This window comes from Chrysoperla carnea, chromosome 3 (assembly GCF_905475395.1).
Source record: "Chrysoperla carnea chromosome 3, inChrCarn1.1, whole genome shotgun sequence".
Classification (NCBI taxonomy): Eukaryota; Metazoa; Arthropoda; class Insecta; order Neuroptera; family Chrysopidae; genus Chrysoperla; species Chrysoperla carnea.
The window spans coordinates 1,366,724-1,438,812 of NC_058339.1; the positions used below are offsets into that span (position 1 = coordinate 1,366,724).

At 32.1% G+C, this 72,089-nt stretch overlaps 3 long non-coding RNA genes across 4 annotated transcripts in view; 1 reads left to right on the top strand and 2 right to left on the bottom strand.

Annotated features, from left to right (window-relative positions):
* Window positions 1–35,662: 35,662 nt before the first annotated feature.
* Window positions 35,663–39,511, bottom strand: LOC123294944. 2 transcript variants are annotated; one of them, XR_006535128.1, is made up of 4 exons: window positions 39,078–39,511; window positions 38,639–38,728; window positions 38,399–38,550; window positions 35,663–35,815 (listed from the first exon to the last, which is right to left on the bottom strand). It is a non-coding gene; the product is annotated as an uncharacterized LOC123294944 (long non-coding RNA). The 2 variants fall into 2 exon arrangements; XR_006535127.1 differs by lacking the exon at window positions 35,663–35,815 and adding an exon at window positions 36,989–37,312.
* On the top strand, window positions 35,928–37,568 carry LOC123294943. The gene is made up of 2 exons (XR_006535126.1): window positions 35,928–36,110; window positions 36,906–37,568. It is a non-coding gene; the product is annotated as an uncharacterized LOC123294943 (long non-coding RNA).
* A 32,011-nt stretch (window positions 39,512–71,522) lies between the features above and the next one.
* Window positions 71,523–72,089, bottom strand: part of LOC123294948 — an 811-nt gene continuing 244 nt past the window's right edge. The window contains exons 2-5 of the long non-coding RNA XR_006535133.1: window positions 71,998–72,089; window positions 71,828–71,933; window positions 71,626–71,745; window positions 71,523–71,551 (exon numbers count right to left, since the gene is read on the bottom strand). The exon at window positions 71,998–72,089 is cut by the window's right edge and continues 61 nt beyond it. This is a non-coding gene — a long non-coding RNA (uncharacterized LOC123294948). The remainder of the gene's footprint in view (window positions 71,552–71,625; window positions 71,746–71,827; window positions 71,934–71,997) is intronic.

A 72,089-nucleotide genomic window follows, 5' to 3' on the forward strand; every position in this document is an offset into this window, starting at 1 on the left:
TAAAAAGTTAACAACTTTTGTTGAAATACTTTTTTTTCTGTAAATTTCACTGTTTGCTCGTAAAGGCGCAAATTTGAGTAGAAACATTACATAGTATGTATTCAGGTATTGTATTTATTTTAAATTTATTTCTTACATATATTATGTATCTGTTCGTTTGTTTCTGGCATATAGTATATCCACTGAGGAAGTGAGAGGGGAGCATACCTTTATTACTTTGTGTATAAAGAGTGGTTATCTTTCTTTACTTACATGACGTAAGAAAATCGATTGCGTAATTAACACTGCCTGTACCATGGTATTTCAACAAATAAGTCAGTCAATTGTATGTTTTCACTTGTTTTGTTTATTTTATTTATTGTTCTGTCAATTTGCTGATTAAATTTGTCTAATTTTGATATTTTTTTCCAGTGAACCAATTTACTTTATTTTTGTTGTATTTCGAAGAACTCGAGGTTAAAAAATTTTTCGAGCCCATAACTAATGGAATGCTATACCCTCATTAAAGGAAAGCCTCTATAAGAAGGAATTTTTAAGAGTTTTAACAAGATTTCGGTTGTTTTTAAAACGTCAGATTGGAAATTTTTTGCCCTCTTTACAGACATATTGCTGTGCACTCACTTAGGATCCAATTGGATTGTACAATCGGGACCCCACATTAGGATGTAACACGGATCCGTATTTGGCACCCAAATGAGCAAGCTCTGTAAGTTCTCGAGAGGCATATCCCAATCAGCGCCCAACAAGAACGGATAAGATATATTTTGTATTTATATCCCACTACACTGTTTCTCTTTCACTGATACTGATAATTTTTTAATTGACATATAAATTTTGTTTAATAATGTATAAATATCATATATGTATGCAGTTTAACATATAAAATTTTATGGGTGCAGATTAGCTAGTATGACAATTATTTATGTTCTTTATGTGTTTACTATTTAATGCTTATTTTGAGAAAAACATTTAATTCTACTTATTATAATACTTAAATATTTTGGTTGGACAATTCAAATGGGTTCCAAAGTAGGTTCCCCACCTGGAGCCGTGGAGCGGGAAGGGATGAAATCGTCAAAAGTGGTCAAAGTAACTTTTGTAACTTGTTAATCTCTGCTTTACCTCACCCTTACCAAACTACATCCTTCTAAATATTATATTAAATAAAATAAATACCTACCTAAGCCTGTTCCTCATTGGCAAATTAGTGAAGTTAAGAAACCGAAGCTTTTCCTTGTTTTTAAATAATTCTTACAATTGGCTGCTTTCAATAAAAATATTACAAGAATAGTATATCAATTTCATAATACAATAAAGTCTTGTCCGATGTTTCGGACCGTTGTGTTCTGCAGGAATAAATTTATTAAAAAAAAAAAAAAAAAAAAAAAAAAACACAATTATTCGAAATAAACAGCTTAAAAACAATAACGTTATGTTTTTTTGAGATTTTAATTTCAATCTCTCAATGCAGTTAATGGACGTGGAAATTTCTAAATCTTCTAAGCAGAAAAAGAAAATGCGGTACTCAAATGTGTAATTAATATTTGATGGCCTAAGATAAAATTTCGAAATTTTTGATCGTTAAAGACGTCACTGGAGTATTACTTGATTACCAAAACAGAAAATGAAATTATTTTGTGGTAATTCCAAAGCGATACGATTAAAGTTACAGTGTGATCTAGTCAAATTTTTCGAGATTTTATTACGTTATATATCCATACTCGAAGTTCGTATATTATATAGGCAATAGGCCCATAATGTATTAAATCTTATTTTTATGCGAATTACTATTGTAATGGGCGCAAGCCAATTTCTAGGGTTGCTTAATAGATGGAAAAAATTACAGTTTTTATGAAAATCTAAATTAATTTAATTACAAATTATACAGAATGGATCTAAATATCTCGCCAGAGGGGCCACCTATTAAAAAATGACCTCATCAAAAATTCTAGAGTTTGATGGGGGGTATATCATGATATCATGTTATTCCATTTCTTTCAATTTAAATCCTAAACGGGAATAGATTAAAATGATAGAATAAAATGATTGACTTGACTTAATTCCTTTAGTCCCTAAGTGGATACAGGGCCGCAACAAAGAATCTCCAGCAAAGGCCATTGCTTTCCAGTTCTGCCCCTTTTTTAGAATAAAATAAATACTTTAAATTAAAATAAAGTCTTTAAATTAGAAATTTAATAGTAAAAAGTGAGTTAAAGTTCATAAATGAGCAACATAGGTCAGTTGGGTCTTAGATGCGTAGGACCCATCTTGGAAACAATTAGAGATAAAACAAAAGTTTAAAGGCAAAAAGTATTCCTTATAAAAAAATAAACAATTTTTGTTCCACCCGTGAGGGTGGAAATTACATTAGAAACATTAAAAAAAAGAAAAGCTCAACCTTGGCCAATTTGTCATTCTAAAATGTAAAATGTGAAAATTTTTACATTTAAAAATTTTTTTACAATGCCTAACATCTTGGAAGATGCATTTTACAAAATTTTCGAAGATTTACATTTTTTAATTTCCGTGATTTTAAATAATCAGTTTCATCTTCGTTCAAATTGTACATTTAAAAATTTTTATTTCGACGTTCAGAGCCATGTAGTCGGGCCTTGTAACGTATACGGTTTGGAAGAACAATATCTTACTGTCCCATATCGGTTATGTATAATATGTTATCAAATATTTTTAATATGAAAATATAGATTACAATTTATATTGAAATTAACGCAAAACAAAGCCCAAACATATTATACCAAGATCCCGGTGCCCCCAGACGTTACTTATTTTCTCATAAGAAATATAAATGGGATAAAGTAGTGTTAGTACGAACTTTGAGTGTGTGCATACCTGCTACCTTGGGTCGACGGCCAATTCATAGGTACCAGGTGCTAAAGGTAGATAAATACAGTACTGACTTTTCTCAAATTCTCAGTGCTGATTTTTACATATGTTTTAGATATTTTTGTTAATAATCAATAATCATTATTGCCAGACACGTTCCATCGGCGCTTACCCTTACCAGACGCTTTAAAGCTTCAAAAAAAAAAAACATATTCTTACTTATTATCTCACTCTTGATTTTTATATATGATACTAAGGGAACTATTTGAACATCCCTGGTCAGCAGCCAGACCAATTGGAGGGGTCAAACATCCCCCCAGACACACATAAAGTGTCGCTAAAATTCTGCTCTGTTCGATATAATCAAGAGAGATTAAAGATTCGTTACATGCAAAATGGAATCGAACCTGAAGATTACAAGGTATTTTAAAGTGATCTGGGTTGAGAAAATTTTATGAATAATAAATATAAGTTTCTTTGTTTTACATCTTATCATCGAGTAAAATTGAATACTACTATTTAAAAAATTCATGTTTATTAAATCTTAAAATTATACAAAGCTATACATGTCATTTTACAATTCAGCGTGATCTTTACTGTCATCATCGTCTAAGTTTGATAAGTCATCATCAACCCAATGTTGGCATTGACTATCTTCATTATCATCCTTATTACTTTCATTTTCTGTAACAAAAATAACATAATTAAGAATCAAAGACTTACACGGTTATATCAATTATTCAAAGTTAAAGTATAATACCTGATTCTTCTTGAAGCGATTCACTGACAAAGCTCGGCAATTGGTCCCCATCAAACCAGTTAAAATGATATTTATTATCTTCCAACGTCCACCCATTATTGTCAGGACTAAAAATACTAATTTTCTTCATATGAGCATTCTTCCAGAGACTAGTGATATAATTAGCTCGTCGAAACTGCTGTAAAAGCTCACTTTTGGATGGTGGTAAGTTACTAGCATCAAAGTTTTTCACATTTTTGCGATTGAACTCTTCATTTACGTCACAAACCATATAAGTGTTGATGAAGAGTTGGAGTCGGGCAGCATCTACGTCAATTATTCCGGCCACGTTGTACAGTTCACAAATAAATTTTTGTATAGTGTTAAACACATTTTGCTCCAGTTCTAAGTCACTGAATAAGTCTACATCGCCGAGTTTCATAAATGCTATCTGGTACTCTGCTTTTTTTTTCAATACATTAAATGGCCTTCGCTTGCCTTTTCTAAAAAAAGCTGGATTGTAATCGCAACCAGTTATTGCGTGAAATCCTGGCAAGCAACGGCTTAATGTAGGTCCTAAATGTTTATAAATCTCAGTGATATCAATGTATCTAACTTTATTTCCAGTGCCAGTCAACATCCACACATGGGAGTCATAATTTTTTAAATGATGCATATTGCCCAGCATAATTACTGCAATATCGGTGTCAGAACACTGAATAACAAAATTAGCTTGATCATCAAAATTGCAGATATGGTGGATAATCTTAGTGTCAGCTTCCTCATGTTCAGGGCAACTTAAATTTTCATCAATAGAAGATACTACTGCATTATTTATGACGGAAAAAGAGTGACAATTCTAGAAATTAACAACAATTTTTTTGTTGCCAATAAACGGTACTATCTCGTCTGTAGACCAGTGGCGTATAAAGAAGTCAATGAGAGCCTCTTTGAAGCGGATATTTTTCAATTCTTTCGCGAAATCAGACGGTCGAATTTGATCAGGTCCACTGATGCTAAACTCAAGTTGTGTCGATTCATTTCGAAGTGATCTTTCGTAATCTTTTATAGAAGGCGAAAAATACTGATCGAAAATGACATCGAATCTTGACGCTGGTAATTGTGTGACCATTTGTAACATTTTTTTGGAGATACTCCCAAATGTTTTAGGGACATTTTTCATACAATGAAGTAAGTAAAATCCATCAATTAGTATAATATCTATGTGAGATGGTGGATCATGTTCAACACCATTTTCTAAACATTTCATTAAAATTGATTTTTGAGTCTTACAAATGCCACCATCAAGATGGCACATTGACAATGGAACTGGAGTTATGGGATACGAAAATATTTTGGCTATATCGACTTGGTGATCAATCGATATACCGATTATACGCCCAAATACATCCCTCTGAATTCGTAATTCCTGCAATTTTTCACTGGCTTTCGTTACTTTTTTTTTCTCATAATCTACAGAAAAGTTGTTCATCGTTGTTTTTTTAATGCTTCTCTCAAACCTACTACCATCTTGCTCACATTCTGCGATAAATTTTTTACGTTCAATCTCACCATTTCTTTCAATGTTAAGTAGGAATTGTTCAACAGGTTCTGAGGCTGCTTTACCAGATGAAATATTTATTAACAGATTTTGAGGTACTTTAGCGTCAAATGGATTGATAAATTGAGCAAAGGTATCAATGAATGTTTGCAATCGCTTGCTATTATTTTTAATATTGTGATTAGTTAATTCAGCTGTTACATCTTGTTCGGTTTGCATATCCAACTCTTTATACATATGACTGATAATTGTTGATCTTATATCATGGCTGACAGCCCATCGTTGACGTGCTGAGATAGAATTGGTGAATTGAATTATACCTGTCAGTCTCCTGGCTGCATCTGCGTTGATCGTTTGTTCGAGAACTAAGTCAATTGGTTGTTTTGAAAAGAGTTTATTAGTTCTTTGAATGCTAAAAAATCCTTTTTGAAATTGTTCAAACAAATCAGGGTGAGTTTCGGAAACTTTAATCAAATTATCATAATATTTAGATGTCCAGCGAGCATAATTTTGCTGATTACATATAAAAAATAGATTAGTAATTTTGGGTAGTATAAATTTAAACAGTTCAAAATCCCCTGCACGAATACTTCTTGATAAAGTTAGATAATAGTTGATGAGATTAATATAGATTAAATAAAACTGCGGTGTTTTACCGAACTTGCCGTTGAGAGTTTGCTGCTTGTAAATGTCATAGTTATTCATTAACTCATTAAGTTCTTCATTTCGTATTTTAAAAGAAGATAATGATGAAGTTCTCAGTCGTGCAATTTCTTCAGCCATTTCATCTGTAATTACTTTATTGTTCATTTCTAAAAATGAGTTGAAATGTAAAATTTGTAATCCCACAGCCATCAAAGGATGAAGCCTCTTACACCTGTTAAAGTGTTTCCCTTCAAGAAATCCGCTTACGGAGCCTGACGCTAACAAATTGCTTTGTACCATAATATTAGTCAGACCACAATCAATGATTACTTTGCCTACTGCTTTAAAATAAGCCATCATAATGTGGAACGGTCCCAAATGTATAAACAAATTATCAAAGCTTGGCTTATTGGTAACTTGAAGTTGCAAAGCAACTTTTGCTATTGCTAGATCGTATGTAACTTGAATTGATGACTGCTTTACTTCTTCACAAATTTTCTGGCTTTGTCTCATAGTTTCCAAAACTACTGATTTGTTAGTAGGCGATTCATTAATGGGAGTTAGATAAGAAAGTCTTTGTTGTAGGTTATCGTTATCACTTAATAGTGAAGAATTAAAACCAACCCACATGGGAACATCTGGTAACTGTAGAGCATGACAAATCATCCAAGTTGTATCTATAATTTTGTATAGTTGAAAATTTCCAGGTAGCAAATATTCACTTTCATGAGCCGACAAATTCATATCAATTTTTTTTCTTTTAGAAACTGGTTCTTCTTGAACATCCATAATTACTGCTTCAAAAATTCTTCGTCTCCTCGTCTTCGAATTTAAAGGTGTCTCATTGTTAACAGCGGGTAAACTTATCAATTGGGATTCATCTGGATTATCTAAATCAATATTTTGATAGATGATCCCGACAGTATCGTGCAATGTATCTTTGCCACTGTTAGTTTCCACAAACCTATCAAAATTATCAAAAGCAACCCCAGTACAGAGATGTGGTGATTTTACAATTGCTTCAGGACATATACTTGAATGCTGTATTGAAGTATATGTTGCTTCGGTTTCCAGCTCTTCTACAGCTGGATAACTAATGCAATGACCGTACCTATGAATTACATCAATAATTTTGCGACTACTTGTTAAACTTTTCAAGGACATTCCGAGCACAATATGTTTCGACGTTTTGACTTGTCCGTTATAAACACCATACACGACATCTTCACAGTAAGATTTAACTTGACGAATACATTTTGGATTATTTTTGCGCTTTCGATTGCTACCGGCTATCAGAGTGTAATAAAAGTCTAATAAATCTTGTGGTATCGATATTTCACCTTCTTTAAGGTTTTGTGCGGTTATAAGTTGTGGCAATTTTTTTTTTTCAGTTTGCAAAATAGATTTTCGCAATAATAAAGCAGCTTTGTGTAAAATATCTTCATCCTTCAAATACTCAAATGATTGGTCATCAATAGAAATTAAATTTTTCGGAGCTACTAATTTTTTATTCTGAATGATAAAAAATTTAATTTGCTTATCAAATGCTTTTATTATCTTGATTTCTAAATTGTGTGGAGTGAAACTTTCTTTAATTTTTGTAGAATTCCCTTCTTCACTTTCATTTAATATTTCCATGTAATATCTATGAAGATAAGTCAAAAAATAGCATCGTCCTTTTTTTATTATATTTTCATTAATTAAAGCAGATATTTCCTCAAAAGCAGTTTGATGATGCTGACGAAGATCATGCCAATCACTTTTGGGTGTTTCTTTTTTTACTGATGTTTTATAAAAAAACTCTAATTTGCAAGGTTGATGATAATAAATTTTTGAAAGCGAATAATTTTCAAATTTATTAATGAACTCCTTATGCTTTTCATTTTCTTCATCTAGTTTAGAAAGGAAATCTTTTTTATCACACGAATGTAGAGGTAATCTTTTCGAGCGGTGCTTTTTAGTCTTCTGGTCACAAAACATACAGATAATATTGCTTTGACCAATACCTACGTAACTTTCAATTGATGTATTAGTTTCACAAGATGGATCAATATTTTCTAGCTGTAAATTATTTTCAGGTAAATTGGATGGAACTGGTTCGACTAACTCAGGTATAGTAGCTGGCTCAGGTATTATAATAGTGTCACGTTCAGAAGAAGTTGATAGACTTGAAATTTGTGGAATAGATGATTGTACCTCAATACATTGTGTATCTAATTCAGATGTCGATGAACATGCTGCTGATGAATTTTCTGCAATATTTATTGATTTTTCTTTTGGAGTAGATTTTTTTTTGGAGTAGATTTTTCTTTTGGAGTAGATTTTTCTGTACTTGTAGCATTTGAAGAATAATATTTTTTCATCAAACCTGTGAACGATTTATAACATTGTCTATGATAACCACTTTCATATAAATCAGCAGGCAAAACAATATTTTTGAATTTTAGGTTATGTTCCTTTCTATGTTTTAATATTGTTTGACACTTTTTCAACGTTTCTGCCGTAAATAATATTAAATTCACATCGGAATTCTCACAAAACACACACTTTAATAATTCTGCCATTATATTTTTTAGAATACTATAAATATTTTTTCTTTTATTTCAACACGTTGTAAATATAATCACAGATGCACTAGTATCACGGAATAGAGTAGCCTAGAGACGACAATAACTATAAGAAAGATATCCATAAATAGATATCTCTCTCACACTCAAGCGTACAAATAATGCCCTCACTTTATGCGACACTTTATGTGTGTCTGGGGGGATGTTTGACCCCCCCCCCCCAATTGGTCTGGCTGCTGACCAGGGGTGTTTAAATAGTTCCCTTAGTATCATATATAAAAATCAAGAGTGAGATTATAAGTAAGAATATGTTTTTTTTTTGAAGCTTTAAAGCGTCTGGTAAGGGTAAGCGCCGATGGAACGTGTCTGGCAATAATGATTATTGATTATTAACAAAAATATCTAAAACATATGTAAAAATCAGCACTGAGAATTTGAGAAAAGTCAGTACTGTATTTATCTACCTTTAGCACCTGGTACCTATGAATTGGCCGTCGACCCAAGGTAGCAGGTATGCACACACTCAAAGTACGTACTAACACTACTTTATCCCATTTATATTTCTTATGAGAAAATAAGTAACGTCTGGGGGCACCGGGATCTTACTCTATATTATAGATCATACAAAATATACATGTAAAGTATAAATTTAAAATATATCAAATACAATTCAAATAATGTTTAATGTTTCTAATGTAATTTTCACCCTTCCGGATAAACAGTGATGTTTACGAAAAAATGTTTCAAACAAAAGTTTTTTTTTTTTTTGCATAAGGAATACTTGTTACATTTAAACTTTTCTAAAGTGGGTCCTACGCATTCAAGACCCAATTGACCTATGTTGCTCATTTACGAGCTTTAACTCACTTTTTACGTCCTGAGCACAATTTTAGTTTGATATCTCTTTTCGTTTTGGAGTAATCGTGTTTACAGACGAAAAATAGCTTTTTCGGTTTTTCAAGATTTTAATCGGTTGAATGAAAAGTAAACCATACACATAGACCTACCATTTTAAAATAGACATTTCAATGACTTAAATAAGCCCAAGCAGAATGTGAAAATCGAAAACAAATGACCAATTTTAATGGAAAATTTGAAAAATCTCAAAGAAAAAATTGTTTTTCGATTTCATAAAAATTTTTGAATTTTCTGTCGTAAAAAAGAAACACATTCACCAAGATTCATGAAAATTAAATTTGTTTTGCCCGAGAAAAAAATAAATACGAAAAAAACAGTTTTTTGAGATTTTCTCATGTAATTTGAGGTTATGTTGAAAAAAGTTTCTTACAAAAGTTTTACAATTAATTATTACCAAGAACTTTCCTGTTGATCATTTTCCGCTACGAGGTCATTATTTGCCCTAAATCGCAAAAAATCTTTTTCAACCCCTCAAATGAACCCCCATTTCGTAATTTCCAAAGGTCTCGTGTTTAATTGTTGTTTACTATGTTACTTAAACCCCAAACTCACATTTCCACCTAATCGCTACCTGTTAAAAATTTATTGCTCTCATAACCTTATTAGATTAGGCTATAAAGCAACCCGAGGAACTTATCCCATCTTATGTCAGAACATGATATCCCCCATCAAACTGTACAATTTTTGTTGAGGTCATTTTTTAATAGGTGGTGCTTCGAGAGAGATATTAAGTTGCATAGATGAAATGTCCCACCCTGTATTTTGTAGTTTTTACAGTTTATTATTGCCAAAGCCGCTTTAAATCCAGATCCATTTGTGGATCTTATATTTAATTATACCGAATCAAAACTCTTCACCGCCATCTCAAATTCAACACTCTATGGACCAGTGACTGTTTCGAAAATTTCTTAGATGTACGCTTTACCTTTCCCTTTTGTGTGATTCCTTTTTATGTGACTAAATCTTTGTACAAAACGATGGTCTTAGGATTTTGGATCAAGTTGATATGCATGAAGCAATTATCGCTATTCAGGTCGTTGACAGAATGACAATATAATCAGAAATTTCAAAAAAAGGTTCCTCAGTGTTTTGACAATGAGGGAAGGAGACGGTTATGTCATTTTCAAGCTTAAAATTAGATGTTAAATTTGTCTACATTCAATGTTGTTGAGATTTCGGTTGGGCAACCGGCATATTCGGATTCAGCAGGGTCGAAATAAGAGGACGAGACCTTTTGCCCAAAAGTAATATGATTTGCTTCTAAAAGTTATATTTTCAGAAATTCTTTCTAGTCTATTTTGAAAAAGAATAATAAATTTATATTATATATTTATTTTATTTAATATGGTTTAATAAATTTAGTATGAAGTTGCTAACGCTACGATGTATTGATGATACGAACAAAATATTAGTACAAGTGTTAATAAAACTCTTCAATAGAACGCTTTTCCAGTAGTAGAACACAAACAGTTGGTTTAAAAACGTGCCAGCTCGCTATCTAAAATTCGATGTGGTTATTATTTTAGGGCGCACAAAGCCAGCGATTTAAAAGACCACGATACACACTATCTTAGACACGTATGTGAGCATTATCCGTTAAAACGCGAGGTGTTACTGAAAAGCAGGGCGTTATTTGCCAACTGTAGGACACATATAGCATATCGCGAAGTGGTATTAAAAACGTAAACGTAAGGCTTTATTTACACGCGCGATTATTTTATGGCTTACAAGTGCGTTATTAAGTATAATAGGTTGTAAGCAGGCTTTATGTATTAAAACTAATTATAATGGAATGGAACTTGCAATGCTTAATCAAATGAACTATGTATCTTAGATATATTGGGCGTTTGAACGTTTACCGTAACAGCCATTCAAAATACTCACGTCATTTATGAACTTTGGTGATCAACAGTGGGTAGATTACCGTTCAAGTTAACCTTTTAGTCACTAGATCTATTTATAGTTCTTTTAAGAACTGATAATAGAAAATAGGAATTATAAACAAAAAAAAACTTTATGAACTACCACTGGTCTTTTATATACTCCATTCTTGGTTTTGACTGTGGCGACGCGAATAATGTTATCATTTCCCGGAAATACCTCTTGTATTACACCGGTAAGCCATTGAAGTGGCGGTAAATTATCGTTTTTAATTAAAACTAAAGTACCCGGAGTTACAGGACAGGTTGGAGTATTCCATTTTTGTCGCGTTTGTAACTCGCCTAAATATTCTTGGTGCCATCGTTTCCAATACGATTGGACCAAACTATCAAGCAATTCCTTTCTTTGTAACTTATTTAGTGGCTTATCAAGTACATTATATGCGGGTAAACTTTGTAAAGGGGTTAACGTTAAAAAATGAGCCGGGGTTAACGGCAAACCCTCGGCCGCATCTGAAGATTGCCGGACTAATGGGCGTGAATTTAACAAGGCTTCAATTTGTATAAGCACGGTTGAAAATTCCTCATATGATAAAATTTGCTCCCCAATAACTCTAGTTAAGTGAGTCTTAACTGATTTTATCATACTCTCCCAAGCTCCTCCGAAATGGCTCCCAGTGGGTGGATTCAATCGCCAAATAATACGTCGACAAGACAACTCTGAATTTATAGCTGATTGGTAGAGATTAGATTGAACAAATTCATACAACTCATTTAAATATCGTTTAGCACCAATAAAATTTGTACCTGAGTCAGAATAAATTGTAGAACACGGCCCACGTCTAGATAGAAAACGCTTGAACGCAGCTAAAAAAACATCCGTACTTAAATCTGATGCCAATTCTAAATGAACCGCTCGGGTTGTCAAACATGTAAAAAGACAGATGTAAGCCTTTTGGGATCGTACTCCACGATGCCTACTTAACGTTATATAGAATGGACCACCATAATCGACACCGGTATAAGTAAATGCCTTAGCTTGAGATACTCTGACACTGGGTAAATCAGCCATAATTGGTGCGTGTGAACGCGGTTTAGTTTTAAAACAAGTATTACACTTTTGTACACGAAAACGGACCGTTCCTCTCGCGGCTAAAATCCATTATTTTTGACGCAATACGGACAATAATAAATGAGGTCCGGCATTAAATTGAATCGATGATTATAATCGATTAATAAATCAACAAAATGATCTCTTTTGGGGAGTAGCATGGGATGTTGTTGGTCGTAAGCAATCGCCGCATTGACTAAACGACCTCCTACCCGAATAATGTTATCCTGTATGAAAGGATTCAGAAAGCGTATTTTCGGAGAACACAGTTTGTCATTCTTCAATAAACGAAACTCTTCTCGAAAATGAACACGTTGAACACTAGAAATTAAGTAATTCTCGGCTTTGGTTAAATCTGTAGCTATAATATTTTCCCGTTTTGGCAATATTCTAGCGAATCGCAACACAAATACGGTTGATCGTATTAATTTTAACCAAGAACCGCAACGATTAATTAATGAATAAAGAGGATGCTCTTCCTCTTCGAAAACGGGTAACGAAATTGTCTTAGCCTCACAGACAACTTCTTGCTCAATATTTTTTGTAAAGGGTTTTAGAGGCCACTCTGACCTATCACGCGAACACCATGATGGTCCACTCAACCAAAACGGATGTTCAAGAAATTCTTTCGGTGATAATCCTCGAGACGCACAATCCGCTGGATTATCGCTACTAGAAATATGATACCACGACGACACATCAATTAACGATTGAATTTTTGATACACGGTTAGCTACAAAAGTCTACCACTTATGGGGGGAACCATTGATCCAATTAAGCACTACCATTGAATCGGAAAACGCAAACACATTAGTAATATTCACTCGATTCGAATATTGGGCAATAACACACCTCAAAAGTTTTGCTAATAATAATGTCGCACATAACTCTAAACGAGGGATAGTTAAAATTGTTTTAACTGGAGCCACTTTGGATTTAGCACATAATATATGAAGTTGTATGTGACGGTCCGGATCTATAATCCTGGAATATATAACTGCGGCATATGCTTTGGACGATGCATCGCAAAATGCCAACAATTCTAGCGAACAACCCGTTTTAAATCCAATATGACGTGGAATTTTTATTTGACTTAAGTCGTTTAACTCATTTTGAAAGACTTTCCAAATATTTTGTAAATAATTTGGAATAGGTTCATCCCACTCAAGTTTGAGTAGCCACAATTCTTGAATTAGTAATTTCATATGTAAAGATACCGGAACAAGCAAACCTAAAGGGTCCCAGATACGCATTACAGTTTTCAAAATATTTCTCTTTTTGTACATTCTAAATTTTCAACACTAATAGAAAAGCTTAGAACGTCGCTATTTGCTTGCCACTGAGAGCCAAGCACCTTCAAAAACTCCGTAGGGAATTCCAAAATTTGATTTGAACGAGCATGATCAGGAATTTCATCAGATAACTCACGTAAATTAGTCGCCCATTTTACTAGTTCCATGCCTCCTGCTCGGAATAAACCGACTAATTCACGATAAATGTTATGCGCGATCGACTTTTCGGCCACAGAACAAATTATGTCATCGATGTAGATATCACGTAATATTATCTCGGACGCTAAAGGAAATTTTTTCGCTTCATCGACAGCTAATTGGCGTAAAGTGCGTAAAGCTAAGTAGGGAGAACTCTTAACCCCAAAGGCAACCGTGGTTAATTGGCAAATTTGAATAGGTTCTTCAGCAGAAAACCTCCACAAAATACATTGATATTTTTGATGAGGAGGACACAATTTAATTTGTCTATACATCTGTTTCACATCTGATGTCATTGCAAATTGAAATAAACGAAAATTAAGTAGAATGTCAAAAATATCAGTTTGTAATTTCGGACCGGTATATAAAGCATCGTTTAAAGATATTCCATTATCGGTTTTCGCGGACGCATCGAAAACCACTCGTAATGGTGTAGAACTGGAGCTAGCCTTAAAAACCCCGTGATGAGGAATAAAGTAGCCACGTGATTTAGGATGTAGACCACTTATGGTCTTCAGATGACCTTGGTCGAAATAAGTCACGTATAACTTCCATATATTGTTTTTTAAACAAAGGCATAAAGGCGAATCGTTTTTCTAAGTTTTGGAATCGTCTTAAAGCAGAAGTATAAGAGTCTCCTAAATCAGAAAAAATCTTTTTAAATGGTAAAGCTACCTCATATCGACCACTTACGTCTCGCTTAACAGACGCCGCAAATAATTTTTCGCACTCTAAATCGTCTGCGTTTAACACGGTACCGTTTGGCACTTCCTCTATATCCCAAAATTGTTGGATGAGTTGATCCATATTAAGGGGAGAGTTAACACAACAATAAGATTGAATAATGTTATTAGTGACTTCAGCTTTCGCTTTACCCATAATAATGAAACCTAACGTCGAATCAAGGGCGACTGGCGAATCCGGACCTGTGATTCGAAGTCCCTTCAGAATGTAGGGCACTAACTCGGCGCCTATCATTCCATCAATCTCACTCGGTCGATAAAATTCATCATCTGCCAAACGCAAATTTTTAAATGTATCACACACTTCACTATCAATCACACAGGTTGGCAACTGATCCGTAATTTTATCAACTATTAAAACATCCATCGTGTATTTATTGTGAATATCATATTTACTATAAAATTTTAATTGAGCTTGTCCGTTGACGCGTTTTTCGGAAACACCAATTCCTGATACGGTCAGACACGCTCGATTCACTGGTAACTTGAGTCTTTGACAACACCTCTGAGTTATGAAATTGCATTGACTTGCACTGTCAATCAAAAATCTAAATAAAAAATTTTCTCCAAAATGAGATACAACATGTACTTGAGCTGTAGCCAATAATACAGTATATTTCGATTGCACTAATTCTGATGTCGAACACAAACTCACCGGAGGAGATGGCTTGGATTCAACTGACACACTCGATGCGGAGGGATTACCCTTTAAAACTTCTGAATTATCTTTATCATTGGCATCTGACTTATGATGAAAATGTAAAAGCGTATGATGGCGTTTTGAACATTTACGACAGCTCGAGTTTGAACTACAATTCTTTACACCGTGATTGGAATGCAAACAGTTGAAACATAAATTATGTGCTTTAACCACATGGACTCGTTCCGTAGGCGTTAAAGACATAAATTTATGACACTTGAATAGTTTATGATTTCCCTTACATTTTGGACAAATTAATTTCTCATACGTATTATTACTCATAACATCGGACGAATTTGAATCGGCACTAATAGCAAATGAATGCATCACCGCCTTAGAATTTGCTTGCTTACTGGAATTAGCTGAACCACTAGTTCGACTCAGTATTTTCGATTGGGTTTTGATAAAAACGGAAAGTTCATTGTAAGTGGGAATGACCCCTTTAGCCAATGACTGTTCAAATAACTTCTGTGTATGCACATCCAATTTTTGTAAGGCAATTGTCATTAAAATAAAATCGGATAACTCTCCCACCTTTACTTCCTTTAAAGCGTTAACGGCACTATCAAATTTTTCAACAAATAAGTTTAAATTTTGACCACTTTCCACTAAAAAAGGTTTGAATTTCAAAATTTGATCCAAATACATAAAGGCTATCTGCCGTGCATCTTGATATTTATCAATTAATGAATCCCACATAATTGAATAATTTTCAGGTGTAGGAGGTACCCCACTACATAAAGCGAGTGCATTGTGAGTTAAACTTCCTAATAAATAATGTAATTTGGAAATACTATCCAATTTTATGTTTTCATGCACCAATGATTTGAAAGTAGCATAAAATATAGGCCATCTTAACGGGTTGCCATCAAACGATGGAATCGTAATTTTAGGTAGCCTAGGAGAGACTATATCCCCAATCGATTTCACCGATTCATTTACTTGCTCGGATTTTTTCACCTTAAGAGAATCAGCTACGGATTTAATGTGACAAAACAATTCATCAATTACGTTTAATTCTTGACAATTTGGCTCAAATTCAGGATCTAACTCTAAATTTATTAAATTTATATCATCAACTAGGAGCTTAAACTCATTACAGGTCTCGTTCAAAGTCGAATATCTGATAAGAAAATCATTCACAATTGTCTCATCCGCAATGTTTTGACTTTTATCAAATAATAGCTGTACTCGTTTGAAAAGGGTTTGCTTTTTCGAAGTTAAAACCTTTAATTTTGATTTTAATTTAGCTTCAGCCATTATTGTCAATAATCAGTGACAGCAGGTGTACGTAAACAAGAAATACACAAATAGACTAAATAGTATTTTGTAAACAAACGATTAAATGGTTGATTTGAAATAAATATTATAAGAATAAATAAAGATTTGAAATAAATATTTCGTACACAAAGATCAACACTTTGGTTATCATGTACACAAACAAATACGTACTCAATAAGTGTGTGTTAAATTAAATACAAGTAACCAGTTTTAAATAACCATTTACTTTACTTCGAAATAAATATTGTAAAAAGTATTTATTCCATCAAAAACTCAATAATGCCCAAATCTACTGAAAAATGATAATGATAATAATACTCAAACAATATAAACAATAAGCACCGACTTGAATCCGTCGAAAATTTTGAAATTGTGAAACAAAAATATCTGTTTATTCACTCAATAAAACAGTGTTTTAAGTAACTACTGCGCATATCATTGGTATGTAATGTTGTCTCACTCTCACGTTGTAGACATGCGCACACGATAAAACTATCTAGCAAGCTTGTTTGCTGGCGGAAACAAGTTATATCATTAAAAATATCTTTTCGCGCGTTTTTTACACGTTTTTTACTCCAATTTTTTTTTCTCAAAAATTCGACAATTCTCCGCATAAATCATGCAAAAACGTATTCCCCAGGCTCACAATCCGCTTCGAAGGACCAAAAAATGTAGTGGCTCTGGCTAATGGACGTAATATCCAAAGTCGGAATACTTCTCGAATAAATTTATACGGAAAAATGTGAATGAAATGAAATGGTTTGCACTAACCTTTTGAACGCCTACTCTGGTAATAATCTTCAAACTTCTTCTGGTTTCACCCACGTAATTTGGATAAAAGGATGGATAATTGTAGGATATTATAGTGAACTAGTTTGAAGTAGTAACTTGATAAGTAAACCGTTTACCGAACGTTAATTATACGTACGAACTAATAACACATATAGAAGATGAGGACGCACTGTCCTTGGTATACAGACGCACTATCTGATTACACTACTGTTGTACAGCACAAAAATGAGGGACACACTGTCCGCTTTAAATTCACAATGAGAACGAACTGTTCACGTTGACTGACTCTCGATAAGTGCCAAATTGCGCAAAGGGCAATTACTCAAATTAAAAGGAGACAGAATATCTCCGTTAAAAAAAAGTAGATTTAATTCTCTTTAAACAAAATTTGTGTAAACACCAAAAACCAGAGTCGGATTTGAAGATAAGTTCAAAGTCCGAATTCCGGCGTAAACAACTCTAAAAGTGTTTCAATTCATCAACTTATAACTAATTGGGCTTATAATATTAAGGTAGCTGATATAACCTGAAGCCTAAAGGAAGCGCGCATGTGGCGCTTTTTCACCTGTAGGAGAGATACGGTGAAAGTGATCGTTATGCTAGAATAGTATATCGAAAAGTAAGCCTGCACATTTTCCGATATGTATTTTAAAACGAGTATCTAAGATATGATATAATTATTATTTTATGGCGCTCAATTCGCGTTGTGTGGGTTATATCAAACACCCACACAACGCACTTTGCGAAATGTGACTGAAAAGGTAGCTCCATAGAAAAAATGCGGCTAATGAATGTTGTACCAGGACAATATAACTAACGCGGGTGGTTTTTTTAAAGCGCTCAGAACGCGCTATCCTACAAGCGTAATTGTCAATATTTTATGGCGCGCACGGATCCATATTTTATGGCGCATAGGGTAACACATACGGTATGTAGGTTACAAACGGCTGTGAACGTTATACTATATATAATATAACTGCTTCGAAGCGTAATTATTAGCTCGCAGAGCGGATATAGTTAACTACGCTAAATGACAATCTAATAGCTTCAATAAATCAGATTTATAGTAGTTGTGTCTTGTTTTTATCACGTACCAATGAAAGAATGATAATTATATTATTGTAACAAGTTTAAAACGCAACCTAATTGAAGTAACGAATGCTTGCATTAACACAAATTTCATTCCGTCAACAATCAAATACCTTTTGGGGAATATATTCCTGATTTGAATCAAATTATTTGTAATATTTATCATTTCATGGATATAGCATCTGGCCGCTTGACGTACACTGAAAAAAAATTATACATACTAACTGATATGAGGTTGTATCAACCTCATCGCGAGATCATAAGTGGTGAATGGTGCCACGAATGTGAAACAACTACCGTACGGATTGAGTGGTGAAGTTGACACAAACGCATGAATTGTTTGTATGCAAATAATATACTGCCTTAACAAATTTCAAATATTGTTGTTTTGAAATGCAACATAGTTTTAAACAATCTTTTTTGATTGGTTCTACTACTTATGAATATTATAACAAAATACTGATGTGATTGTCACAACTACACGAGCAGGTAAAAAAAATATAATGTTTGTACCTGATAATAGGTTTATTCAAAAAAAAAAAAGTCAAATATGGATTACTGTTAATATACGTGTCCAAAGTCTACAGCTTAACCCAGCTTAACCGATGTTTGTTACATATAAACAAAAAAATTAGGTAAATCTTATAAAAATGATCAATATATTTATTACAAACTGTCTGTTAACTAGTAACAACAATCCTCATGAAGTTGCGTCAATCACATATGGACTAGACATGATACATATGCGATTATAATAACCAAATAGTCTATTTAAAGCAAACGCAAAGAAGTTTTCTTTTAATTCATCGATACGCTTTATTTACACAATTATATATTCCAACTAAGTACAATTTTATTTTCCATCAATAACATCCATGACTTTAAACTAAAATCAATCTCTTTCATAGAAGTAATGATTTTTTTTTTTATTTTACTTCAGTAATTATGTATTAATGAATTCATATTTTAAATTCAATCCCATTCTACCGTAAATACAATTATTATGCTGTACTTGTTCCAATCGTAACGCAATTGTTTGAAAGAATTTCTACTTTATTTCAATATGAAACGGCCACCATCGGGATGAGGTTTTTTTTTCAGTGTAGAAATTGCATTTGAATAAAATAATTTTAATTAATTAATACCATGCAAATGGATATTAAATATTGTGGTATTAGACAATATACTATAACATTTAGTAAATACATAACTAAATAATAGGTGAACTAACAGATGATCGTAAACTTTCTCAAAGTGTACCCGTTAATGTTTATAATGATGTCACTACGAAAGACTTTGTGTCTTCAAAGTTTAGTTGTTCTTAACTTAACTAACTGAATCAAAAATAAGCAAGTGAAAACAACCAATTGACTTACTTAATGATTGAAATACCATGTTGATTACGAAATCTTTTTTTTTTACGTCATGTAAGTAATGAAAGATATCCACTCTTAGAGAGCCACATATACGTACATACATGTCACACAACATAAATAATATTCCCATATAGTCCATACTGTATAATTTGCGACGTAGCGTGGAAACAATGATGTTTACGAAAAAATGTTTCAAACAAAAGTTGTTAAATTTTGTATAAGGAACATTTTTTGAACTTAAACTTTTGTTCTATCTCTAACGGTTAACAAAATGGGTCCTACGGACTCAAGACCCAATTTACCTATATTGCTCATTTACGAACTCAACGTCACTTTTTATTATAAATATTATCGAAGATAATAAATGAGAACTCTAGGATATTTCGAAATAAATTTCGATTTTTGCCCCAATTTCCTAGACCAGTTTTTTGTATTTTATAAATACGTATTTCGACTACCAAGTAGTCATCATCACTAAGAATTAGCTCGTCGTGATTACTCTTATTATGAATGTTGCTCTTTGCTAATTTGGTGGCGGACTACACACTGACACTTTCGTGTTCTTACAATTTATACTGTTCACAGTATCTGTCAAATTGTATATCATTGGCTACAGCCAATCAACTTCCATCAGCTGACTAGTGCTGGGCCAATGGGCATGATACTTGTGCGCAAGCCTATTCGAGTATTTTTGACGTTTAAAATAATAAATTACAAATCAAACTTAAATTACAAACTATAAATAAATCATGAAAATAAATAATTATTTATTTTTACAACGTATTAACAATTTTAGAATTTAACCTCGATTTTGCAATTTTTATTAAATCCGAATTTGGAATGGGTCCTTTGTTCAAGTTCATTGTTTCATTACGCAGCTCTTGAATGTAGTTGCTTTCATAAGCGTCTAATTCGCAAAGGATTGTGTACTGATTTCAGAAGTTTTAAGTTTGATTTATCAATTTTGTGGTCGTTTTCGGTGACGTGAGCGGCTCCACAAGATTTCTCAATTCTTCCATATTTTAAATGGTCCCTATATTCTTTGAATCTTGTGATAATTTGTCTTCTACTTTGGCCTACATATTTCTTCGACCAATTTTGACATCCAATGCAATATATACCCGATTGTTGTTCCATGTTGATTTTATCTTTCGGATTTCCAAGTAATTGTTTTAATTTTGTTCTGCTAATGGGAGCTGTTTTTAGGTTATGTTCTCCCAGTTCTTTTGTTAATTTGTTGACGCATGGTTGAAAATATGTAAGTTTGCACCATTTCTTCTTATCGATGCTATTCTGTTCTGGTTCCAATGTTGTTGAATTGTTTCTTTGTGTCCTGAATTTTGTTTTGCGGATCATATTCTTGGTTATTTTTGGATCAAATCCGTTGTATATTGCAACTTGGTTAATGTGTTTTAATTCTTTGAAATAGTTTCTGGTGGATAATGGTATTTTTATTAATCGGTTCACTAGGAAGTTGAATATGGCTAGTTTGTGTTGTGGTGGGCTGTTTGAATCTGTTGTGATGTACCTTTCAGTGTGTGTGGGTTCCTGTATATGTCAAATTCTAGTTTCCTAGAATTTGTGTTTTTGTAAATTCTTATGCCAAGGAACGGAATCGAACCGCCCTTTTCGATTTCTGTTGTGAAATCGATTGAAGGGTACATGCTGTTCAGCTTATTCAGAAAGTCTTGTGGATTTTCTTTTGCTGTGTCAAAAATTGTGAAGATGTCATCAACATACCTGTACCAGACAGCGGGAAAATAACTGAATGTTTGTTTGGCTTGTTCTTCGAGGTCTGATATGAAGATGTTGCTCACGAATGGAGATAACGGATTGCCCATAGAGGTTCCAAATGTTTGTTTGTAGTATTTACCTTCGAAGGTAAACACATTTTGTCTCATGCATAGACATGTTAATTTTACCAATTCTGTTACTTCATCCATGTGTAAACCTTGATTTTTAAGCCATTTTTCCAGCGCTTTTATTGCTTCTGGTATGGGAACACTGGGATACAAAGCTTTGACGTCAAATGACATTAGAACTGCACTTGGTGCCAATTCTGTATCCTTTATTTTGTTAATTAAATCAATACTATTTTTGACGGAGTTGGGGCACCTTGATACGATTTTTACTTAGACCCAATTAATTACGATTTATTGAGAGTAGCATCCAGTTTAAGAATTATAATCTATTCAATATACATTCAACTAACTTTTCAAAGTCAAATGAACTGTTAGATTTCATCATAAGAAATATTACAGCATATTTACTAAAAATGGAAATTTATATCAATGTACCCCTCATTGGGGGTACATTGATACATATACTGGGGCACTTTGATTCAAAGAAGCATTTTTACAAATTAAACAAGTTTTTTTGATTTTTATAACATTTATTTCTTAATTACTCTTTGGTAAATTATTTGTACATAAGGTAATTCTTAAAAAAATAAAAAAAAATTCTTAGACAATAAGATAATAATCATTCTTAAACTATCTTAATCAGTCGTCACTAGTTTTACGAAATAATTTACATTGAAATGTTGAAAGGTGACAAATTTACCTTAAAATTGAAAAAAGAAGCTGTTCTACTAGTACCCTTCTTTACTATAGGACTCGGTAACTTCAAAACAATATCAGAAATATTAACCGAAGCTTCGTCTTTTATTTCAGAGAACACAAAAGTTCCAGTCGGCTTAAGCTTTAAAAAGGAGACTAGAAAGTCATTTTGGCAATCAGAGTATTTTGTCACTATTTTTTCAACAAAATGCTTATAAGGTTGCCTCTTTCCTACGTTAACAACCTTTGTTATAACATAGTCGCCTTCATGAAGATCATTTGCTACAGGTGGGGCAGTATTAACAATATCATCATAAGATGATTCCATTATGGATATTTCAGAATCGAATGATTCCTGTAACGAAATATTAGCTGAAGAGGTTGAAGAATCTAATTCCATAGATGCAGCACATTTCCTTTTCTTGGGTTTCTTGCAGGGCTTATCAGTTATGCCTAGCAAATTTTGGGCAGTTCTCAGTTCTTTTGCGCGTTTTCGTTCTTCTTTTTTGAGGTTTGCTTCATCCTTAGCTCTTTGCAACTCTTCTATTCTTTGTTTTTCTGGACTGTCAGTGTAAATTCGTGATTTACCCTTTCCTTTTCCTTTACCTTTTCTGGTTGGATTGTAAATTTTTGGATAAGGCCTTATAGCTTCAGGAGTTATGCATGGCTTGGTTGTGAGTGTTTCATCAATTCCTGTAGAAGCTCTTGATGTAGAAGGCATATTATGTAGCTCAAAATCATCTCTTGTAGGAGGTGGTGTTTCACATTGCTCGTGCTCTATCGCTAATTCTGGATCAATAGGATTGGCACTTGAATCATTTGTAGGATCATTTGGGGCTTCTTGGTGGCCATAAATGTCACAAGGAGAAAAATCTTCTTCAGAAAATGCCAATCTATTAAACGGCACGATTCCGGGCTTAGCAAATGCGCTCGTAATATTTTTTGTGTTGAAAGATTCAAAATATGCTAACTTTGAAAGACTTGGAATATCATAAATAGTTAACGCTTTCCCAGGATGATTAATGTGCCAATCATTGAAGGCTACCTTGAGTTTTGATTTAAACGGGCCAAAAACACCGACATCAAGAGGTTGGAGTTTGTGGGATGTGTGTGGAGGAAACGACAAGTAAACAATACCATTTTCACGGGAATAATTAATTGCTTCGACTGAAATATGTGATTCATGATTGTCACAAATAAGAAGAATCGGCCTTTCCATTGTGCTATTTGTGTGCTTTTGAATATGTTTAAGAACTTCTATAAATAATTCACTATTTATTCAACCAGATCTAGACGATAAGCCCAAAGACCTTTCAGGAGCACCATTTAAAAAATGGCTTTTGTAATGAACCCTGGGAAACATTCCTCCAAATGTCACCAACTCACCTCTCTCTGCAGAAACAATTTGGCCGATTTGGCGTTGAGTTTTTTCTGCCAGTATCTTTGGTGTATTCATCACAGTTGTAATGCCGGTTTCATCGAAATTAATTATACGGTCAGCGGTAAAATTAAACCTTGCGAGAACATCTTCTAAATTACTAAAAAAGGTTTCTACAGCAGTCTTATTAAATGAAAACGATCAGGCAACACTTGTGTTTTCGGGCTTCCTTAAACTAATATTCTTATTTCTCTTACGAAAACCATATGTCCAATCCAAGCCAGCACTTTTATTGACATCCCAAGATGGAGGATAGGTGCAATTCAATTTTTTAGCGTATTCGTAAGCAAGCTGCCGCATTTCAGTTAAAGTAAGGCCATAATGCATTTTACTGCATTTTATTATATAGGCATTTAGTTGGTCTTCTTGTTCGGTTGTAAATACTTGCTTGGAGGTATACTTAGATGAAAAACTTACACCTTCGCCGTCTTTATGCTTCTTTTTTTCAATTCTATCCTGTAGGGTTGCAGGTTTTAAATTATATTTATCGGCTGCTTTTCTTATTGATAATTTTCCTTTCAACACGTCATCTATCGCAGAAGCCACAGAAACTTCATCGATTGAAGTTCTCTCCGTTTTTCGTTTGTATGTTCGAACCATTTTTCTATAGAGAAATAAGAATCTTACATAAACATACATTCAACAAAATATTGGGGCAAATTGATACGTATCAATGTGCCCCGAAAGGACTTGTATCAACGTGCCCCTGCCTACTACAATCGAAATAAATATTTTATAAATTTAAAGCAAATAATTATTTAAAAAAATTGAAGTCTACAACATGTAATGACAGATATGTACTTACCAAATATCTCAATATATCACTGGTAATACTTAATATATTAGAAGAATCACATCGATGAGTCAATCCTTATGGAAGCCAAATTAACTTTGGAATCTAAATTAACTTTGAAGCCATTGAATCCCAAAGTTAGTGTTGTGGGGGACATGTCATCATCTGAAACTTAAACCTTACTCCTTCTCTTCCGATTACACCCCGACGACCAGTGCTGTAACCATCATTTTCATCCTTTCAATAATTACGTAATTGAATTATTAAATTGTATATAGAAAAATTCCAAAAATGTTTTTTAAGAGTTATCAAAAACCTACTAATTTTACAGTTAGGCAGCCGAACGGAAAACAAATTTTCAAACCTGCTCTAAACTATATACGGGATCGGAGATTCATAAATTAAACATTTCCGAAAAAAAAAGATTTTCAGCGAAATAAAAATATATTCATAAAATCGAAAACATTACCCTCCTTTTATCGTACTAGGGTAAAATAATTGACTTAATTTTAATAGAGAAAGAGGGAATTTGTTAGTAACTCGAGCGCGTTAGATTAACATATGAGGGGTTCCTTGGACCATCATTAGTACCTCCACCAGATATAAGCCCCCAATTTGGGAGGACGTGTACAGGGAAGACGGTCAGATTAGTAAAAATTCGTAGCGCAGGAGCTGCGTTAGCTAAGCGAATTACCTCAGCGATTGAATAAATAACACATTTTTCTAAAAATCGAATATTGCATTTTTAGAGGATGTAACATTACAATAATTTTTATTTCAAGAACCTAATGTCCAGAGAAAAAATCATAGTTCCTTTTTTCTTAAAACCGATCATAAAAGACAATTCCAACATCAGTACAAAAGCAGTAGCTTCATTTCCTTCGGCAATTCGCTAAACGAAACAGCGATATAAAATGTACATTTCAATAATCTGAATTTTTTTATCGTGCATAAGTTACTACGTGTAATGCAACTTTGTAAGCCTCCCATTTCCTTGCGTCACGCCTAAATCATCAGGTTATTGAAATGCACTTTTCAGCATGTAATTAACTCGCCATATCTTAATCTGACTCGCTCGAGTTAATTCACCTATAGTAATTTTTTGTTTTACTAATCAGATCCTCTGCCCTGCGCGCGTCCCCCCATATTTGGTGTTAATATTTTAAGAAGGTACTAAGCAAGGTCTAAGGAACCCATCATATGTTAATCTGACACACTTGAGATACTACACAAATCGCCTATAATTGGTGTAATCGAATTTAATCAATATATATGCATTCTACATATAGGCGTAAACTAAATATTGCCAAATATCTTGTCTAGTAATCTTTATTAAAGAGAATTGAAAAAAATACACTCGAACCAGGACTCGAACCCGGACTTCTTTGATTCATGTCAAGCGCCCTACCAATTAGGCTATTCGAGTTATGGACACGAATGCAATTTTTGCAACTCAATGAATTTTTTAATTTGTTTATCCACGTATTTATTATTATTACTTATTGTTGTTATTTACTTATAATTATGCATACGATATTTACATAATGGTATTAGCGATCAGTTACTTGCTCATTCTTTTCTCAACTATACGTATGTGAAAATATATACATTAAATTCACCGCTGTACAGCAGATATTATACATGTATAAGATTTTTCACTGATCCCTATATTGTTTTTAAATCTAATTATTGGAAGAACGTTTCACCATCTACGTCAGGTTACAAACCTATACCGTATATGATATACGATTGATAGATAAAAATTGAATTTTCTCACATCAAACTATAAAATAGCTGGAGCTGTATCTAAATTCCTATGTAAATTTCGATAATAAAAAACCTAACATTCTCCGGTGTGCATTTTAAATATCAATGGGTTTTTCTATTTATGAAACGATGTAAAATGTTTATATATTTCGATGTATTTATTTAATAAGATGATGTATTATAGATAATGATTAGGCTAGGCATCATAGATTCTAAGACGCATTGTAATATACCATTGTAAACCGACGATGTTAATAAATAATTTGCAACTTCAACTGCCAGTTAGCAGATGTCACCAAATTATAAATGAGTAATATTCTCTATACATAATTAAATCATACTGATTTACCAAATGGTAGAGAAATATATATATATATATATATATATATATATATATATATATATATATATATATATAGAATTAATCTGGGAAAATTGGGGCAAAAATCGAAATTTATTTCGAAAAACCCTAGATTTGTAGATTGTGTTTCTAAATAGTCACTCGTAACTAAAACTATACTTGATGTTTGCGGACCTTATAGTACAATTTAATTAATTCGAATTTATATTTGTGCTAAATATAAGTTATTTTAAATCAAAATTAGAAGATCGAACTACTTAAATTAAACTGTGGGCTTAAAAAATGTACTTAGTTACTTAGAAATGTTGGCCTCGATAAAATGCATCAAGTATAGATCTTCTGGCGAAAGTTTGCCAGATTTAGATACTTATCATTCTTTCTTACGTAAATATTTGTATTGTAAATATACACATATATGCACTTAAAAATGATAAAAATGTATTTCGAAAATAGAAGTTAACTTTTCTGTAGTAACTGTAAAATTTACATGAAATAATGATGCTTCAAAAAGTTTAGGTCAGGTGAAGTTCACTTTGTTTGTTGTGCACAATAATATGTTTGTATTCACTTTCGGATAGAAGGTAATTGTTTTTAACCCGATAATATAAAGTAGATATTTTGTAGTATCGCTACATTTTAAGGTGCACATATCGAGATAATTTTGTTTAAGAAAATGTGAGCATGACTGATTTAGATCTCTACAATAATAACTAATTTGTCGTAATAATTGAATTTAAGGAGAAATTTAATATTTGAAATGTCTCAGCTTAATTATATTGTATATATATATATATATATATATATATATATATATATATATATATATATATATATATATAACGATATATAGAACGATAACTCAAAAACCAAAAGAACGTCTAGGACGTAAATAGTCGAGTTCGTAAATAAAGGCCAATAGTTTCTTGGGTCCTTTGGGTCCATCTTGTAAATCGTTAGAGATGGAAGGAAAGTTTAAGTGAAATAAATGTTCCTTATAAAACAATAAACAACGTTTGTTTGAAACATTTTTTCGTAAACAGCAGTGTTTACCCGTAAAGGCGCAAATGATATAGTATGTATGTATTATATGGGAATAGCAGTTATATATGTGTGATATGTATATATGTGTGTGTGGTTTCTTTACTTACTGACGTACAAAAAGAAACGATTGCGTAATCAACGTCAGTCAATTGTTTGTTTTACTTGTTAATTTAGGCGATGCATTTAATCATGTCATCTATGTCCCTTGACTATTTTGCACTTAAATTTCTTCCCTTTAAGGGTAGATGTAGGTTGCTAGCTTATAAGCCCGATAAAAAATTAAACTGTTTAAAACTTGCACTTATGTGAAACATTTATCAAGATATATTCATTTTAGACAGAAATTTGTAACGCTTAAAAATACTTATGATAAGAACAACATTTTGGTATAGGTGTTTATAAAATCACCCAATAAGTCCATTTACAGTTGTGTGTTGGTCTGTCTGACTGTGATGACGAAAAAAGATACCAAGCTGAAGTTTCTACAGGGTGCTTAAGACGTAAAAATTGAGAAAGTTTGAATTCTTAAATGAGTTACATATGTCAAGTGAGTCTTGGATCCGCAGAATCCATCTTGTAAATCGTAAGAAGTAGAACAAAAGTTTAAAGGTAAAAAAGTGCCTTATAACTCTTGTTTGAAAAGTTTTTTCATAAACATAATTGTTTACTCGTGAAGGCGCAAATTAGGATAAAACTTTTTCCATTTTCCAACACTATGAAAGATAGGGAGTTGACAGTTTACAGGTAGCTTCAACTAGTGGTAATGTATATAATTTTTGAAAAACGAAAAAATATTTTAGAAAAAACTTTCGAAAATTTTTGAAAGACCAAATAAAAATAATTGTGTTAGTTTTTGAAACTCCTCTAATTTATTAGAAATAATGCCAGCACTGAAATTCAATACTTTCCATACAGGATATTTCAACCATAAACTCACTCAACTGTTTGTTTTCACTTGTTTTCATTTGTTTTCATTTGTTTAGTTTTTTTTTTTTAAATTAATCTTTTTGCATTTCGTTTTGGGGAAAATCTTTAGACAAATTTGTCGAATTGAAAAACAATATTTATATTCAATAAAAATTTTCTCGGAGAGTATAAGATCCAGGAGATTGAAAATCTAAGTATTAATTTGAAATAGTACCGATATATTCGTATTTTTTCCCTGTTGCAATCGATTCATTTTGACAGAAAATAGCCCTGCCCCACCTTTTAAAAATTTACAAAATTTAAAAAACACCTGACAAAACTCGTACTTAAAACATAGCTAAGAACACTCCATTAAATTGCCTTACAAACGAAACAAGCAGGCAGGCAGACAGACAGATAGGCAGACATACACACATGGTGGTCTTACTTATAAGACCCCTTTTTTCAGTTCGGGGTTTAATCGGATTGGGTTTACATGTATCTGCGGAATACATAAGACTTGTGAATTGTAAAAACCATCTGAATCAGTGTCAATTTTTTTAACACTGATTTGGAAATCGTTATTTTTTTTTCCGAATTCTACGCAAAAACTTTGAAACGCAAAATTCCGTATTTTGGAGGTGTTCTAAGATGTTTTGTCTTGATTCGAATACTTACAGGGTGATGGCTTGCATTTTTTAAGATGAATCGAAACCTGAACTTTAAACTCAGTCTAAAAATAAGGTCGATTTTAAATATTTTGCAAGAAAAAGTTGCTTAGAATATTTTTTTATACTAATGAACAATTTTTATGATAAAATTCGAATTTTTAATTTCTTCATTATTTTGGTCTACACTCAAAATTATTTGAAGTATTTCGAAATATTTGAATACATAACACTATTAATTATCAAAATTCCAGTGCTTTCATTCCGGAGCACACAAAAAATAAACGTGTAATAATTTTGAGTAAAGACTAAACTAATGAAAAAATTAAAAATGCGAATTATAAAGCAAAATTTAATGTTTTGTTTCAAAATATTCGAAAAAAAGCGAAAAATTTTCTTCCAAAGTGTAAAAGTAAATTAAAAGGGCAAAAATTGGGGGACAATTCTCTATAAAAAAAGGCTTCTTTTTTCTTCCTTTTATATCACTAGTTTCTTAGTTACAGTGAGTTGAAACTATGTCACCAAAGAGAATCAGATACTGTGTGATAAATTTTCGTATTCTGCTCTTCAAACTTTGGAAGTTGGGAAACAGCACTTACTTTTGAAATGAAATGAAACTTTTTGAAACGTGTTTATAGGACCCCAAGGAACATTCAGCCAACTCAACATAGTCATATAAGGAACATAGGGAGTGGAGGCCAATGTAGACAAAATTTAAAAAATGCTTATTTTGTCTTATAATTGTCGTTTAGTAGGTATTTTTGGTCGCTGACTGCGAATCCGAAAACAGATTACAATGATTCTGTTACCAGCTATTCCTTTAAATTGTGTTGTTTTACCAATAATTTTACTTCTTCTTCGATACAAAAACGGCAAACTATTTATGTTGCTCTAGTGGGTATTTTTATTAAACTGTGCTCTACAGGATATTTTTGGTGAATCATTCCGAAGCCGGTCAGAATTAACGGATTCTGTCACGTCTTCCGAAAATCATGCCATTTTGGCAAGTAACTATAAAATAAATATTTTTCATCAATATTTAAAAGTATATTGTGTGTATTTTTTTTGTACAAAAAAGTGAAATTTTGGACAAAATTGGAATGATTTTTGGAAGACGTGGCATAGCAGAATTTGTGTAATCTGCCTCATCAGCAACCATAAATATGTACTACACGACAATTTTTATCCGCATTTCATATAAATGTTGGTATATATTGCCCCCCCCCTCTATGACTAGCATAAGTTGGTTGAATGTTCCTTGGAGTCTTATTAGTACGTTACAAAAAGTTTCATTGAAATCGGTGCTGTTTCCTAACTTTTCCGCTATCATCACTTTTTTCCGGGTCCTTTACTCTATCATAAGATGAAACCATGAGTTTATCTCCGAGAGCTTATGTATTGACAAATGAAGAATCGACGAAGGCGTATTAATCATCCACTAGTTGAGCCTTAAAAATATCCTAATTTACTACGAAAGTAAATAAATTATAAATAAGAAATGTTTAGTTTATACATATTTGTTTCTACATGGTACTGTGGTTTAAATAGAGTCTTGTGTGTAAATAATCACAATAATATAAGACTCAAAGTGCTATGTAGAAAATCACAGTACCATGAAAACTACGTCAGAATAATTGGAATAAAATAAAGCTCTTAAACTAAAGCCGTGGCTACTACAATATCACCTCTACAAAGTATGAAACAAAATATTCACATAATAACCTGAAATTGTTATGAAAAGTAATACTGGTATAACAGTTGGGGGACCGTTCTCTGGAAAACTTTTTAATATTAGAGGTCCTCTGACGATAATAACAATTTCACTTACCATAACAATTTCTGATCTGAATATTTTTGCATACTTTTTAGAGCATGATTTTGTAGTAGTAGGCCAATCATTTGAAAATTTCGACTCCATCATTATCAATTCCTTTTTTAGTTGAAAAGTTATTGATCTGACCATTAAAGGTTAAAACATCACGAGTTGTTTGAATTTGACTTGGGTTATTTGTGTGTACTCTGTATACGTCTTTTGAGTGTATTAAAATCCAGAATATTTTTACATATCAATATAAAAACAATAAAATATATTTGTATGGCAACTTATGAATTTTATTAACATAAATATGTTGAAGAAAATTTTAGAAAATACTGATATATAACGAACTATTATACATGTCAACCAGAAAATACAAAAAGTTTTTGCTTTATCTATTTACAAATCGATTTTTGAAGTATTTTTTATCAGCAGGAACGAATTTATTAGTTTCGTGTGCTTTCCCCGAAAAAATTCCGCCTCTCCCGTTTTTTGTTTGAGAAGTTAGTTAACGTCCAAAAAAAAATCATCTAAAGTATCAAAACCGTTGTTTAATTGTTCATTTAATATAAAATTTAATGTTAAAGTTCAAATTTTTGCAAGGTAATTTAAACGTCTTTTATGAATGGTTTTGAATCCAAAGAGTTTATATACATAGAGAACGCGGGGATCTGCTACCCTGTAAGTAGATACGAAATGATGAATGAGAGAGAAGAGATTTTGTGTCTGCTAATATTAGTAATATTTGTTTTGTGCAAAGAGGATATATACAGTTTTATTTTTTCTGAAAAATGAAAATATGTTTAATATACAGTTTTGCATATTCTCCAATATGTGGCCGCAGTTTATACTAAGTACACAATTTGTTTTTTCAGAAATATTATAATTTAAATATTAGATGAAAGTGCACTTAAATTTAAATAATAATTAAACTCAATAAAACTTTTAGTTAGTTTGATTGAAAATTAAAAATTATATTTTGCCGGTTATGTAAATAAAGTTTCTGTTGACGTTTCTACTTTTTGAATAATTTATAATGTATCAAATAATATTCCCCAAATGGATTTTTTTAACTATATACTTTATAGCAATAATGTAAACAATATGTAGCCAATGACATGTAGATTAGACAAGGCCACAGGGAAACTCACTGGCAGTCTTCTCTCTCATTCATCATATCGCATATGTTGGGCCCTGACGTTCTCTAGTTGCTTAAACTGTTTTTTATACTATGAATTTTTTGGGCGTGAAGTGTAAATACGTACTAGTCAAGCTGTTATTTTTTTGTCAAAGTCTAGTGGTTTTCGGATGAAAATTTAACTGAAAAGTAGATAAAAGAGATATAAGTTTGGTTTTAGAATATTAATATCGTAACATTTCGTGTTTGGAACGTGAAAATTTAAGTTTTAAATGAAGTTGTTGTTCTGTTGTTTGTCAACCGCTGTTCAGAGACACGCCTTGACTTTAAAAACAACATAATTTTGTTAATGAAACGCATTTGGTTTCCAATAATCTGTCGTTCGAGGTCGTTCGAATCTCCCCCTAGACGATCAAAAATTTTATATATAATTGTTATTTTTTTGGTATTTTTACCCCGACTATACAATGGCTTACCAGAATTTTAAAATGAGGTATCGTTAGAAGCATTTTGATTGTCCGCTGGTTATAGGCAATGTGGCGTCACATTAAATTGAATATGGCGCTCTCTACAGGACATAAAGTTATGATCGAAAAACAAATTTCGATTTATTGATAGCGTGTTTGGTATTAAATTAAAGGGCGTAATTAGCACTTTTCAAAAATATATATATTGTTAAACTTAATCACGGAATTATAATCGTAAAACAGTTTAAAATGTATGTATTTTCGTCTGTTCCCATCTAGCTTCTAAACTACTTACCATAATTTAACTAATGAAGTATCGTTAGAAGCATTTTGATTGCCCGATGGTTATAGGCTATGTGGCATCATATTGAATTGAATATGGCGCCCTTTACAGGACATAAAGTTATGATCGAAAAACAAATTTCGATTTAATGATAGCCTGTTTGGTATTAAATTAAAGGGCATTATTAGCACTTTTCAAAAATATATATATTGTTAAACTTAATCACGGAATTATAATCGTAAAACAGTTTAAAATGTATGTATTTTCGTCTATTCCCACCCAGCTTCTAAAATACTTATCATAATTTGACAAATGAGGTATCGTTAGAAGCGTCTTGATTTCCTGCTGGTTAAAGGCTATGTGGCGTCAAAATTAAATTGAGTATGGCGTCCTTTACAGGACATAAAATTATGATCGCAAAACCAAATTTCGATTTAATGATAGTGTGTTTGCTATCAATAAATATATTGTTATACGTAATCACGCATTATAGCCTCAAAATAGTTTTAAGCGTATGTATTTCCGATCAGTTAAATTGTAATTACTGTCGGGGGACCGTTCTGTAGAAAATTTTTTAAACCTGGAGGTCCCCCCGACAGTAATAACAATACAATTACACCACACTTTGTTCGAATTTTTTTTTGTAAATTCCTTCAAACCTTGTTTCATATTTTTTAGAGCATGATTTTGTAGAAGTCGGGGTTTTAGTTTTTGAACTTTATTTTATTTTAAGTTCTAGTAAAAACAGTGGAAATAAGATTTTCCAATTGATTTCGACAAAATTTTTATAATTTATCAATTAACAATTTTTTAGAATTTAAGCAAGTTCTTTAATAAAATAATAACTTTCTCCTAATTACAACGTGAAAAAAAAACTTACTTTTCGCAACTATTTAAAGTATATTGTATCCAAAAGTATCAGAACTACAAACTCAAACAATTATGGGTTCTGAAATCAATTTACAAGGCATTATGAATGTTCTTCAAAATGTTCAAACTCAAATTGATACAAAAATTAATAACTTAAATAAGAATATAAATGCAAAATTTGACAATACGAATAAAGACTTAAGAACTTTTAATGGATGCGCAAAACAATAAAATTGGTCAACTTGAATGTGAGATCAGACGAAACAATAATATAATGCATGGAATCCTCTAATCAGAAAATAAGTATTTTCAGTTAGAAAACGTAGTAAAGGAATTTAGTTTCTTTAGAAGAATAGGCGTTAAAAATGATTCTAAATGTGGCCGCTGAATTTAGGCTTTACGACACAATGGAAAAAAATTTTCGTTTAAAAAAATTAAAACTTCTTAAGGATACAAATCTTTTCACAACCGAAGATTATCCAAAGAAAATTCTGGAGAAACAAAGGAGTTATGAGAGAAAATGATTAAACAAAGGGAAGAAGGTCACTTTGCCATCATCAAATACGATAGACTTTTCACGGATGAGGATGAAGATTTTGTAAAACAAACTGAGAAAAAACGAAAGCTTTCAATTGAACTCACTTCAGAGAATACTGATTCTAGCCAAGAAAGTAATCAGATTGCAAAAAAACCGCCGCTAAAGCAAATATTGGAAAAATTCCTGATATATTTTCGCGCTCTAGGCCAAGTTCAACAAGCATTACCCACCCTAATGCTACAACGTCTTAAAACAACCGGTAGTAGTAGGCAATGGCAACTCACTACAAAGAATTGACAATAAATATCATGGAAACAAAAGAAAAAACGGAATATTATGAAAATCGGAACATGGAATACCGAATCAATGACCGCCAACGTCTGTTGAATAGTCATGGCACACAATGATGATGATACTATGAATTGTCATAGATGACGTCATGATTTATAGCGCACGATGCTGAAGTGTTTTAATGTCACAATTTTTTTTAAGTGGGTATATTTATTGCAAAATACTTTGAAATATAAATATTTTATTATTGGAATCATTTTTTTGGTCCCTACAATCCACGTGTTTCTGGAACAATACTGCAAGCGTCTATTTATTACATTTTATACCATGTATATATGAAATATACATACTATAATAAGTTAAGTACCAAGTTTGTAACGCTTAAAGATATTGATGCTACGAAAAAAATTTTGCCACAGGTGTTCATAGAATCATCTAATTAGTCCATTTTCGGTTGTCCGTCCATCCGTCTGTGAACACGATAGCTCAAAAACGAAAAAAGATATCAAGCTGAAATTTATACAGCATACTCAGGACGTAAAAAGTGAGGTCGAGTTCATAAATGAGCAACATAGGAGAATTGGGCCTTGTAAACCGTTAGAGATAGAACAAAAGTTTAAATGTAAACAATGTTCCTTATAAAAAAATTAACAACTTTTGTTTCAAATATTTTTTCGTAAACATCACTGTTTACGCGTGGGGGAGCCGCAAATTGTATAGTCTGCATTATATGGGAATATAAGTTATGTATGTGTAATGTGGCAGTGTAATCAACACTGTCTATGCATGGTAATTCAACAATTAACTCAGTCAATTGTTTATTTTCACTTGTTTTAATGGAATATATATATATATGCTAGGATATTACAACTAACGCGAAGCGCTATTAAAAAGCGTGCTATCGTTGAAATGTTAAGAAAATTATTTTATGACACACGAAGTGCGCTATCTGAGTATCTGATATAAAGCGGATCTTTTATCTACTATGTTATGTTACAAAACATTATTATTGTAAAAATTTTAAATTTTATCTGCGCAACCGCACAAAACATACCCGAGCTGTTGTGAATGCGAAGGCGACTGAAATCTTCCTCTTTAATTATCGTACTCCGTCGATTCAACATCTAATCGATCATACATTCATCTGAAAATAATTGGTTTTAAAATTAAACATGTCGACGAAACAGTAAATTTATATTTGATTCGCGATTAATTGGTCATGTAAATTGTATTAAAATTCAAAGAAACGAATGTAATTTAACAAATTGTAAAATTAAAGATCAATAAAGAGATAATTTTAGAGCAAAATGTTAATTTAATTGAAATTTTGGAACACATGTGTTGAGCCGTTTACAGTGGATCAACAGTGGAATAATTGGAATTATTATTCATTAGGCGGTTATCCTGAAAGATAAATATCCCCTACAATGGAGATCAAGGTAATTTCAATAATATTCTACCAGTTTTCTAAATTAATCATGAACTTTTCTTACCTCGCTATAATTTGTTGAAGTTTGAAATAAAATTAATGACAGCTACGAACTTTCGTACGCCATATTCAACACTTTGTTTACTGAGTGAATTTGGATAAAGTCATAGTACCAACATGAAGTGTAAAATTTATGTTTGATGAAATTCAAAATTCTATTTATAAGGGTTAAGTTTGGATTTATGTTGTGTCGCTGATAAATGGGCCAAGGATAAACAGACCAAATTTCCACAAATAACATCAATCATTATTGAGATTTATCCTTAAAATCTATTACTTGAGCGTGGAAAACCTCATGCAAAATGGTGTAATATAAATTGTTTCACTTAGCCGTGAAACAAACCCATTATCGATTAATGTAATATTGATCCACACCAAAAGGGGGGATTTCACAACGTTAGTGTAATTCATATTAAACTCACAACGACATCTTGTAACACACACACAACATAAATGGTAGCAAAGCTTTAAACTATTTAAAAATAGGTATCTACAGGTTAGAACAAAAAATTCAAATTATAACCATAAATTTCATAACAAGATTAATTCAAAAAGCGAAGCATTTGGATTAATCTTAAGAATAGATTTAACAAGGAATTTCACACAAAATAAAACACAAAAAAATTTCAAACAAATTAATTTATTATTTATAGCGAGTCTGAAAACATTCCAAAGAATTTTTTTCTTTATAAGAGCCTTCAACAAAAAATAGAAAAATATTCTGCTTTGTTATTATTATTTACAGACTGAACCAACTTCGTCATCTGCAAGTGGAACCAAGCATTCCGTAGTAGGAGATCAAACATAAATTGAAGTCATCATAATAAATTGGTGGACAGAAATTTTCACGATGAAGCAAACACTTTCGCATCCACAACACACTCGGTGGTCGTCAATCATACACAGGTAGAATAAACATATACCATTAAACCGAGGGCACTCTGCACCCAACCTTTAATCCTAGTTCCACATTCAGAACCTAACAGACAATTATCGACACGTGACCCAAACCTGACGGACAAAATGGCTATCCATAACAGTTTTTTGCTTGATACACATGAACGCATAATCAGTTTAAATCCGGTCGTGCTGACGTTTTATCCTGATATCCACAAACTTGTGAGGGAATTCCAAGAACCGACGGTGATGACTCTGAAAAATTGAAACAAATTATAAAAATGTTTCAACGAACAATAATTGGATGTACAACAAGTATTTCAATGGAAAGTTTTTAAAGGAATATACCCCAATCCGAACCGTATCACAAATCACCACCTACAAGGCCTAAAATTTCACAAAATTTTACAAATTTCGACGATTATTACGGCCAAATGATGACACAATAAAACATTTCAACATTCGGAAGAAATACTTAAACGAGTGAAAGAAAATGGTTCGACAGCAGACCCAATATGTACAAAATACAAATTTTCATATACAAAAAATTATTATCAACATCTGAAAACAAATCCATATATATATATGAAAAAGAAACGTTAAAATTAATTCACTCAATACAAATTCGATAATATTTGTTGGTACACCTCCACGAAAATTCTAAAGGCTCAGCTAAACTGGAACGTTGGAAATTGAACTTATCACAACATAAGTTCATGGTTGAATACATTCCGGATGCAAATAACAACATCGACGATGCTTTTCACATCTTTGCGAAATGGAAAATTGAACCATCCACAAACTGAATCACTACATAAACTACAATTCCAAGAAAATTTACCAGACGATACCCTACTATTCTTACGGATACTTATGAAAATTCCCAAACGTTCGCGTGGTACAAGCACTGGATGAAGTTACGTAAATACATCACTGCTCGTTTAAAACACGACAACCTGATGAAAATTTTACAAATTCAAGCCGGGCTTCTCCGTAAACTAGTGAGAAAAACATAAGGAAAGAAGATTGGAGGAATATGTATCGCGACGTGGTATATTACGTAAAATCTTGCAAATCTGTCAGAAACGCAAATCATCGCCAGCACTACGACGTCCAAAAGTGGAAACGCACTATATGGCCTGAAAAGTACCAAAAGAGTCCATCATCAACCGATTCTTGGATGAATCCTTAAAAAAGACGTAGAGACTACTTAATAAAACCGGGCGTAAACATGTGTATGAAGTAAACGACTGGGTACAATTAGAGAAGCATCAAATAGCCATGGACAATATTTAAGACCATTCAAAAAAAAAAAAAAAAAAAAAAAAAGGGCATACGTACACCTCCCGAACAGTGACCTCCTATCCTTCAGATCCCCCCCCCCTCGAAGGGCCAGTTGTCTGGACCCCATAACAATCCCACACAGATTGTTTCCTCGGTGGTGTAGTGGTCAGCAACTCCTCGTACATGCAAGAGTGTAACACCCCAATCTTCTGGAAGAAGGGTGGAAATATGTTATGTTACAAAACATTATTATTGTAAAAATTTTAAATTTTATCTGCGCAACCGCACAAAACATACCCGAGCTGTTGTGAATGCGAAGGCGACTGAAATCTTCCTCTTTAATTATCGTACTCCGTCGATTCAACATCTAATCGATCATACATTCATCTGAAAATAATTGGTTTTAAAATTAAACATGTCGACGAAACAGTAAATTTATATTTGATTCGCGATTAATTGGTCATGTAAATTGTATTAAAATTCAAAGAAACGAATGTAATTTAACAAATTGTAAAATTAAAGATCAATAAAGAGATAATTTTAGAGCAAAATGTTAATTTAATTGAAATTTTGGAACACATGTGTTGAGCCGTTTACAGTGGATCAACAGTGGAATAATTGGAATTATTATTCATTAGGCGGTTATCCTGAAAGATAAATATCCCCTACAATGGAGATCAAGGTAATTTCAATAATATTCTACCAGTTTTCTAAATTAATCATGAACTTTTCTTACCTCGCTATAATTTGTTGAAGTTTGAAATAAAATTAATGACAGCTACGAACTTTCGTACGCCATATTCAACACTTTGTTTACTGAGTGAATTTGGATAAAGTCATAGTACCAACATGAAGTGTAAAATTTATGTTTGATGAAATTCAAAATTCTATTTATAAGGGTTAAGTTTGGATTTATGTTGTGTCGCTGATAAATGGGCCAAGGATAAACAGACCAAATTTCCACAAATAACATCAATCATTATTGAGATTTATCCTTAAAATCTATTACTTGAGCGTGGAAAACCTCATGCAAAATGGTGTAATATAAATTGTTTCACTTAGCCGTGAAACAAACCCATTATCGATTAATGTAATATTGATCCACACCAAAAGGGGGGATTTCACAACGTTAGTGTAATTCATATTAAACTCACAACGACATCTTGTAGTACACAACAACTACAGGACTACATAATTGCCACATAGATTTTTTTACCTGTTGGATAATCCTCTTCTTCTTTAGCTGATCGCTATGCAAGAATAATACAACTAACGCGAAGTGTTATTGGGGGATTTTCAGCTATATTTAACAATGTGTGATCACGCTATTTTAGATACGATACGCTAAATGTTCACTCAAGCGCATTATGTAAGTATAAAAAATTTTAGTTTATATACTATTTTATAAGAATTTTATTTAAAAACTTCGTATTACATTCAGGTAGCACGAAAAGATTCGCAACGAACGTATAGCACATAATATGTATACCTAGTATGATAGATTTAAATTGCGTAGGAGAAATGTTTTTCAAAAATTTTATGAAATCCTTGTTTTTTACATTTAACTCATTAAAAAAAATTTTTTTTATAAAATATATGTACCGTACTTATGTTTCACACAAATATATGACAACATATACGAAGTGTTCTATAATTGTCTGCAGAACTTTTGCTACCTGAACAAGTTGAGAAAACAAAGAAGAAAATGTTTTTTATCTTTAAATATTCTTTCCAACAGCTCCGGTATATAAGAAAATTTGACGGTAAGTAGATAAAACTCCAAGAAACAACAGTTATATGATTCCAAGTGATACATTTGCTCAGCGGCTGGTAACCACCTCTTCTAGGAGGTGGGAAAATATATGTTGAAAAAGACAACGGGAATTAATACAGTGATGAATTCTAAACGAAAAAGTCATTCAAGCAAATTTCGAAAAATCAATACTTATTGGTCATTGAAATTCGGAGTTTTCAGCGTCAAAAAACTGAAAAGTTTTTGTAGAAAGTATATCATACACTTTTTAAAGTACTTTACAAAACCTTGAAAATGAAAAAATTTCAAGTCATATGCATAAAAATTGATGGAGTTATAATGAAAACAAAGTTTCTCGTACCTTTCTTTTTTAACACGCATTTATTAGCATCATACGTATGAAGAAGCTTAAAATTTTATTTTTATAAATCATTTTTAAATAAATAAATAAATAAAACTGGTCCAGTATGATATAAAAATTACGTGACGCGAAACTGGATGTGTTTCGACTGGTTTTTTTGGATTATTTTGTTTGTTACCTCAGAACTTTCGACTGGGCGAACCGATTTTGAGGATTCTATTTTTATTTGAAAGTTGGTGCTTCCCGTGTGGTCCCATTTCATTTCATTTGACCCAGTTCTAACAATGGCATCCATGAGAAAACCATATAATTGTTAAATTTGCATTAAGTATGTGCGTGACAAATGGACGAATAACAATAACACGCCAACCGATTGAGATGATGTTTTAGTTTTTTATTTGAAGTTTTTTTTTCTTGGTAAAAGTTTTTTTATTTTGTGATTTACACTTACTAATTTGTCACTAAAAATCACAAAATAAAATAAAAAATAAATAAATAACGACTTAAAAAAAACTATTCCAAAACAAATTAATATGCACTTAAAAGTTAAAAAATTGGATCAGTGTCAGCCAAGGAAACAACTCTGACAGAACAGTGTGGTGTGCTATATTATGTTTAAGTAATAATATAAGTTTGTATGTTTGGTTGCTAGGTATATTATAGTGCTTGCTTTTCTGACACAGGTTTTGTTATTTTACATTAGGTATAATAAATATGATTATTATCAGTAATAATTTTAAATCGAATATGTACAGTGATGGCACAAACACAACCGTTGAGCTACCTATTCGTTTAAATTTTAGCAATATTTTTAATATTTAATAGTTTAAAAATGTATGAATAAAAAAAAATTATAAAATTTTTTTTAAAAGAATAAAATATAAAAAAAATAAAAATAATAAAATAAAAAAAAAATAATAATAATAATAATAAAAAAAAAATTCCAAAAAGAAAAAAAAAAACATGTCATACAACATTAACAATAGATCACATACTAATCCACTGCAGAAAATATGAAAATACAAGAAATAAACACAACCTGCCACCTAATCTAAATCAACTTCTCTCCGACAACAACACAATACTCATCCAACCCAATCATTACCTTATAGATACAAAATTAATTAATAAACTGTAACATTTATGTAATTTATTCTACACTGAATATTATTGGCTGTACATATGACCTAAGCTGTTTAACGTACTGAGACGATACTCATATTTTGGTTTCACACAAGGAGTTTCGGCTTAGGCTACATTATACCCACCGAACAAAAAAAAGAGGAAAAATTTATAAAAAAAAAAAAAAAACAAAAAAAAACAAAAAAAAAAAAAACAAACAAAATGTCAGTAAAATATTTAAAAATTTATTTAAAATTAAAAACATTAAAAATAAAAATGGCCGAAAGTTGATACCCGGATGGCCAGGCACACGACGCAAAAACACAGAATCGCACGCAGCATCGCAGGCGGTAAACACGGCGCGAAAGGTCGTGATTGGATCACGGCGGCACCAGGCACTAATAAAAAAACAAAAAACAACGAGTCAACAAGTGACCTGATGGTTTGCTTGAAAAAAAAAAGGATATACTTTAACCTTTGCATCGAGCAAGTGAAGAGCTCGGAATTATATTCATTCGTGGTGAAATATAAAAATAAAATAGAATCGAACATAAATTAAATTGGACCGACATCGTGATTAAAATTAATCAATCGACAACGATTATTAAACCAAATAAAATAAAATCGAACATTAATTAAAATTGGACCGACATCGTGTTTGGAATTAATGAATCAACAACGATTATTAAACAAAAAAAATAAAATCGAAGATTAATTAAATTGGACCGACATCGTGATTATAGTTAATGAATCGACAACGAATGATTAAACAGGAACAATAAAACAAAACAAATTAAAATAAAAACGATAAATATTCACGTGGAGTACCTGCTGAGACCAGTTACGAGTGGGCGACCGCATGGTGATATCATTTTTTTTTTATCTGAACGTTCAACATCGCCCATCAGCAGCAACACCACCGCCTGCAGGCCGATTCGATCAACACCAATTGTTGAAGAAAAATCTGGAATACCTCAAGGATCACCTGGTGATTCCGCTGTGTGCTGCGGCGTTTCTCTCCTGGCCGTCCGGTTGTTCAACCCCCGGTCCTATTTCGTGATCGAATATGTAAGTTGTATTTATTTTGTTTTTTCCTCTTTATCAACTAATTTGCCGGCCAAAAGGACTTATTCTAAAATAAATTGAAAAGAGACATTAATAAAAGGTTGGAGGTTCACCAAATATTTTAGATTTAGGAAATAATATTAGTTAAGTTTTTTTAATTACCGTATGTGGTGATTCCTGGTGGATCTATTAATCAAGCCGTCGAGTGGCCCTTGTCACGTTGGTGCTGGCCAATAGCCGCCTATTAACGACAAGGGACAGCCACTCTCCATTTCGCGGCGCTAGGTGGTGGTGAAGACGATCTAAATTGAATCGAAGATCCATACACCTCGCCCGTACTGTTACGGCGATCGGCTCTTGACCGATTATACATATACATATTTTTATTCAACGAAAAATAATATAATAAATGTCTGTATGCGCTTTTAATTTTGAAGGAAATTCACCAGGAACCACTGTAGTCAATGTTAGTACTAACGTATGTCCCCTTAAACAAATATTAATTTTTTTTCTTTTAATTTATCAAATACAAAATACTTAGGTTAGGTGTGGAATGATCCACATGTCAAAATAAATTATACTAAGTTGTTTTTTTTTTGTTTACTTTACATTTGATAGGAAAAAAAAAATATAATTGTGATTAGTAGAAACATTTAAAGAAAATTTTACAAAAAAAAATTAAATAAACAGAATTGAATTTACTTGAGATCACTTACGTTTTTTTTTTTGTTTTCTAAACCACTCGACACACAATACGGTTTATGCAATATGAATTGACACTTAAGTCGTTCAAACAGTAGAGCCAACATCACATAACTAATATTGATTTAGTAGATCTCCGTTTGAATTTACGCGCCATATTCCGTCCGATTCAACAAAAAAGACTTCCACTGCGACACCCTTCATAGTTCGTTTCTCTTAACTAAATTGAGAATCGTTTTAGTACAACCGTTAAACTACACTAATAAAAATAAAAAAATTAACAAAATATAAAAACTTTGCTTTTAAAATGACGATGTAGAAAATAAATATTCTTGTATATTATGTATCAGTAAAAATGTTTTCAATAAAAATTATATAGTCGGATAAATTTAGCGGCTTTTGATAATGAATTCGAAAAATTTTTGCAAATGGTTAATTTTTTTAAATTGATGTCATTTACAGAAAAAAAATTTTCTGCTTCCGGAACGATCCGCGCGACCTTCAACACGCAGTTTTTATCTACACATTGTTTTCTTTGGTTCGTTTTCTTGAATATTTCTGCTACCATTGATTGGATTGAAACAAAAAAAAAAAAAGTATTGTTTGATAAAAATTTCTGCTAATCTGAAGAAAACCGCATTAACATGCTGTTTACAGCTTTATCTGATAATTTTTCGAAAAAGGAAGGCATAAAATTTTAATTCTGAAAAAGGTGTAACTTATGACCTTAAAAAATGGTGGTAAATTTAAACCCGATATAGAATCTCAATAGGACCGAAGAACAATGCCCAAACCGATGTCAGGACATGATATCCCCTATCAAACTCTGCAACTTTTGTTTAGATTTTTTTTTTTTGATTGGTTAACTACAAAACGAGTTATTATGCACCACTCTAAATACCTCTGAAATTAGTTTAAATTCCGCAAAAATTAGTTGCAGGACTGGATCCGCTTTTTTGTGTAGGACTTAATATATATAACTCAGTAAAAATAATTAAAACAGCTAAATTTAGCCGAAAAGGGGTGCACCTGGGGGTGAAAAGAGGTGACAGGTGGTTTTATGCGATTTGTGGCTTAAGTATTTATTTTAGGGAAAAAAGTAAAATAGGAAAGTTCTTAGTAATAAAAGAATTTACAACTTTTGTAATAACCATTTTTTTTACATAACCTCAAATTTAACGAGTGAAATGTAAAAAACTAATTTTTTTTGTTTTTAGCTTCTTCTTTTTAGAAACAAAATCGAACTGTTTTGAAATTTTCAGGAAACGTTCTTTTTTTTATTAAAAATAAGTATAATTTTTCTTTTTTCAAAAAAGTGAAGAAGTTTTTGAGATATTCATTTTTTTGGCAAAAACCACCTCTTGAAAAATCAAAAAGCTTAGAATTTGGAACATGTATATATTTTTAATATTATACAAATTTAAGTAACTCATTCAATTATTTCTTCTTTTTCTTCCTGGTGACAATTTGTAAATAGATTAATTAGTGCATTTCAAACTATGCTCTCTGCAACTACATTTTGAGGTTGTATATTCTTTTCACATTTGAAAAAAATTTCATCCAGTAAATTTTCGGGAATCATTCTGTTATCTGAACAGTTTGGCAATTTCTGTTATCTGAATAGTTTGACATTCTTTTGAAATTTTCCAACTCCAGTCTATAGGATTCATTACATTTTCAAGCCACGCTTGAAGTTGATCTTCGAAATGCGTGTTGCGTTGCAGCTTCTTCAATCGGGGGTAAATTTTCTAATTGAAATGAAGATTTTTTAGAAATTTTTTTATAAAGTTGAATACTCTAATTATTTAATTTTAAAAAGACAGATTACAAATATAAAACAGCAAAAATATAAATTATGAAAACGTTTTTAATTTTTAATGGTATTATAGCCATTGGACCTTGAAAAGTTAATTTTTGGCGATTTCAACAATGTTTTTCCATTGCAATGATATGTTTTTATTTTTTTAAATAAAAATATACATCCTTACAAAGAAAATGAGACCATGCTCAACTCTGTATGATGAAAAAAATAGTTTTTCATCCAGCTCAAGAAAGGGGTGGTTTTTGGCAAAAAATTGAATATCTCAAAAAACTATTCAACTTTTTTGAAAAAAGACAAGTTCAACTTATTACTTATAAAAAAAAGAACGTTTTCTAAAAATTTCATAATTTTTCGATTTTGTTTCAAAAAAGAGTATCTAAAAACAAAAAAAATAGTTTTTTACATTTTAAATACAAAAGTTATAGATTTGTTTACTACCAAGAACTTTACTGCTAAACTTTTTTTCTAAAATAAGTACTTCAGCCACAAATCATTAGAAACAATCTGCCACCCCTTTTTGACCCCGGCGTCCCTTTTCCGGCTAAATTCACCTGTTTTAATTTTGTTTCCTGAGTTATTTATTATGTTCTATACAAAAAAACAGGTCTGATCTTGCAACTAATTTTTTTCCTTAACAAAATGTAATTCAATTGGTCTATTAGCCATTATATATTAAAATGGTGCATCCTGTATAAAGCAATATAAATAATTATTGTTCGCTTCTGAAAGGTTTCTGATTTTAAAGAACAATAATGATAAAAAATAATAAAAACATTTACAGAAAAGAATCATCAAAATCGAATCTGTTCTCAAGGACTTCCTGGGAAAGACATTCATTGACGCGACTAATTATACTTTTTCAGTTAAAATTTTAATTTATTAATTAGCAAAACTGCTTTCTCGAAGTAAATTTTCCTATCGAATAAAAACTAAATCGTTCCATACACAGCTGAATTGGCAAGCACCTCCTTATACTACACCTAATTCATAAAATCATATAATTTGCCAGTTCAGTCTCTCTTTAGCCATGAAAATGATACGTCTCAGTGAATAACTTTATTGATTTTATTGGAAACGTTTAATTGACTACTACTAGATTGCAGCATACAGCTGTCGTAAAAATTTTCTTTCCCCAGTAAAAGAAGAAGCGGTACTTTGGTATTTAACTTTTTCTTCCGCAATATTTTCCTCACCCTTAAAAACCAAGAATAAATGTTGATTACCAAAAATATTATTTTTTTATTACTTACCTTTTTTTATTATTTCCAAGAAATATAAAATTGATATTAAATATATTTTTTAATATCTGCCTGGGAATATTATATTCCTAAAATTTGCATTTCAATGTTTTAGTATACAATAAAAACCTCCCTGACAGTGGGATCGTTATGAATGAAAAACATGAGTACCTGATACTTTTTACCTGATACTTCTCACCTAAAAATGTAGACAGTGTGTCTCAGAAGTCCTTAGTCATCCTATAAATAAAATATTATTTTGTAATAATGCACCAATATTATCTGACGCCGTACTCATTTTTGGATACAAAATACTCCATAGCTAAGGTTCTTCAATTTTTTTAAATAGTCCTACTCCTAGGACTAAACACTACTCTACACTACATTAACGAAAAACCTCATTTGGAAATTATTAATTTTCCGAGTTTGTCCACTTTGTTTTTTATCAAACTTTTCTTGAAAACTCTCTTGGAACCATGTTTTTCATTCTAAATTTCATATTTTCCTAAAAATCTATAAGCAGTGGAAGTCAAAAAACTCGTTTCAACACGGAAAAAATTATTAACGAGATAGTCGTATCATGATTTTTTTTTTTTTTTGACGAATTCTATGTATACATTGTATATCGAAAGAGAACGAATAAAATATTATTATATTATTATTATTATTATTAGAATAATGTTTTAATAACATAACGAAATTTCGTCATATGTTTAGAGTTTTTTTACTCATGTTTTAAGAGGTATTAAATAATTAGTGTACCACCATCTCTCCCAGTGCATTGTTTATTTTATTTCTGGAAACTTTGTGACAGTTTTTCATCTCAATTAACAGAGTTACACGTGTTATTTATATACAGTAGCCACATAATAACAATATTCATAATGCATTGATTGTGTATTGGAGAAAGTATAAATACTCATACACACATTCTTCTAATAAAGTATGAATGCTAGTACTTTTATCCAAAAGAAGGTTTTTTCCCATTTTTTACACATTGAGTAATATGGTGTTCAGTGATAGGTAGAGGAATAAAATAAAATCACTTCTAAAGAAAATTTTCCATAGTAGCAGTCATAGTATTATAATAGCAAGATATTGATGTGTGCATGAGCATTTTAAAATGACTCAGTAAAGTTAATAATAATGGGGTTTAACCTCCGTTTCTCTGACATATACGCCTATAACAGAGGCCACCCACATCATTATTTGTGAATCTTTATTTATTTAATTACAAATTATATTTACAATTACATTTTTTGATGTGGGTAGAGTCGGTTACTACGTTCTTATCCAAGCGACGACAATGTGATCAATTCTGCACTCCCATTAATTATAATTGTTCACACTGCCGCTGCCTGGATTCGAACCCGCAACCTAAGTCTAAGTAAACTAACGGTCTATAACTAATGCCTTAGACCGCTCGGCCACTTAGGCTCAATCAGTAAAGTTAATAAAAAGTACACTGAAAAAATTTCTTAATATAAACCGACATGAGGTTGTCTCAACATCATATCGAGATCAAATATGGCGAATGGGGCCACGAACGTGATACAACTACCGTACGGGGTTGAGCGAAGTTGACACAAACGCATGAGTTGTTTGTATGAAAGTACTACACTGTTTAATATAAATTTAAAATATTTAGTTTTGAAGTACAACATAGTTTTAAATCTTTTTTATATTGATTCTGCCACTTATAAATGTTATAACAAAATACTAGTGTGATTGTCACAACTACATGGACAGGTAAAAAAATAAATGGTTTATACCTGCTTATATTTATTTTTTAAAAAATTAGATTTGTTTGAGTCGGATTTAAGCCAGTGACATATGGTTTAGTATTGGTTTTAGTGTCCACTGCTCTACCAACTGCGCTATCAATGATTGTTATTTTCAAATTCATTTCAAATTCTCTGTCTATTAGTAGCTACAATGTTCATGAGGTTGGCTCAATCACATATGGACTATACATGGTAACTATTTCGTACTGACCTAAGTCTATATTTAAAGCAAACGTAAAGATATGTCATTTTAATTTGTATACTCGCTTTATTTACATTATACATTCCAACTAAGTGCAATTTTATTTTTCATCAATAAAATGCATGACTTAAAATCAATCTCTTTCATAGAAGTAATGATTTTGTTTATTTAACTTCAGTGATTTGGTATCAATGAATTCATATTTTAAATTCAATCCCATTCTATTGTAAATAAAAATATTTTGTACTTGTTCCAATCATCATTAAATTGTTTGAATGTATTTTTACTTTATTTCAATATGAAACGGCCAACCTCGGGGTGAGGTTGTCATAATTTTAATTTTTTTTCAGTGTATGTATGTAATTTTATTATTTTGTGTTTCACTGGATTGAAAAGTAAATTAAAAATATTGTGCGAACGACAAGCAACCCATGTGTATGTTAAATGCCTGGTGCAGCAGCAGATTGTGCCCTCCTTGAATTAAAATTGAACAAGTGATATAACTAAAAAACAATCTATTGAAATGGATGGGGTACGATCTTATGACCTTCCTCGAGCACCGTTATCAGAACACCACAGCTTCATTCCGAATACAAACATTATTTCAAGATAATAAACTATAGAAAACTATTCGGTCGAACACTTTTATTTGTGTAGCCCCCCTTCGCCGAACGCGCGATACGGAGGACCAAAAATAAACAATTGTTAAAATACTATCCCGTATTATGGTTATTTATTAAATTATAACATATAATGATTATTTAACTATTAGAATTTTTAAAGTATAAGAAACTTCTACAAAGGACTTACATTCCCCAAGAAAATATCAAAACTTTCTAACATAGACTAGTTATGTGATAATACCTGACTATTTTTAAGCGTCACAAACTTAATATACAGTTGTTATTATATTACATATTATTATAGTAGATTATTATTATAGAGTATTGTTTTATAAATATGGCGAAAAACTGTCGGGGGTCATGGGAGAATTTCAATTCGGTTCTAAGCATGTAGATTTACAAATCGAAAAAATCCTAGCGAAATCGGTAGAAAAGTACTATCGGAAATCAATTTACATACCCCTATTAGATTCCGTTATCAATGATTTGGACAAAGATTGTACCAATTGTATCCGGAGGTACTCGACCAATATCATTTTCGAGTTTTGCTATCATTAATGATAGTGGATCAACAGTTATAAATGAATACCGACTATAATGGTCAAATAGAAACCAGAATGTGAAAAAAATTCCGCCATACACAAGTTGGTATCTCATCTCATGAATGAATGCGACCAACATTTGTACAATAATATACAAAAAATTATTACAAATACTGAGAACTATTGGTGGCGTCTCCCAATGGGACAGGAAAGATTATTCGGGCTAACTCTCCTTAACATCTGGATATCGAAAATATTATCAACGCTTTCGCGAAAACAACGAAAGCTTGAATTTGTTATTTATGTAAGAACCCTAATAAAATTATGAAATGTAAAATGTGTACTAGCGTTGAACTTAATTTGAAGTTGTAAAAATTTCATCAAAATTTGTTCCGTAGTTTAGAGTCTAAATGTGACATTGTGATGTGCCAACTATTACTTTACTAACGTTTTACAGGTATATTAATTTACTATAGTGTCCGCCCCACGTCTTTGCCCACGTGGGCATATATACTGTACAAAATCTTGGTCAGGGCTTCCTACATTTTGTAAACATCTCAATGCATTATAATGCTCTATATCGATCATGAGCGAGTCTCGCCGACTCGCATTTGGCCGATTTTCGGCTGGCTGTGTCGTGCCCATCACCTTTTTGGAGGGCTGAATCCGCGCCTGAATCAATCACTAATAATTTCATGTTTTTATCAATAAAATTCGAACAATTGATATTGATGTAAAGTTTATTTTTTTGTAAATACATACAACAATTAATACAGTAATGAAAACATCGAAAATGGTAACGTATAGACGCTTGTTATATTTGCCGTTAGTACATGTATTATCCTTAAGATCTACCTTTTGTTCTTATGTTAAGGTAAAATTTAGGATAAATGATGTTGGTGTACACCCATCATATCTTTTTACTAGAGGCACTGCTGGCTCTTTGAGCGACCGCGTGCAAAGCAGATAATGTCTTACCTCTTTTCAGTATATTATATGCTAAGAACTTTTTGGTTTTGATGCTTAAGCCTATAAGTCGTCAGAAAAAGCACTTGTGAGCTCCAAGTAATTCAACTGCTAATCAGAATAATGAATTAAATGAATAACTTAATTGTTATTGTCTATGATTTTTATAACCATAAAGTAGATATATTAAAAATGTAATTTGTTTATAAAAATTGGGTATAAACAATTGACGGTTTCACATTTGAAAATTTCTATGGGATTATATTATAGGTCCCCTCTCAATTTTATACTTCTTAAATTTTATTACACGGATAAAAAATTAATTAAAATTTCGTCCTTTTTACAAACGTCTTAAATTAGTGTATCGAACTTCTGATAAAAAACTAGTGATTGCCAAAACTGGAGCCATGTTTAAGCTTGAGAATCGTGTTTTCTTAAATAACACTTTGGACTCTAGAAACAAATAATGTTTTTTCCCTTCCCCCTTAGACATATTGAATGCAGGCACTAATGGCGAATGTTTTTTTCTAAAATGATTAGTGATAGTGTGCGGAAAGTTTTCATTTTTACAAAAAATACCCTGGAAATTTTGCGGTAGCCTCTGGGATCATATGGGAAGGATATCATTATAAATACCAACCAATAGTTGAAAATTGCCTTGCATACAGTGTGTTTATTTCAAAACTACCCACACTTAATAACTCTTGACCTGATGACTTTTTTTTTTGAGTGAAAACATGTCAGTTTAGTTCAAAACTGGTACCTAGAGAATTTTATGTTTCACCTCTTCACCCCTAGCCATCCCCACTTTCAAATTCCAAATGGCATCTCTTACATCATTTGAAAGAGCTGAATATTCTCTAGTCAACCATTAATTAAAAAAATGAAATCGATCGAATGGTTCTTAAGATAGACACAGAAGATAGAAAGTAGAAATTCCATCTTTTGGACAGTCTTTCTTAAGAACAAAATGTAAGGGTGAAGGGGTGAAACATAAAACTCTCTAGGTACCATTTTTGAACTTCATCTAAATCCACATTTTTTCACTCAAAACAATAATCACATCATGTTCAGGTTCACATTCATTTCAATGAAATTTCGATTCAAATTTTTCATTGGTTTCCAATTAGACTCGAGATTAATCCCAAATTTTTTATTATTGAATTATGTTCATTTTGATTGGTTGAATTGTCAATCAATCGGACTTTTTTATCAGGGATAAGGGCATGGCAGTAATGAAAACGAGAACTAGACATCATATTGTATAAAGAACAAAATTTAAGTTGGAGAACTATTTTAAGTGGGGTATTATTGAATAAGTATTAAATAGAGAAATTTATTGACGTGGGAATCATTAAAATCAACCGCGATCTAACGCGTTTGGTCTCTGAAGGGTCACAATGGACCTTACCCACATACGTAGGATGAAAATGAAAGTCGGCGAACTATGTTCAAACACTTACTCAAGGATACACCACTTAGTATCATTGAATAAGTATAATGATAATCTTGAATTAAAAGTGTAAAATAAAAAAATTAATTTAAAAAATAAAGTTCTAAAACTAAAACGCCGACAATTACAGAATCGCGCTCTTAAAAGTTTGAAAACAAGAAAATATTTTGATTTGGAATTGTTATGATAAGTAAAATGGTCATTACAGTCGGGGGAATTTCTATTTCACGCAGTCGGGTTTTTTAATATTTTTAAATTTATTTTTCATTTACTTCAAAAGATTCTTTTTGCAAAGTATAGTAAAAGCACAAGACATTGATTTTCTCAACGAATCATGTAAATTTTAGTCATTTATAAGAATAATCGATTTCGTCCTATGTTATTTTCATATGAAATTATTTCGAGCTATATGGAAGTATTTTTTTTATTTTTTATAAATATCGTTAAAGTTAAACGACTTTTTTCATTTTGTGTTGTAGGTTGTAATTTAACGACAGATGTTGTTTAACGATTTGAGAAAAAAAATAACGAAAATATACGTGAAGATTATCTGAAGTTCGTTAATGTTGTTACATCCAATATGTGTGTTATTGAAGAAAGAAAAACTTGTGTATCTACCGTATTAGTTGATTGTGTGAGATGATTTCCTTATGGAAAGAGTAACCATTTACAGTTAATATTTATTATGTGCGTTTGTAGTTATTAAATATTAACTGTAAATGGTTACTCTTCCCATAAGGAAATCATCTCACACAATCAACTGATACGGTAGATACACAAGTTTTTCTTTCTTCAATAACACACACATGTGCGTTTGTAGTTAATGTTTGTTCGCTTATATAATACTAGCTGTTACCCGCCCGCTTTGCGTGGCGTAAAATATACCCGCTTTGCTGGGCAACATCCCCACTTGCACCCTTCCCTCCACATTTCCTTGCGTTGGATAACAGTTTTGTAATGTACACGTCATGCTCTTTTATTTGATACCCCACTTAGGTATATTTGTAAATATTCGATATTTCCTTCCCACTTTCTCGCTACACCTTTCTACCCTCCGAAGGTTAAAAAAATTTCTAAATGTAATTTAAAACATTCTGACCAAGTTTTGAACTATTAAAAGCCATAATTGAAAAATATGAATTTTTTATTCATGAAAACCCCCCAACCCCCCCCTTGTGGGTGGAATTTCGTAAAATCCGTTCTTAGCTGACCTCTACTTGGCAAAAGGAATATTCCTGCCAAATTTCAAGTCTCTAGGTCTTATAGTTCCAGAGATATCGTGATGAGTGACTATCTATCTATCTATCTATATCTATAGAAAGTCTCCTATATATTTATAGATTGCAAGTAAAATAAATGTGCTGACAATATTTCGACAGAAATCTTCCCATTTTTTAAAATTTGGATTTGATGATTTAACCGATCGACAATACATTCCGTATTTTTTTCATTATGAAAAATTCATTTAAAGAATAATTGGTTGTTTTGAAACAGAGGTATATGATAATTGGTCATCATAATTGAAATTTTTAAAAACTATCTACATATATTCATCTCGAAGAAGCCCCTATCAATTGTGTAGTATTTTTCATAGTAGTGTATGTACAAGTGTATTATGTAAAAAAATAATTGGATCATACGCTATTTTAATTCTCTGGAAATTTGTACAGACACATAGATATAACTTGAATAGAAAAAATTAGGTTGAAGGATTGGAATGTCTTCACGCACTCGAAGGCTTAAGGTTCGTTGTGATGCCTTTTTGCCTAATTGCCTGAAAAGTTAACAAAAAAATGCATGATTTTTTATTTTTGTATGCATTTTTTGATAACTTAAAAAAATTATAATAAACAACAACAATAAGAACAAAAACTATTATATGACAACATAGTAACTGCTGACACTGCGTATATGGCCTTAGTGGTTACACGCATTTAAAAAAAAAAGAAAGTATTTAAATTTTTTAAACTCTTTTGATGTGATCGCGTATACATGTTCAAAGGGAACCACGACGACAAAAAATATGACGGTAATTATTCATTTTTATTTTTTTTTTAGTTCAGAATGAAAGCGAAAAGTCGACAAAATTTTGTGAGTAAACAATTGTCGAACTTGTTGAAAAATTAACTTTTTCCAACGGCAATAAATAAAGAACTTGCATTTATTTTATTATTATTATTATTATTATATATATATATATATATATATATATATATATATATATATATATATATAAATATATAGGAGACTTTCTATAGATATAGATAGTCACTCATCACGATATCTCTGGAACTATAAGACCTAGAGACTTGAAATTTGGCAGGAATATTCCTTTTGCCAAGTAGAGGTCAGCTAAGAACGGATTTTACGAAATTCCACCCACAAGGGGGGTTGCGGGGGTGTTCATGAATAAAAAATTCATATTTTTCAATTATGGCTTTTAATAGTTCAAAACTTGGTCAGAATGATTTAAATTACATTTAGAAATTTTTTTAACCTTCGGAGGGTAGAAAGGTGTAGCGAGAAAGTGGGAAGGAAATATCGAATATTTACAAATATACCTAAGTGGGGTATCAAATAAAAGAGCATGACGTGTACATTACAAAACTGTTATCCAACGCAAGGAAATGTGAAGGGAGGGGTGCAAGTGGGGATGTTGCACAGCAAAGCGGGTAGTTCCCAGCTAGTATATATATATATATCAACGATCTTGGAAATGGCTCCAACGATTTTCATTAAAATGAGTATGTAGGGGTTTTTTGGGGCGATAAGTCGATCTAACAAGGTTTCATTTTAAAAAAACGTCGTTTTATTCGTTTTTTCTACATCGAACACCGAACCAGGCAGAGGTAGTATCATAATCAGCCCTCGTGACCAAGCATCCCCCATCTGTGATTTGTGCATCTGTGATAGCTATTTTGTGATAATATGAAAATGTGATAAGACGCTTATTTGTTCTGATTTTAAATCCTACCTTTATTTGTTATTTTCTTTAAATTCCTTGTTTTTAAATGTGTAGTCCCATTATTTATAATATATGTTTTAACTAATTTTGCTTTAAATGTTTTTAAATTGTATACTGCACTTCACTTTTATCCGATTATTTCCTGCCTCGTATCAAATATTTTAAACTGTATCTTTTCAAGGCTTTTTTTAAATAAAAAGCTTTAATCGATTAAGTAAACAAGAACGAGAGGTATCGTGGGACACTCGGTTAGAACTGTGTTCCTATAGTATCTTCTTACATTATAAATGTAGCGCTTACTTTTTTACTCAGATTTGCATTGACTTTCTTGCTATTTTGAATGACTGATTATGCACATGTTCAATTTTGTAAGGTCATTTTGTGCTGTTTTCTTCTGTTCATATTTTAAAAATATTCAGCGCGATTTATTATAAAAAAAAAAAAAACACAACTCCAAAAAAATGCAAATACACAACAAGCGAAAATAAACCAAACTAGATGTCGAATTTTGATGTCGTTTTCTTTTTGCTATACTTTTTTTGGTTTAACCTCCCAACCAGTATAGAAAACAGAACTATAACCTACAATCAGAAACAACTCTTAATGAGTATTTGTTAATGAGCTTCTATATGAATTTAGTGATTAGTTTTCATACCTACTTCATACTGCAGAGAATTTTTTTCTACATTAAATTACAGGAGTCGTTTTTTATTTAAATAGGTTCAGTATCACGTACCGAATGTAAACACACAATATCCTTACAAAAATAGACAGGGGAAGTACCTCCATTATAATGAAAACCGTTTTAGGCTTTATATTTCCATAACCGTGCATTTTAGACCAAAAATAGTCCGTTTTATATCCCTATAACCGTGCATTCTAGACCAAAAATGGTATCTGGTAAATTATCTACCTAATGGTAAATTACATACCTTTTGTAAAACTTTTTTTTTTGTACCACTAACCGTTTATGACTCATATGACTGTGACGATTTACCTATTGAATATTTGACCGATACCTCTTGAAATATTTTTTTAAACAATAAAATGCTATTAACTTAACTTTTAAATCTGTAAATTTTCTAAAATTTTTATTTTAAACTTTTCTTTCTAAAATTAATATTGTTGAAGATATTACGCGTTGAATATTGCATTACAGCTACAGATAATTGAGAATTTGTATAGCACTAATTAACAGCAGTTATTATCTTTATAAAAATAGGTTTATCACTCAAAATCATTGCAAATTTAGAGGAGGGAAATTCCGCCATTTTGAGAAAAACCGGTAATATACATTTTTGTATATAATTAAATTTCCTATCTTCAATTCCAATTTTTTTTTTTCTTAAAAAAAATTTTAAGGAGTAGGGCTTCTTTTGCAGTAAGAAGGTAAATTATTTATTGCTTATTAGGTCACTAACATTAACATTTTTCACATATTCATTGAATTTTTATCATTACCCTATGTATACATCTTTATTATTACCACCCGGTCGTTGTAACTTTAAACGCGTCGTAACTTCATAAATATTAATTTTAGAAAAAAAAAGTTAAGAGTAAAAGTTTTAGAAAATTTATAGATTTAAAACTTAAGTGATTATCATATTCTTTTATAAACAAATATTGGAAGAGATATGGGTCAAATAGTCAATAAGTAAATCTTCATAGTCGTATAAGTCATACAAGGTTAGTGATAAAAACAAAATTATTCTACAAAAAGGTACGTAACACTTAATTATCTTCAATAAAGATTATGACCATTTTGATCTAAAGTGCACGGTTATGGAGATATAGCCCAAAACGGTTTTCACTGAACCTGTTTAAATAAAAAAATAACTCCTGTAATTTAGTACATTATGGACAAGAGTAACTGGCTTCTATATAACCTGTGTTACTACTCGTACCTACCTACTACATTTCGTAGGTAGGTATTATATTTACTAAAAAGATTAATTTTGATAGCATATATAAATAAATCAGAGAGTTAGCATGCAGTTTACAATTCATTATTGAGTTGTTTTACATAATAAATGTTGTTGTTATTTTGAATTTTCAATCAAATTATATGATGGTGCGCGAATTATACATATCAGCTTATAAATTTTGCTACAAATGAAATTTTGTGTTAAACAAATATTTGTGTACAATATATATGGTGATCCAATCTATAACAGCAGCACTTCAAATAAAATGGTATACAGGGTGAGCCATTTTAATATATTATGTTTAACACCTCGTTTTGTGTTAAGCCAATCAAAAATATCTTAAACAAAAGTTGCAGAGTTTGATGGGGCACACCATGTTCTGACATCAGATTGGATCTAGTTATCAAAGTTGCTTTAGTAGTCAACTTAGTTCCTAAAGGGTGAGAGATAGAATAACACTTTAAATTGGAAAGTTGTTCCTCTTAAAAAAAACTAACATTTTTTTATTTAAGCATTTTTTCGAAAATCGTAAGCTTTCGGAGGAAATGTGACTTAAAAATATGTCATTATTGCATTTAATAGAAAGAAAATACGCTTAAAGTTTATCGAAAATTTCAAAGTCATGGACACAGTGGAATGCCCCTGACAATTTTTAGTTAGAGATTTTTTCGATTAAATGCAATAATGTTATATTTTTCGCATTTCCTCCGAAAGTAAACGATTTTCGAAAAAATGTTATGAAAATAAACTTATTTAAAATGTTATTCTATCTTAACTTTTCAGGATCTAAATTGAAATGTACCACATAAATCAGCCTTTATATATACTACAGGGTGGATTTTGTATATATCCACCCTGCTTATGTACTACACAAGTACTTTACTAATATAACAGAAATAAAATAAATGTAATGCATTCACATGGTATCATGTAATTAATATTTCTTAACGGATTTTTTAAAGGAAATGTGGGAAACGTTGCCAAGTTGGATTTAATGGAGTGCATGCTATGAGAACCGTTTATTTTACCTTGACCTATATTGTTGGTTAAAAGTCAACTTAAACTCATATCTTATAAGTGATAGAAGCAAACTTAAAAACTTAAAGTAATTCTTATTGAAATAACTGACAAATTTTGTCGAAAACATTTTTTCAAAAAACCATAAAATGCGTATATAGACTTCATGATTATTATTTTGATAGCGAGGGTATGTGTTTGACCGATATGTATGTACGTTTATATGCTCCCGCCCAGGTTGTAAACTAGTTATCAAAATTTAACAAATGTGGTCGTTAAAAGCGTCATGATTGTCCGTTGGTTATAGGGTATCTGGCGTCACATTAAATTGAATATGGCGCCCTCTAGAGAGCATAAAGTTCTGATCGAAAAATAAATTTCGCATATTATCACTTTCACTAGAAATCGCAAAAAAGGGGGAGGAAGCTGCATTTTAGTTAGTCAACGTTATACAGTGGAAATAAATAAGAAGAACGTTAAAAATAGAAGAACTTTCAATTGAATCCTGGTTTGAGTCTAGTGCAGTTAAAATTGAGGAATTAAATGCTATTATCGTGTGTATATACAGACCACCAGCAGGTGATTATGCTTTATTCTTTGAACAGATACAAAAATGTTTGCATCACATATCCAGCCAAAACAAACACAAGAAGGTCGTTATTTGCGGGGATTTCAATATTGATATACTAAAGACTGATACAAATGTAAGTACTCTTTAACAAATTCTTCTATCTTTTAACTTTAAAATGTTAATAAAAGAACCGACTCGTATTACAAATCATAGCTCAACTTGTACTGATAATTTTTTCGTTAATTTCGAATATCTTGAAGTAGGTGTATTTCATACTCCGTTATCTGATCACACATATCAAATTTTAAATATAGAATATTCAGATCCAACTGCAAAACCTAAATGTTTTCGTTAAATCAGGAACTTCTCTCAAGAAAATATAGAATATTTTAAACTATTATTAGGAAAGGAGCATTGGGAAGAATTACAAAAAGAGGGGGAGCCTAAAAATGCATTAGAAATTTTCTATTCAATCGTTTTACACTGTTTTAAAATAGCTTTCCCAACAAAGAAAGTATTTGTTGGCACTAAGAAAGGGAATGAATGGATCAATGCTGAAATTAAGGAACTTTCTAAAGAAAAGAACAGACTCTGGCGGCAAACAAAGTTTCAAAACTCAGAAAATACTAGGCTTAAAGAACATTATAAAATGTTAATAAAACAACCTTAAAACATAAATAAAGGAGGCCAAAAAGTTCTATTACTGTGGAAAAATTGAAAAATCTCAAAATAAAAGCAGGGCTACTTGGGATGTAGTGAATAGTCTGACGCAGCCAAATAAAAACAAAAATAAAACTGAAATACAAGCAATATCTGATGGAACAGGTAACATAATTACAGATAAAAATGAAATCGCTAATACTTTTATTCAATTTTTTGTGAATATGTCTGAAAATTTGGATTTAAAAAATGCATACTACAACATAAGCATTCCTAAAGTTAATAAAACAATTTTCTTTTTCCTTGTAATGAGGTTGAATTGCAAAACATTATAATGAACTTAAAAAATAAAAACTCGTATGGATGGGACGAAATTACAGCCAAGATTGTGAAACAACGTTTATCCATCTTTCTCAATCCATTACTAAATGTGCTAAATAAAACACTAACAACGGGCATTTTTCCTGATTTACTAAAAAAGGCTGTTGTTGTGCCAGTATTTAATAAATCTGGTACTCAGAAATTAAATAATCACAGACCAGTTTCCCTATTGCCAGTTTTTTCAAAAGTATTTGAAAGAATAATTTACAGTAGGTTATTAGGTTCTATTGAAAAATACAAAATATTAGCACCCGAACAATATGGTTTTATAAAAAAAAGATCGATCGATTAGGCAATTTTCAAGTCTTTTATCAAGATATTTCAAGATCTAAACAATAATGAGTTCACGGCGGCCTCATTTCTAGAGACACAAGTTTGCTCTTGCATAAACTAGCCTCTTATGGACTAAGAGGGAAGGCTTGGGAATTGCTTCAGTCGTATCTATCAAATAGACAACAATGTGTCAGAATTACTTTTAATGATGCTAATACAAAAAAATTATATTTTTTCAAACAGTTTGACGGTAAAACATGGTATAACTCAAGGTTCAATATTTGGCCCGTTGCTTTTGGTCATTTATGTAAATGAACTTCCCAAGGTCACAAGAAATAAGCTAATACCGTATGCCGAAGATACAACAGTATGCTTTTACAGCGAAATTAAAGACGAGCTTAATTTAAATATTGAAGAAACATTTACTTGTTTAAACAAATGGTTTGACGATAACTCCCTGAAATTGAATGTGGAAAAAACAAACATACTCTTCATTAGAAACGATATCGAGCGAGTAGCGATAAATAATAACATTAATAATGGAACAGGTCATGTCAAATTTCTAGGGGTATTTCTGGATAAGAACCTAAATTATAAAGTCCATATAGAGAATCTTTTAAAAAAAATATCAACATCAATATACATGTTATATAAACTTCGAGACAATGTTGATTTAGAGACGATGATGCAAGTATATTACTCGCATGTATACAGTATCATCAAATATGGCATTCTATTTAAGGGAAACTCTTCCAATATGGGAAAAGTATTAAAAGTACAAAAAAGATGTGTGCGCGTAATGGTAAACGCTAAAGTGGACGACCATGCAAAACCCATTTTCAAACGCTTAAAAATATTAACTGCCATAGACATACATGTTATGGAATGTGCTCTGTTTGTAAAAAAACAACCAAAATCTCTTTGAAAATTTGCAATTCGAATATGGTGCAATTACTTTCTTATTGTTTATTATTAAATTCAAATTTGTCTTGTAGATCAAATGTAGGTCAAATTATAAATTTGCAATATTAACGAATTCATGCCTGCCAAGGAGGGAGAGAGGATACAGGATTTACACCCCAGAGCCTCCCATCTCCTTGAGAGACATAAATCTTTACAAGGCAGCTACGTCTTTTGAAGAAAGTTCACTGACTTGTGGCCATGTAGTCTGTACGTCCATCAGTCCACGCGACGTCCGTTGGTCCGTTTGTCTTCCGAGTCGGTGGTACGTAAGTCTGTCTGATGTCCTGGTCAAGTAGGCTCCGGTCCCTGCACCGCAGCGATGTGGAACCTAATAAAAGAAAAAAAAAGAAAAATAAACTTCAAGGGCTGTTACTTGAAGACAGTCTGATGCGATCTCAATGTACGAAGGGTGCCTATGATAACAGCCTGCATAAAAGAGATAAGGTGAGGAAGATGAGACCTGCAGACCGGAATTTGAGATAGATTCGTCTCGAGAGTGGGACGAATTCCGCCAAGGCAACCGATAATTAGGACAACCATTTTGACTGAGTAGCCAGGGTGTAGTTGCCGTAGTTCTTGTAAGAGATCAAGATATTTAGTCTGTTTTTGCTCCTCCTACGTGACTATATTCGTTTCTGCAGGCGCAGAGAACGCGATGACGTACATAGTCTTGGTTGAGATATCCTGGAGCACTATATCAGGCTTAGTAGCAGAGAGCTGCCCGGTGGTTGGGAACAAGAAATTCCAGAAGATAATGCATTTCTCGTTCTTGACGACGGGCTCGATCTCGCCTGGAGCATATGGTAGTGCTGGCGTTAGGTCTGCTGCATACTTGTGTCTCAAGAAGTAGTACAGCACACGAAGGGCAGCGTTATGGCGATGTATGTAGGTGTTCGTGGCATAAGGACATGCCGAGATGAAGTGCATCAGCGTCTCCGGCTTAGATTTGCACGCTCTTCACATAGTGGTGGAGACTGCTTCGTTACATACATACTTTTGGTGAGTGAGCGTCGCTGTCACACCATCTTGGGCAGCGATGATAAAGCCTTCTGTTTCGGACTTGAGTCCAGCTGATCGGAGAAAAGAGAACGTAAGATCAACGGAAAGACTACAGGTGTCTAGATGACAGTAGAACATTCCCTGATGGTCACGATTCCGATGATCTTCGAAGAGGGAGCGTATTTCTGCTCGTTTCACAGCTGAACGAAGTCGAGATTTGGACCAGGTTATCATCGAGATCACGAATAGACGGATCAAAAGCAAGGCCCAATTTAGACGCTGCATGTTGTGCTACAGAGAACAAGAATGCTCCTTTACCCTGTAACTCGTGATCGCGCACGAGGTCCATAAGAGGGTCAGAGCTATTTATGACCTGACAAGCTATACCTAAAACTACCCTATCATGTAGACATTCGACGGATAGGACGTGGGTGCAAACTACGATAGACTACTAATTACGGGGTACAGAAGCACGTGGGTGCAAGTGCCTCTATCAAGTTCCTTGAGCTCCCCTATTGTCCATTTAATGGAACCAAAAGAATAGAGAAGGATGGGAATTGCTGGCATATTAGTAGCACGGACCTTATGGATCCCAGACAATTCTGATTGCCAGATTTGTTGTAGACGGTGCCTATACCTGCCGCGAAGAGCTTCCTTGACAGTAGACACACTCTGAATGTGGTTTCCACCGAAACCCAAATATGTGTAGAGCTCTTCATCATCGAGATGTTTCACGATGCTTCCATCTGTGAGCTGCACGTCTGCATCGTGTTCAGGGACACGACCCCGCTTACAATGAATGACGGCACATTAATCGAGGCCAAATTCCATGCCAATTGCCTTCGTGTACTGATGAACAGCTTTGAGAGCTTGAGATAGACTGATCTCAGAAGAAGCAAAGGTTCAGGTCATCCATATAGAATAGATGAGTAACCTGATGCTTCCCATCTGTCGGGGGATCACAACGGTAACCAGTCTCTTCTAACAAGCGCAAGGAAAGGGGCATAATAATAAAGGGGCTGTCACCTTGATAGACACCACGCTTGTACGTTACCAGATCTGTTGAGACAGTACGTTTCCCACATCTAATGGTAAACTTGGTCTTCCACAAAGGTAACAGTTCTTCGATGCATCTGATGATATCGGGGTGAATTTTCAAACATTTGAGCAGCACCAATATGAGTTGGTGAGAGGTAGTGTCAAATGCTTTCCTATAATCCACCCAGGCCATACTCAGATCGCGTTGATATTGACGGGCGTCTTGACAGATACATCTGTCAACAAGAAGATAATCTTTGCAACCTGATATATCTCGTTTGGAGCCGCGTTGCTCGTATATCATCTGCCAAACCGGTTCTATGGTTGTGAGTATGCGTTTATTAAGAATGGAGGTGAACGCTTTGTACACGGTATTGAGACATGTAATCGGGTGATAATTGCTCGGAACTGAAAGGTCTCCTTTCTTGGGATTCAAAACAGTTTGTCCTTCCGCGAACAACGTCGGAAAAGTCCCGTACCCAAGGTAATATGAAGTAAAGTGCCTGGCAAGATGTGCGTGTGTGGAAGTTCTTGTGTGGAAGATTCTTCTTGCTTTTGAAAGCAAGGAATACTTCATCAGCGGTAACGGATGTTAGAACCGCTTGTTCTGCTAAGCGCCCGTTGCAGAACTTTTCGAACAGTTTGATTGGTCTTATATTTCTATCTACACTAGTCGACTTTTCATGCAAATCGATTTGCTTTATTGAAGGTGGATTCTCGACGAGGGAAGGGGGTTTCGCAAATAAACGAGAAGGATTCGAGACAAAGATCTTGTTCTCTCGAATACACTTATCGCGTTTAACTAGCTTTTTCCTGGCGAGAGCTAGTTCACGTATCTTTTCGATGTCTCGCTACTTGATAAAGAGCAGGATACCCTTGTTGAGTATGTGGTGTTGGTGCGTGAGTTCACGCGCGAAGGCTCGCACCTTAGGGGTGAAGGGTTTTCTAGCTTTCTGGTATTCTAACATACCCTCGATACGTGAGTCCGTCTGTCGAAGAGGGTCAATTTAGAGGCAAGTTGCTCTATACGCTTGGGTGTTTTCTCCCCGGCTGTCACAGTAGACTTGGGGGCAGGAGAAAGAGCACACGCAGGAGAAAAAGGCGGCCTCTCTCATCCCTTCGATTCACTTCCAACGTAGTCCTGTTTCGTTCCTCAATGCCTGTTGGGGTTTTGTCAATTTCGGTTTTCTTTAGACGTGATACTTGATCGTGTAGATGTTGCGATTTCATATGGGAAAGTACGGGATGCCTTACGCACCAGAGAGTGTGCATCCTGTCGATATATATATATAAATAATATAAAATAAAGTTCAAAAACTAAAACCCCGACTACAAAGTCACGCTCTAGAGATATGGAAATCTATATCTGATAGCAATGAAAGAGTATATAAAAACAAAATTATTTGCTAAGAAATAAAATGTTAAATCTTCTAAGGAATAAAATTTACTTCAAACTGTGAGTTTTAGTGTAACTGATCCTTTGTAGGTACGGCTTATTATTCGGCTAAAACCTTATGTATGCTTACCTGAGAGCAGGAGGTCAAAATTCGTCAAAATCTTGATTAACTTATCAAAGAATGGCTCTCTAAGGTGCATTTCTTAATCCGAAAGGTATGTAGATAAACTCGAACAACCCGCGTGATAACAGCAGTTTTGTGTCGATCTTCTTCTGCTAGTGGGATATGATAAAATGCTTGCTGAAGAACTATTTTTGAAAAAATCACGTCGGGGCCACCAATTAAAATGTTTGTAATTAATAATCATGTTCATAACGTGTTCTTTTATCGACAAAGATCATTATTATCACAATTCTATTTTTAATGTATTTACTATCGATATTGTACACTTTCAATTCTATTCCGAATTTTTAATTTTTATTTATTGTATTTTCACTTCTGTTAATTTCCTGAATTGAATTTATCTTGTTACATCATATCTAGGGTATAACAAGCATGCTAACTAATTATGTAAAAAATAAGATTTTGCTAGGCCTGCTACATATTAAATGAAGCCACATATTAGTAATTACTGGGTGAAATCGTACATTGATTGAATTGAATTAAGTTGTTATTACTATGTTTAAAATCTTAATGACTAGAGTGATACCCACCCGCTTCGCTGGGTTTAAAAGTAAAGATTGATAAAGATCTCTCGCTTATCCACTTTCTACAACACTCGAAATAGTGGTAAGGATTGTTTTACACAGATAAAATATATGTATGGTTTTATTTTTTTTAATCTATAATAGTCGTAATTATTCATAGATTATACCAAAAAAGATGGCCGTGAAACATTGTATATGGACTATTTTTACCGAAATCTGTAATTTATGGTAATATCAATTTAAATAATTAATTTTTGGGCATTTACCTTTTAGCAGGAAATTCATTTTATGAAAAAATCAAATATGCTTACTTCATCCAAAACTATTATTACGCCAGCAAAATCTTACAAAAAACAGCTAAAATCACAAAATGCGATGTAGAGCTACATTTTTTATGTTATTTGGACCCGTTAGGGAGTGTGAAAGCACGTTTTGCAAGCAAAAAAAAAGTTGTGCTACGGGCGTAATACTTGAAATTTTTGCAATTCAATTCAAAAACTATGAGCTCTTGGAATGAGTTTCGTAACATTTTGAAAATATGCTTAATATGAAACAATTAAAGCCGACCCACAGTTCTAGATGTCTAATAGTTTTTGAGATATGATGCTTGAAAAATTTTAGAAAAGTTAAAATTTTGAAACCATTAGAGACCGAACAAAAGTTAAAATGTAAACACTGTTCCTTATACCAAAATAAACAACTTTTGTTTGAAAAAATTTCAATCATTGTTTTCTCGTGCAGGGCCAAAAATGAAAATTTGAGGGTAGCTTCAACTTGCGAGGTTTATGAAAATTTCTAAAAGCAATCAAATTAGTTTTCTAGAAAATACTTCGAAAAACTGAAAAAATTCCATAATTTTCCAGTCTTCACGTATTAGGCAGGTAGCACAACTTTTTTTGCTTGCAAATCATAACTTCACACTCCCTTAAGGTGTCCAAATAACATACAAGAAAGCAGCTTTATATCGCCTTCTAGCCGCTATTTCTACTAGTCGACGCTACTTACAAATTTTCATCTATCTATCTTTTATAAAATTGGATAAAATAGACACAACAATTTTGCCCTAAATTGCTCCTGCAGAAGAAAACAATGATGTGAATTTTCCAAACAAAAGTTGTTTGTTTGGAAGAAGGAACATTTTTTTATATTTATACTTTAGTTCTATGTCTAACGATTTAATATAAGCATAATTCAAAATTTTACCATTTATGACATTTTTCAAGCATCATATCTCAAAAACTATATGGCATACGGAACTGGTGATAATATCAAAATGATGATAGCAACTAATACTAAAAAGTCATAGTTTTGGAATTGAACTACCAAAACTGAAAAAAGTTAGAAAATTTTTCAGTTTTTCGCTGATTATGCAAGTAGCACAACTTTCTTTTCCTTGCAAAACTTGGTTTCACGCTCTCCTAAAGAGTCCCAATAACATACCAAAATGTAGCTTTACATCGCTCTTTGTGATTTTAATGTAGGATTTGACAGGCGTACATTAATTTCAGTTCTAAAAAATATGTTGAAATATTTTTATTGTATAATTTTGACCCTTAAAACACCATGCACTGAACCATAATTTAAGGGCTTCAATTGACATTCAATTTTAAACACAAGCTACTATAGTGGTTAAATGAGGTTAGTTTCATTCCGCCGCTAATTTTAATTATCAGCCCCTCAATGATTTTTCACTTTACCAGCCCATCGCAACTATTAATTAAATTAATATTTATAGAGACGGTGGAAATCGAACCACCCCTAGGGATACTGCGTACGGAGTTGATTACGCAGCAACCAACTGAGCTCCTAGGGTTGGCCCTTATAGCGGCTGCAAACTTATTATTCTTAACTACGATTTTTGAGGACGCAAACTGAAAATCGATTACCGAAGCGGTCGGGCAGAAGCTAGTTCGATATAAAAAAAACGGTGCTTTAGAGACTGAATTTAAATGGGTGCCCGTGGACTTAAAATCACTACAATATATAGCATTGCTTTGGCAAATTTCGAGCATCATTTCGGATTTGGATAGAATTTCTTGCCCTTTTCGACTAAATTTTTTGAACAAAAGCTATGGTATTTTTATGAAAACATTTTTGTTATGTTAATCAAACTGATCGGAGCAGTTAAAGAGACTGGTTATAAGCATTTAACTGCTTCTAAACAGTTTCATCTGTCTTCAAAAGTCTACTACAGTATACTGTTAGCAAAGTTTTCGAAAAGTGGTGATAGAACTAAAACTTGTACAGACAAAAATGTTCCTTATAAAATTTCCAAGAATTTTTATTCGAACTTATAACATATTTTCAAAAACCCAAAGAATTCGACACAAATCTGCAGTGATGGATCAAACTTGTAACGGCTTTAGTTCCGAATAGGGTTTTGTTCGGACTCATGTTCATACAAACGGTTTATTGAGTTTGAATGTCAAGAATACACACTCTGTATGTATAAGGCACGATCAAAAACACGTTCAAAAATCATACAATTTTATCAGAGTTTTATTTCATATATATTTTTGAACAGCGATGAATTCTGGCATAGTACCGTTTACGTGCAAGGTTGATCGAAATTTATCTCGTAAATATTCACTGAATTGTAATATAGATGTTTATAATTAAATTTAAATTATATATTGTATTATATGATATTATATGATAACACACATAATGTATTACTATTTTGATGATAATTTGATAATAATTTTTATGTATATGATGATGGTACACTGGTGTAAACCCACACTGTTAGGTTTATTACGCTGTAACATAATTATTATTATTATTATAAATATTTTATAGTGGACATATACTATTTTATATTTTTATTACCTATGTTCATACATTATTTAATATGCTGAAAAATTATTGTATAATGATTCATTAACATTAGAGTGACTTCCATGAGTTTTAAATTATTTGTTTGTACCACGGCTACGGTGAAGGCTATGTGTGTCTCCGGTATGTATGTATGCATATATGCTTCTCTGTTCCCTCATAGCTTCGAAACTACTGATCATAATTTTACAAATGAAAGCGTCTTAATCGTAAACTGCTTATAGGCTTAAAAAATATTCGTATTTACAACGACAGTAAATAAATTAAGAATATAATACTGTATATAACCTCTTTGTACAAAACAAATATAATAGCAGACACAAAATTTCTATGCATCATGAGATTATGGCATATGACTATGACCAGAACACACTCGTTCATCATATCGCATCCACTTACACGCTAGTAGATCCCTCACGCTCTCTATGTATATAAACTCTTTGATTCAAAGTATGTGCACTATACTGCAACCAATAATATTCGTCTTTCCCAGATTCTGACGAACCACACATTCCTTTGACAAAATAGAAGCAATACAATAGAAAAAAAATAGCTTATACGATACAATCAAATTCGTTTTTTCATTTTTATATAATAAATACTATAAATAATAACATGTACATGAAATAAATTCAAAGTTTAATTATTAATTTAATCATCATTAAAAAAAACAAGAGTTGAAAAAAATAAATCGAATATTACTTGTATACTGTAATCAATAATAATAAACTTCAGGAAATAAAGGGTGATAATTTGATAAACAACGAATATCAATGATTTAATCGCATCCAAAGAAATTTTACTCCAATATAGAACTTATATTTCATCAAATCATTACCTGAATTCTGGGCCAAACCACTGTCGTCTTGCTACAATTTAACGGGCATTCATCTGGTGACCGGCTAGAAACAAAAAAAAAACTTCAAATGGAAATTAACTAAAATATTCAACAACGACTAGTCAGTCCGTCACACTACATAGACTCGTTGACTATTTGTAATTTTTTCACTTTAATATAAGACTCTATGTAAATCAAAGTACCATGTAGAAAACCCCAATATAATTAAAAACAAGTGAAAACAAACAATTGGCTGAGTTAATTGTTGAAATACCATGTATAGACAGTATTGATTACGTACTCAATAGTTAAAAGTACAGAAAGTATAACAGGAGTGTGGTGCAACACTGATAACCGATATTCCCATATAATACTTACTGTAAAATGATCTGAACTAATTTAGACCCTCGCGAGTAAGCAATGATGTTTACGAACAAAAGTTTCAGCTTGATATCTCTTTGCGTTTTTGAATTACCGTGCTTATAGACAGACAGACGGGCAGACAACCGGAAATGAGCTGATTAGTTGATTTTATGAACACCTATACCAAAATTTTGTTTGTAGCATCAATATTTTTAAGCATTAAAAACTTGGGAATAAACTTAATATACCTTGATATAGTTCGTATCTACCTATACCATGTAGTATACCATTTTACTACATGGTATAAAAAATAATATTAAAAAACAAAACTCCAACGACAACTAAACTACGCTCTCCAAAGTATGAATCAAGAAGATATTAATTTGTAATTGTTATGAGAAGTCAAATCGTCATTACAGTCGGGGGACCGTTTTCTGTATCTTAGAGATCCTGCGACGGTAATAGAGATTTTTTTTTATCATAACAATTTTAAATAAAAATATTTTCTTGTTTTGTACATTTTAGAGCTTGATTTTGTAGAAGTTAGGATTTTCGTTTCTGTACTAAATTGTTTTTTTGACATCAAAATAAAAATAAATCTTTCTTTTTTTAAAATTTACATATAAGGAATTGTAAAAATAAATAACAAAACAAATAATTAATTCGCGATAGGTTAATGGTTTCGAGGTTTCACGGCCTCGCATGGTGTGATATGGCACTCTACTTGTTGTGTGATCATAAGTGGACAATTGATACTCATTATCACTCGGCAAGTTAAACTCATTACCACTCGCTCTTAGATAATATGAGTTTCGTCGTAATATATTATTGTTTTCATTCGTAATTGCATACAATCTTTTGTCTATTTGTTTAAAAATTTTAGCAGGTTTCCATTCTTTATTATATTTGTACAACACATTATCATTTATATTAAAATTGGGTCTACATTTAGTTCTCTTATCAAAATATTTTTTAGTTTTAAATTTACTATCATGTAAATATTTTTTGTAACCTGTTACAATTTTGGTTTTAGTTTTGCATGTGTAACGGGTAGTTTAGTTCGGATAAGTCTGCTTTGCAATAATTGAGCTGGGGTTCAGTTGCTACCTAATACTGGAGTGTTTCTGTATAATAACAACGCATACTTTATGTCGTCATTGTTTAAGCTACATTTTTTAAAGATATTTTTTGCAATTTTAATGCCAATTTCGGCCATGCCATTTGATTGCAGATATCTGGGGCTAGAGTACAAAAAATCAAAATTCTAGTTTCGAGCCAATTCTTTACATTCCACAGAAGAAAACGGATTATTATCAGCAACCACTATTTTGGGTATGCGAAAATGTGAAAATATTGATTTTAGTTTTTTAATTGTATTTTCGGTTTAATTGTATGTACCTGCTGTAAAAGGCATTAACTCTAACCATTTAGAAAAGGAATCATAAGCTACTAAGTACAGCTTGTTTTAGTCATAGAGCTTAGCAAAATGAAACTGCATTTTATGCAGAAAGCAATCCCAGTGATACTAGGGACTAATATGAATGATTTCATCCGAGGAAACACAAATTTCATCCACTGGAATTCAAGATGGCGGACCTTTTAAAAAATGGCGTCTGCATAATTTAAAAAACTTATAGAATCAAAACGGTTGCACCAATTTAAGTGATTGAGGTGTCAATCAATTTTAATTGACATCTCTAATCAAACGAACAACATCACATTAAAAAAATAAAAATGGCGGCCGAATATTAAGAAAAATGTGTATTTTTTCCATAAATTTTTTCATTCTAGTGAAAATAACAACTAAATATCCTATGATATGGTCACATATTTTTTTATTTAAATAAAACCTGATAATATTAGCTACAAAATTAAAAAAATTGCTTGACAATCCGTCAAGTAGTTTTTGAACTATACGCATTACAAAAGAAGCGCCTGGTTTTGAAAGCCTTCATAGTACGTAGTGTGATGTGAGGACCCTGTGCTAACTTGAGGGGGAGGGGCAAAAACACAAACATTTTCGAACTTCTTACAGTTTTTCGCTTATATCTCTTACTTAAGCCAATTTTGTGTTCTATAGTCGGCTACAAAGTTGTAGAATATGAAAATATCACCGATGAAAATATCACCGCATGCCCTAAGACTAATTTTAAAATCCAATATATCTATACCCACTTTAAAGAATGGAATATTGGGAATCTCGTGTGGTATCAATGATTCTTTAATATTGTTATTTTTAAATCTTTCGCAAGATTGGAATTTATAGACAAATTTTTCAATATCACTAGAAATACCTGACCAATAAACATGTTGTCTTGCTAGCCTTTTTGTTTTATCTATACCAATATGACCTTCGTGAAGTTTATTTAATATGTCAGGTCTAAGTTTTTTAGGAACCAATAATCTACAATTGAAATAAGCTAATCCGTTTTTAAACCACAATTACATCTATAAGTTTTTACAAAGTTAATAATTCTCCATGCAATTTATTTTTTGGCCACCCATTAATATTGTATTCTAACTCTTGTTTTAACACCTCATCTGTTTTTGTAGTATAAGCAATTTATTTTTTTCATCTGATAATTGATTATCAGCGTTTACCTCAACAATATGAACTGTTATGTAGTGAATCTGCTAAAAGTACCCTAAAATAATAATATAATATATCATAATAATATAATATAATATAATATACCCTAAAAATAATTAGTATATTCACCCTTATTTATAGGGAAATTTCATCATAGTCACTGCATAACATAATTTCATACAAACATAATAGTTATGTTTTTTTTCAACTGGTTGGTGACAATTTTGCCTCCAAAATCCCACCTACATCCTAAAACAAAAAAACAACGATCTCACCTTTTTAATTAATTATTATCTGAACTTCGTAGTGAAGACACATATAAAATTATTACTAAAACTGTTTCAATCGAGTAGAATTATTCAAATTGTTTCAATCGAGTAGCATTTTAAATTGTTTTCAATCAATTGTATTTCGATTTTGTACTTCTGGATAAAAACCTAGAACAAATAAATTATCATTAAACAAATTCGTCTTTTTTATTATTCAAAAATACGAAATTACCTGTGGAAGATACGTCCAACACGTGGGCTTCAATTAGGAGTTTGTCATCCAGGAATTGGAGAATATTAAATTAAAACTCCAATTATATGATG